Source organism: Somniosus microcephalus, chromosome 1, assembly GCF_052327205.1.
Source record: "Somniosus microcephalus isolate GS21.2 chromosome 1, FLI_Smic_1.0, whole genome shotgun sequence".
Lineage (NCBI taxonomy): Eukaryota > Metazoa > Chordata > Chondrichthyes > Squaliformes > Somniosidae > Somniosus > Somniosus microcephalus.
In genome coordinates this window covers 440300509-440372597 of record NC_140987.1, presented here as the reverse complement: position 1 = coordinate 440372597, position 72089 = coordinate 440300509, and positions in this window count along the sequence as shown.

Genomic DNA, 72089 nt, shown 5'->3' with positions numbered 1-72089 from the left:
CGGCAGCAACTCCCAAACCCGTGACCTCTTCCACCTAGAAGGACAAGGGCAGCAGACGCATGGGAACACCTGATCCTTCATTGTTGCCGGGTCAAAATCCTGGAACTCCCTCCCTAACAGCACTGTGGGAGTGCCTTCACCACACAGACTGCAGCGTTTCATAGAAGGCGGCCCACCACCACCACCTTTTTAGGGGCAATAAATGCTGGCCTTGCCAGCGACGCCCACATCCCATAAACGAATAAAAAATAAAATAACATCGCCTGCCTCAGCTTATCTGCTGCTGAAACTTTCATCCATGCTTTTGTTACCTCTAGATTTGACTATTCCAATGCTGTCCTGGCCAGTCTCCCATTTTCCACCCTACAGAAACTTGAGCTCATCCAAAATTCTGCTGCCCGTATCCTAACTTGCACCAAGTCCCATTCATCGATCACATAAGAAGAAATAGGAGCAAGAATATGCCATTCGGCCCTTCAGGTCTGCGCCGCCATTCAATAAGATCATGGCTAATCTTCTACCTCAATGTACATAGATCGCTGAAGGCAGCGGATCAGGTAGATAAGGTGGGTAAAAAGGCATATGGGATACTTGCCTTCATTAGCCGAGGCATAGAATATAAGAGCAGGGAGGTTATGATGGAGCTGTACAAAATGCTGGTAAGGCCACAGCTGGAGTACTGTGTGCAGTTCTGGTCACCTCACTATAGGAAGGATGTGATTGCTTTGGAGAGGGTGCAGAGAAGATTCACCAGGATGTTACCTGGGATGGAGCGCCTCAGCTATGAAGAAAGGCTAAACAGGCTGGGGTTGTTTTCCTTGGAGCAAAGAAGGCTGAGGGGGAACCTGATTGAGGTGTACAAAATGATGAGGGGCATAGATAGGGTAGATAAAGAGGAACTTTTCCCCTTAGTAGGGGGGTCAATAACAAGGGGGCATAGATTCAAGGTAAGGGGCAGGAGGTTTAGAGGGGATTTGAGGAGGAACTTTTTCACCCAGAGGGTGGTTGGAGTCTGGAACTCACTGCCTGAAAGGGTGGTAGAGGCAGGAACCCTCACAACATTCAAGAAGCATTTGGATGAGCACTTGAAATGCCATTGCATACAAGGCTATGGACCAAATGCTGGAAAATGGGATTAGATTAGACAGGGCTTGATGGACAGCGCAGACACGATGGGCCGAAGGGCCTCTTTCTGTGCTGTATAACTCTATGAACTCCACTATCCCCATATCCCTTATTACCTATGTGCTTGCTGACTTTCATTGGCTCCCGGTCCGGCAGCACCTCAATTTTAAAATTCTCATCTTTTGTCCTCAATCCCTCCGTGGCCTCGCCCCTCCCTATCTCTGTAACCTCCTCCAGTACTGCAGCCCTTCTAGATCTCTGCGCTCCTCCAATTCTGGCCTCTTGCGCATCCCCAATTTTAATCACTCCACTATTGGCGGCCGTGCCTTCTGTTGCCTAGGCCCTAAGCTCTGGAATTTCCTTCCTTAAACCTCTCCGCCTCTCTCCCTCTCTCTCCTCCTTTAAGATGCTCCTTAAAACCTACCTCTTTGACCAAGCTTTTGGTCATCTGTCCCAATATCTCCTTACGTGGCTCGGTGTCAAACTTTGTTGGATAACGATCCTTTGACGCTCCTCAGGACGTTTTACAATGGCCCAGAAATTCAGGTCGGGGGCTTCCCGCGGGTGCAAGACCCCAATCTTCACTTACCTTGCGCGCCGGTCGTTGAGCTGTAGGGCCCCGTGGAATTCCGATCCGGGGCCTGGTCCAGCTGCCGGCGCGCAGTGCTTGTGTATCCCAGGGGCGCAGTTAGTTCGATGCGTCCCCTGGGATCACGTGGGCCATGGGCAGCCAATCGGAGCAGGGAATGCTTCATTCATAAGTCTGACAGGAAGAGCTGTCAAGACTTATAAATACTACGGCCCCAAAATAGCACTAAACCTTCAAATAAATTTTTTAAAAACATCACATTTTTTAAATAAACTATAAATTACATGAAATAAATATTTTAAACAATAATTAAAATTTTTGAAAAAAATAATTTTATATTCTAACGGGGCTAAAAATAAACTTACCTTGCTTTAAAGTATTTAAAAATAATAAACCTGTGGAAAAAATGTTTTAATTTTCATTAATTCACCACTTACCTTGTAAAAAGCAGGCCTTACGCCTGCTTTTTACATGTCTAACTTCTGCAGGCTTACGTTCCTGGAGAAACCTGTAAAAAAAACGTAAGTTCAATGCGCACGCGCAGCCTCCCCCGCGCATGCGTTCGAACTCTGAACCTCTTCGTTCAGAGGAACGGAAGTGCTGGTTTCCCGCGCATGCGCAGTGCATGCAGGAAACTGGCACTTCCATTGGGCCTACGGGTGAGTGCCCCGTGCGTACTCACCCGTGGAGACCCGAACTTCTGGGCCTATGTTAAAGGTGCTATAATAAATGCAAATTGTTGTTGTTGTTGAGATGTTGAAGCAAGGCCCTTGTTCCAGTTTATAGAGTGTGCATCATATCAGGTATCTCAGGACAAGGAGTTTGTCATATGTGACTCCCGAGATGAGCTTCCGACCACATATCCTCTCCATCGCCGTAACATCAACCGACTCCGTCCCTGCCTCAGCTCATCCGCTGCTGAAACCCTGATCCATGCCTTTGTTACCTCTAGACTTGACTATTCCAACGCACTCCTGGCCGGCCTCCCACCTTCCATAAACTTGAGTTTTCAAACCTGTTACGTTAAGTCCCAATAGCTAGTCTAACTTGTATGTCCAGCGATGTTTGTATATGAACCTCACAATGGGCGGGTGCATCTGGGCATCTGAAATATTTGTGATCCATTTGATCAGGAAGATCAAAGAGGTATTTCTTTCAAAAGCTGAGGTTTAAATTTTGAATTCTCCTCTTTTCTTTTGATGTAAAGGGCATTTGCAGCTGCAGAATAATGAGCTTCTTGCATGTGATTTGAGTGGCTGAAATGAATAATGGCTGATTCTGAATCTTCAAACATTAACCTTGGAGTAGAAAAAGCAAAATTTCAATACTTATGAATTTTGGATAATTGTAAGATCTGTGAAATTTGATTTGCATTAATCAGAATATTTCTTTTAATGCTTGTGCAGAAGGACCATGTAAGTTGTTGAGTACTTTTCTTTTTTTTGGCTTTGTTTCTATCTGCTGCCTCTCCCCGATAGTCTTCCTTCTTTCGCGGATGCTGTTGTTCTTATTGGAGTAGGTTTCACGGCTGCTGGTCAGTCTCCCGTTACCCGGCCCAAGAGGATGTTTACATGTGGGAGCCTAGGCAATGACGCATGGGGGGTGTTGAGTCTGTATGTCCCAATTAGGTTTAGGGTCAATCACTGGACACAGACAACAAGAATAACTTTTAACAGGTCTTTACTATTCGAAGGTCAGGGCTGAACTGCCCAGCAAATCCTTGCACAACACTTATATACCGGTGTGGTCACCACCGGTATTACAGTATTACAGTATACAGCAGCCAAGAGAAAGTAGTACATCTCTTAAGGTAGTTCTCTTAAGGTGGAACAGGTTACATACACCACAATCCTCCCTTTTTAGCTTAACAGTTATATCCCCATTTAACATAACATAATAACATATATATATACAACTTCATGCAAAACAGTTCAAAGATTCAGTCTCTGAGGAGGCATCCTGATTCGAGTTGGATAACGCCTTTCAGGGGTCTCTGATTCTCGTTGCTGGGGTGACTCATCTAGTTGGTCTCTTATGGATTGGACATCATCATCAGGTACATTCACTTCTGAGGTAGATGCTTCAGGTTCACTAACTTCTTTCACGGTTGTCTCTGCCGTAACCATGGGTTCGACCCTTGTTCTCGATTTTACCAGTTGGTCAGCATGACGTCGTATTACATTTTCACCAATATCTACCGTGTACATCAGGGGTCCTTGTCTGGCCCGAATTGTTCCAGATTGCCATTTCTCGTTTTTATAGTCCCGGGCTAACACTGGTTGTCCTATTTCGAAACTCCGAGTGGTCTTATTATTTATATGCTGGAACTGTTTGTTTTCAACTTCCCTCCGCACATTTGGTTTTAACAAGTCCAACCTGGACCGCAACCTCCTGTTGTAGAACATCATGGCAGGACTTTGGTTTGTCACTGCATGAGTGGCGTTTCGATATGCCAGTAGGAATTTGTCCACCTTGTGTTGTAGTGGAATCTGATCTTCGCTCATGGCCTTTATTGCTTTTTTAAACGTTTGTACAAATCTCTCGGCCAACCCGTTTGTAGCCGGATGATATGGGGCAGAGGTATAATCGGTGCTGGGTCCCTTGCTGTTTGTGGTCTATATTAATGACTTGGATATGAATGTAAAAGGTATGATCAGTAAGTTCGCGGATGATACAAAAATTGGTAGGGTGGTAAATAGCGAGGAGGGTAGTCTCAGTCTGCAGGACGATATCGATGGGTTGGTCAGATGGGCGGAACAGTGGCAAATGGAATTTAACCCAGAAAAGTGCGAGGTGATGCACTTTGGGGGGACTAACAAGGCAAGGGAATACACAATGAATGGTAAGACCCTAGGCAAGACAAAGGGTCAGAGGGATCTGGGTGTGCAAGTACACAGATCCCTGAAGGCGGCGGAACAGGTGGATAAGGTGGTAAAAAAGGCATATGGGATACTTGCCTTCATTAGCCGAGGCATAGAATATAAGAGCAAGGAGGTTATGATGGAGCTGTATAAAACACTGGTTAGGCCACAGCTGGAATACTGTGTGCAGTTCTGGTCGCCACACTACAGGAAGGATGTGATAGCTTTGGAGAGGGTGCAGAGGAGATTCACCAGGATGCTACCAGGGCTGGAATGCTTCAGCTATGAAGAGAGACTGGGCAGATTGGGTTTGTTTTCCTTGGAGCAGAGGAGGCTGAGGGGGGACATGATTGAGGTGTACAAAATTATGAGGGGCATAGATAGGATGGATACTAAGGAGCTTTTTCCCTTAGTAGAAGGGTCAATAACTAGGGGGCACAGATTCAAGGTAAAGGGCAGGAGGTTTAGAGGGGATTTGAGAAAGAACTTTTTCACCCAGGGGGTGGTTGGAGTCTGGAACTCACTGCCCGGAAGGGTTGTGGAGGCTGGAACCCTCACAACATTCAAGACGCATTTGGATGAGCACTTGAAATGCCATAGCATACAAGGCTACGGACCAAATGCTGGAATATGGGATTAGATTAGACAGGGCGTGATGGCCGGCGCGGACACGATGAGCCGAAGGGCCTCTATCCGTGCTGTATAACTCTATGACTCTATGACTCTATTCACCCCATTCTTCTTCATGAATCCCTGGAATTCTTCTGACACGAACTGCGGTCCGTTGTCTGAACATATTTGTTCTGGCAATCCATTTCTCGCAAATATCGTTCTTAACACCGCGATCATCTTTTCCGAGGTAATGGTAGTCATCTTAATCACTTCTAGCCATTTAGAATGTGCGTCCACCGCAATTAAAAACATGGAGTCCATGAAAGGACCAGCAAAGTCAATATGTACACGTTGCCATGGGGTTGAAGGCCATTCCCATGGATGCAGCGGTGCAATCGGAGGTGCATTTTGCACTTTTTGGCACCCTGAGCAGCTTTTCGTCAGCTCCCCTATCTGTTGGTCGATACCCGGCCACCACACATAAGCCCTAGCAAGGCTTTTCATCTTGACTCCCCCCAGATGACCTTCATGCAGTTCCTTTAGAACTCTCTCTCTTAACTTAGGAGGAATAATCACCCTTGTTCCATACATCAGTGTTCCTTGACAGACGGACAACTGTTCTCGTCTTGCTGAGAATGCCGGTAACAGTGGATCACCATGTGCTGGCCATCCCTTCACTGTCACTTCGTAGACCCGGGACAGTGTCGGGTCGTTCCTGGTTTCTCTTTCAATACTTGCATTGGTGACTGGTAAACATTCGATGATGGTCGAGTGAAATAACTCAACAGGGTCAACCATTGGTGCCTCCTCCTCTGTAGGTAGTGGCAGGCGCGACAGCCCATCAGCATTACCATGCTGCTTTGTACCTTTGAATTCTATCTGATATTGATGTGCCCCTAGGAAAAGGGACCATCTCTGGAGTCTCTGTGCTGTCATCACCAAAACACCCTTCTTAGGGTTAAAAATGGATACCAATGGCTGGTGGTCTGTCAGAAGCGTAAACTTTTGGCCCTGCAGGTAATGACTAAACTTCTTTACTCCCCACACAAGGCTGAGAGCCTCCCTATCTATTTGAGCATAATTGCGCTCAGCGGAGGTCAATGATCTGGATGCGAACGCAACTGGCCTCTCCTGGCCATTTGGCAACTTGTGTGAGAGTACTGCCCCAATACCATATGGAGAAGCATCACAAGCCAAACGAATAGGCAGCGTTGGGTTGAAGTGAGCCAACACTTCCTCTGAGGTGATCAATGCCTTGCTTTCGCGAAAGGCCCTCTTACAGTCCTCGCTCCACTTCCATGGTACTCCCTTCTGCAAAAGAGCGTTCAGCGGGTGCAGCACCGTGGATAAATTTGGTAGAAACTTATGGTAATAGTTAATCAACCCTAGAAATGACCTCAATTGGGATACATTATCCGGAGCGGGAGCCTTCACAACAGCTTCGATCTTGTCAGGAGACTTATGAAGCCCCTCCTGGTCAATGACATGACCACAGTACGAGATCCGCTTCTGAAAGAATTCACATTTCTGGCGATTAACTCGAAGACCATATTTTTTCAATCTGGTGAGCACCAGTTCCAAGTTTGCAAGGTGTTCCTCGTCATCATCTCCTGTAATCAGAATATTGTCCAGGTAACATTGTGTACCTGGAATTCCCTGTAATACCTGCTCCATGGCCCTCTGCCAAATTGCTGGAGCCGATGCCACTCCAAAAACCAGTCTATTATACCGGTACAAGCCTCTATGCGTGTTGATCGTGAGATACTGGCGTGACTCTTCCTCAACTTCCATCTGTAAGTATGCCTGCGCCAGGTCTATCTTGGTGAAGTGTTTCCCGCCAGACAATGAAGCGAAGATATCCTCAATCCGTGGAAGCGGATACTGCACCGTGTGAAGCACCGGATTAACAGTGATCTTGAAATCACCACAGATGCGAACCTTCCCCGGTTCCCCCGGCTTGTTGCTCAATGAACGCTTCATGACTGGGACAATGGGTGTGGCCCACTCACTCCAGTCTACCTTAGACAGTACTCCTGAACGTTCTAGCCCTTCCAGCTCAGCTTCCACAGCAGGTCGTATTGCATAAGGTACCGGTCTGGCTTTGAAAAATTTCGGGTTTGCATGTTCTTCAATCTTGATGTTTGCCGTGATTCCTCTCAGTGTTCCCAGTCCTTGTTGGAACACCTCTTTAGCATCGTCCAATATTCTGGACAATCGTTTAGGTTTGACATCTTTTGTACCGGAATCTACCGTTAGTGCTTTTAAGGAATGCCAGTCCATATTTATTTTCCTAATCCACTCCCGCCCCAGTAGTGGTGGACCTCCCTCAGGTAGCACATATAAGTCCATTCCTCGGCTTTCTTTGCCCTTGTGGACCACCTTTACCTCTATCTTCCCGATGGGGTATACTCTTTGCCCAGTGTATGTTTTCAATACAATCTCCGTATCCCGTAGGGGAATATGTGGGAATAACCTTTTGTAATCTTTCTTATTCATGACCGTCAATGCCGATCCAGTGTCCAATTCCATCTTCACTTGGACTCCTGCTATCTGAAGTGTGACCCAAATTGTTTGGAGGTCTGCTTCCTTACCAACATTGTGTACTTTTAGACTACCCAGTTCATTACTGCTGGAGTCTGAATCTGACTTCTGTTCGTTCAAACTGTTCTCTGTCACCTTGTGTACCTTTTTGTACTTTTCCTGCAGTGACTTTTTGTTGCTGGTCTTCTTTCCTGACCGGCATACTTTAGCTATGTGACCAAGCCTGCCACATTTTCTGCATTCCTGATTTTTGAACCAGCACTGGTTCTGATCGTGTGTTGTCTTTCCACAACGATAACATTTTACTGTACTCAAGACCATTTGATTGGTACAGAGTTCCGGTGACCGTAGCTGCATTTCCGCAGTGCCTCTTGCTGCGGCTTCTTGCGATGCTGCAATAGTGAGTGCTTTATCAAGTGTAAGATCATTCTCTTCAAGCATTCGCTTTTGCGTTCCTTCTTTTAACAATCCACACACAAATTTATCTCTCAGCGCATCTGCTAGCCCTGTCCCAAACTGACAGTACTTCGATAGCTTACGTAGTTCAATTAAAAATTCAGCGTTGCTTTCGTCTTTCAACTGCGTTCTTCTGTAAAATTTAAATCATTCCGCTATCATCAGCGGCGTGGGGTTTAAATGATTTTTCAGGAAAGTAACAATATTCGCGAAGGTCTGATCCGTCGGCTTAATTGGTGATAGAAGGTGCTTCAATAGCCCGTATGTCTTCGCCCCCATTGAGCTTAATAAGGTTAATGCTTTCTCATCATCTGCTACCTTATTTGCTTTACAATAAACTTCCATGCGTTCTACATACGTGGTCCAATCTTCAACATCACTATCAAAGGTATTAATGCTCCCATGTTTAGGCATCCGTGCAAGTTTAAATTTTTTTTTTTTTTTAAATGGCGGCTTCCCGCGCTTGTCTTCTTCCCCCGCCTACTAAAATGGCGGCTTCCCACGCTTGGCGGTCTTTCCCGTGCTCGTCTTCTTCCCCCGCTGACTACAATGGCGGATTCCCGCGTTTGCCTTCTTCCCCCGCTGGCTGCAATGGCGATTGCCTTGCTGCTGCCGTTCTCGCCTCCCCAGCGGTTCTCACTCCCCGACGCTGCTTTGCCTTGCAGCCCCGCTTGCAGCCCGGTCCTTTACACCGGCTGCGTTTGAATTCTCCACGGCTCTCGTGCCTTAAGCTTCTCAACTCCCCGACGCTGTTTTGCCTCGCAGCCCCGCTCGCAGCCCAGTCCTGTACACCGGCTGCGTTTGAGTTCTCCGCGGCTCTCGAGCCTTAAGCTGCCCCAGTCGCTGCGCCTCTCGGCCTCGATTGCAGCCTGGCCCTTTCTACCGGCCGTGGTCGAGCTCTCCGCCCTTATTCCTCCATTTTCCCTCCCCTACTCCACAGTCAACGCGGCCGACTTTCTGCTCGTGTCGCTGATCGGCTTACCCACCACCGTGGTAGAAGGGATGAACACTGCCTATCGCTGATGGAGGGCTTCGTTGTCAGAATTCTTTTTCTTTTTAACCCGGGTTCTCGATGCCTCCCGTGCGATGGTGCTCAGCAGGATGATGAGGGCGGATGCCTCTTCTCCACGCCCGTTTTGAGGACGAAGCTGCCTTGGATGTAAATTTGCCGCAGGGTAAGATCGGACTCGTCGCCACTGTTGAGTCTGTATGTCCCAGTTAGGTTTAGGATCAATCACTGGACACAGACAACAAGAATAACTTTTAACAGGTCTTTACTATTCGAAGGTCAGGGCTGAACTGCCCAGCAAATCCTTGCACAACACTTATATACCGGTGTGGTCACCACCGGTATTATAGTATTACAGTATACAGCAGCCAAGAGAAAGTAGTACATCTCTTAAGGTAGTTCTCTTAAGGTGGAACAGGTTACATACACCACAGGGGGGGTGGGGTGCAATATCCCCACCAGGAGTAGGAGCGTGTGGAAACTCCCCAGAACATGGTGAGCACTAGCCTTCACGACAGAGGAGCCAATGCGCTCCCTCGAATGGATGCTCAACTCTTTCCGAGAAGGCTTTGGGCACCAGATTGGAGAGGAATAACTCTTCCGGTTTGAACGGGCTTGGCGACCTATTGCAGCTAAGCATTGCACAGGGCCTGACTCAATCATTGGGGATCATTAGATCTGCTTTCCTGCAGATCAGTGCCCATGCAGATGCCAACGTCCAGTATTAGCGGAATGGCCGGGAGGCACACCGATGTTGGTACTGTCTCTCAGAATAGCAGCACAAGTGCCATTCTTCAATCCCCCCCTGCGATGCCTGCACAGGTGGCAGAAAGGAGGCAGGGCCAGGTTACCCAGTGCTACAAATGATGCAGTCTGTTGCAGGTCCATCTCAGGATTTAGCTGCCAGGAAAAGGGGCTACCCCAGTCCCCAAGAGGCATCAGACAGCAATTGCATACATTCCTGCCACTTGGGTAGAACCTGGTCCAGGGATAAGAGTTCCTTATTCACTGGAACCGAAAGGAACCATAATGGTAAGAAGCAGTAGGCACAGTCACACTGTAATGGTTTGACAATAAAATTATGGAGGCACTAAATTTGTTGTGCACTTTGGCTTTGACTTTGGAAAGGTGTGGAAAGTTTTCATTAGAATAGGAGTTTGGAAGTTCTTCAGCTCAGAGAAGGGGCTGCAGCTGCTGACACCCTTGTGGAGGGAAAAGGGGGTTGGGAGGTGGAATAGAGACAGGAATTTTAATGCATTGGTAAGATAAATAGTCAAGAAAAGGACTCTGGTATGAGAGTGGCAGAATGTCTCTTGCAGGCGGTGATAGGCTGTCCTCTTGTTGCTTTCTCCTCTTGCTGATCCCTTTTCTGTTCAAGGGTGGACCTTACTGCTCAGGGGCCTCCATGATGATGCCTCTTAGCAAGGCACAGCTGAGCATCACGCAACACGCAGCCATGATACTCGATACCTAAGTGCAGGGTGCCCCAGATCGAGACAAACACCTGATGCATCTGCCCCTCTACCCGACAGGGAGTCCAAATCACCCTCTCCAAACAAGTCTCCGAGCAGCTAGTTAGAGAGTGGTATTTGCAGATGCTTGGGAGCAGGTTATCTGCTTGTTATATTGGTTGGCAAATAGTACATAACAAAGTTAGAGGGAAAAAAATGTAACTTTTGTGAGTTTTCCAAATGAAACAACCTGAGATAGTAACTTAGCAGACCTTAACATTGGCGAATTGCACATTCAATTTCTGGAAGATCTTATTTTTTGTTATTGTCCTGGATGCTGTGAAGTAACACAGGCATCTCATTGCAGCTGCCACAATTGCCTTAGAAATAAGATCAAGCTGAAAAGCTCACTTTCACAACGGCAGCCCATGGGGAGTAGAGCAGGATAATTATGTGTTTAATGCTTTATAAAAGATTAAGTGGATTTTTTTTCAATGTAAATTTTAATTTTGCCAGATTGTTAGATACCATTGGAAGATGCCTCCTCCAGAAAAATCAGACATGTGTCAGCCGGGCTCAATTGTGCTTCGAAGTTAGAAAGTTGTGGATGGAAGCTTTGCTTCTGTACTTGAGCACAGTATGTTGACTGGCACACTTCAGAACAATGCTGAGGAATTGTTACCCTGTTGGAAGTGCTGCCTTTCAGATGAGCCCTACAACCCTCCGAGATCTCTGCACTCCTCCAACTCTGGCCTCTTGTGCATCCCCGTTTTTAGTCGCTCCGCCATTGGCGGCCGTGCCTTCAGCTGCCTAGGACCTAAGCTCTAGAATTCCCTCCCTAAACCTCTCGGCTTCTCGACCTCTCTCTCCTCCTTTAGGGCATAGTGGTTAGCACTGTTGCCTCACAGCGCCAGGGACCCGGGTTCGAATCCAGCCTCGGGTGACTGTCTGTGTGGAGTTTGCACACTCTCCCTGTGTCTGCGTGGGTTTCCTCCGGGTGCTCCGGTTTCCTCCCACAGTCGAAAGATGTGCGGGTTAGGTTGATTTGGCTATGATAAATTGACCCTTAGTGTTAGGGGATTAAATACGTGGGGTTACGGGGATAGGGTGGGATATGTGTTGGTGCAGGCTCGATGGGCCGAAATGGCCTCTATCTGCACTGTGGGGATTCTGTGATTCTGTGACACTCCTTAAAAACTACCTCTTTGACTAAGCTTTTGGTAATCTGCCCTAATATCTCCTTCTGTGGCTCGGTGTCAAATTTTGTTTGATAACACTCCTATGAAGCGCCTTGGGACGTTTTACTGCACTAAAGGCGCTATATAAATACAAGTTATTGCTGTTGTTGAGATGTTGAAGCAAGGTCCTAACTGCCTGTTCCAGTTGGCATAACAAATCCCATTGCACTCTTTGAGGAGCAGCAGAGATTGCTCCTGCAAGCTGAATCTTTGATGCGCTCCAGAGCAGAGGTCGGCCTCGGGCCCGATCCTGGTGTAAGTGCTGGGATCTCACCCCCAAGCAATGTCCAGGCCCTGGGGTGCTTCGGCCAATATATCGCCCTCATCCCCCCCCCGCCAAAAAAAACAGATTATCTGGATAACCTGGTCCTTCCTATCGCTTGCTATTTGTTGGACCTTGCTGTGTGCGGGTTGTGATTGTTTACATAACAGTGACCGTGACTTAAAAGTAATTTTTTGGATGTAAAGTGCTTTGGGATATCCCACGGACATGATAAAGGGCAATATAACTGCAAGTTCTTTCTGAGAATTGAAGCTCCTTTTGCTGTTGGTGTAATTGTAATGTCCGTTCTCAAAACTGATGGCGGTCGAGAGAAGGATTTTTCGTCGTGGAATACCACAGGAAATTAGAGTTAGTGATTACGACTAAGGGAATAATTTTAACTTACGACTGTGGCGTAAAACGGGCGATATTGGATCCTGATTTTCTTTTCTATTGACTTTGATGTACAATGGCCGGCCAATCTGATACCGCCCATTTTATGCCACCGCAGAAAGTTAAATTTACCCCCTTACTGTGAAGTGGGTTCCATTCAATTAAATGGAAAAAAATCAGACAGGCTCTGCTACTGGAGTATGATTCCCCCTCCACCTCGCCAGCACCCGCCCACCCCCCCCCCCCCCCATCGCAACTTGATTCCCTTCCCCTTGCTCTGCCCAATCCATGCTCAATGCCAAATCCATGAAAATCTACCTTGATAAATCTTTTCTTGCTTTAAATTAATGCAAAAATAATGCAAATTTATTTACAGATCCGAATCAACAAAAGATGTATAAATATGCAGGATATGTAGAACAATATGTTATGGAACAAACCAGAGAACAGGCTATTTTAGATCTAGTTTTGTGTAATGAGACAGTGTTAATTAGTAATCTCATAGTAAAGAATCCTCTAGGGAAGAGTGATCATAATATGATAGAATTTCACATTAAGTTTGAGAGTGATATTCTTAAGTCCGAAACTAAAGTCTTAAACTTAAATAAAGCCAATTACGTAGTTATGAAGGGCCAGTTGGCTAAGGTAGATTGGGAAATTAGATTAAAAGGTATGGCGGTAGATAAGCAGTGGAAAACATTTAAAGAAATATTCCAATATTCTCAACGAATATACATTCTATTGAGAAATAAAAAATCCACGGGAAAAGTGATACAACCGTGGCTAGCTAAAGAAGTTAAGGATAGCATTAGATTAAAAGGAAAGGGTTATAATGTTGCAAAGAATAGTCGTAAGCCTGATGATTGGGAGAGATTTAGAAACCAGCAAAGGATGACCAAAAAATGGATAAAAAGGCAGAAAATGGAATATGAGAGTAAATTAGCAAGAAATATAAGAACAGATTGTAAGAGATCTATAAGTATGTAAAAAGGAAGAGAGTAGCAACAGCAAGCATTGATCTCTTAGAGGCTGAGACAGGAGAACTTATATTGGGGAACAAGGAAATGGCAGTGACCTTAAATAAATATTTTGTATCTTTCTTCACAGTAGAAGACACAAAATGTACACCAAAAATTGTGGGGAACTAAGGCTAATGAGAGTGAGGAACTTAAAGTAATTAACATCAGTAGAGGAAAAGTACTTGGGAAACTAATGGGATTAAAAGCCAACAAATCCCCTGGACCTGATGGACAACATCCTAGGGTTTTAAAAGAGGTGGCTGCAGAGATAGTGGGCTGGATTTTCATTGAGGAGGTGGGTAGGAGGCGGGCCTACAACTTTCGAGGTTGTAGTCCCGCCTCCATCGAGTTCTAGCCAACCCACGCGGTTTTGACTTGATTGACCTTGTTGAGCCCACCCAGCCCAATTAAGGGCCACCAGGTGACGTCACAGATTGATATTTCATCTGTCAAAACATTTTGACAGATGAAATACCAGCGTTTCCCAGCTGTTTGAAGCTGTCAAACACTGACAATCTGTACTCTAAGTTAATTCCTTCCTCTCAGGATGATTTAGAGATCTCCCCAGAACAGAAAGCTGAATGCTGCAATTTTTGACAGATCGCGGCCATTCTGCTTTCCGTGCCGGTGAGATGAGGGACTCCCGAGACCTGAAGGAAGGAAGGCTGTAAAGGTAAGTACATGTAAGTAAAACTTCTTTAAACACTTTACACACACCAAACACACTTACCTTTGCACTCATGCACCCATCACTCACCTGAACACCGGACATCTCGAACCCTCCAAGCCCTTCATCCCAACAGCCCACCTCGCTAACTTGGCGTGGTTTGGAGCCATCGGGGATCCCACATTTCACCAATGAAAATAGGGATTAGGCTAAAAACTACCTGTTAACTACCTGTTAACAGGCAGTTAATTGGCACTAATCCCATTCCTGCCTCGGGGAGTCAGGACCCAGCACAGGTCGGGTATCCACCTCATTTGAAACTGGCATGGGGGCGGGTTGGGGGCGGGATGGGTTCGTGCCCCCCGAGCCTGGACCTGGACCTGGGAGAGAGCAGCATCGGCAGAGCTTAAAAGCGGCGGCAGCAGCGAGGCCCGACCACAGAGCCTGGACCTGAACCTGGGAGAGAGCAGCATCGGCAGAGCTTAAAAGCGGCGGCAGCAGCAAGGCCCGACCACAGAGCCTGGACCTGAACCTGGGAGAGAGCAGCATCGGCAGAGCTTAAAAGCGGCGGCAGCAGCGAGGCCCGACCACAGAGCCTGGACCTGAATCTGGGAGAGAGCAGCATCGGCAGAGCTTAAAAGCGGCGGCAGCAGCGAGGCCCGACCACAGAGCCTGGACCTGAACCTGGGAGAGAGCAGCATCGGCAGAGCTTAAAAGCGGCGGCAGCAGCGAGGCCCGACCAATTCAGCAGCAGGGGAGAGAGGTAAAAAGTAATCAAAGTGTGACGTCAGCAGGAAGCAGGTAAGTGATTGGTTGGTGAGTATTTCTCTCTTTTTTAAACTTTAACTCTGGTTTGTAGTTTCTAAGGTCTCTCTGGTGTAGCGGGGACTGTTGGTAAAACTATTTAACTGTAGTGTAATTAGTGGGATTGATTGATTTAATTTAAACTCAATTAATTAAAGGGTAAATCATGGCAGGACAGCCCGGCCCCGTGATCTGCTCCTCCTGCGATATGTGGGAACTCAGGGACACTTCCTGTGTCCCTGACAACTACGTGTGCAGGAAGTGCATCCAGCTGCAGCTACTGGCAGACCGCATTGCGGTGCTGGAGCTGCGATTGGATGCATACTGGAGCGTTCACGATGCTCGGGGCATCGTGAATAGCACGTTTAGGGAGTTGGACAGGAAGAAAGGGAACGGGTGACCAACAGGCAGAATACTAGGTGCAGGCAGGTAGTGCAGGGGTCCCCTGTGGCCATCCCCCTCTCCAACAGATACACCACTTTGAGTACTGTTGGGGGGGTTGGCTTATCAGAGGAAGGCAGCAGCAGCCAAATTCCTGGCACCAGGGGTGGCTCTGCTGCACAGAATGGGAGGAAAAAGTGTGGTAGAGCTATAGTAATAGGGGATTCAATTGTAAGGGGAATAGATAGGCGTTTCTGCGGCCGCAAACGAGACTCCAGGATGGTGTGTTGCCTCCCTGGTGCAAGGGTCAAGGATGTCTCTGAGCAGCTGCAGAACATCTTGGAAGGGGAGGGTGAACAGCCAGTTGTCGTGGTGCATATAGGCACCAACGATGTAGGTAAAAAGTTGGATGAGGTCCTAAAAGTGGAATATAGGGAGTTAGGAGGTAAATTAACAAACAGGACCTCAAAGGTAGTAATCTCAGGATTGCTACCAGTGCCACGTGCTAGTCAGAGTAGAAATAGAAGGATACTTCAGATGAATACGTGGCTAGAGGAATGGTGCCAGGGGGAGGGATTCAAGTTCCTGGGACATTGGAACCGATTCTGGGGGAGGTGGGACCAGTTCAAACCGAACGGTCTGCACCTGGGCAGGGCTGGAACCGATGTCCTAGGGGGTTTGTTTGCTAGTGCTGTGGGGGAGGGTTTAAACTAAAATGGAAAAGGGTTGGGAACCTGAGCAGGGAGACAGAGGAAAGGGAAACAAGGATAAAAGCAAAAGATAGGAAGGAGAAAAACAAAAGTGTCAGTCAGAGAAATCAACGGTTTAAATCAAACATGGCCACAGTAAATAATAATTCTAATAGGTCTAAGAGCGTTAAAAAAACAAGCCTGAAGGCTTTGTGTCTTAATGTGAGGAGCATTTGTAATAAGGTGGATGAATTGGCTGCGCAAATAGAGGTCAACAAATATGATTTGGTAGGGATTACGGAAACGTGGCTCAAGGATGGCCAAGACTGGGAACTCAACATCCAGGGGTATTCGATATTCAGGAAAGATAGGCAAAAAGGAAAGGGAGGTGGGGTAGCATTACTGGTTAAAGAAGGGATTAACACAATTGTAATGAAGGATATTAGCTCTGATGATGTGGAATCTGTATGGGTAGAATTGAGAAATACTAAGGGGAAAAAAACATTAGTGGGAGTGGTATATAGACCTCCAAACAGTAAGGTGGAGGTTGGGGATGGCATTAAAAGGGAAATTAAAGAAGCATGCAATGAGGGCACAGCAGTCATCATGGGTGACTTTAATCTACATATAGATTGGGCTAAACAAATTGGTAACAATACTGTGGAGGAAGAATTCCTGGAGTGTTTACGGGATGGTTTCCTGGACCAATATGTCGAGGAGCCAACCAGAGATCAGGCAATCTTAGACTGGGTATTATGTAACGAGAAAGGATTAATTAGCAATCTTGTTGTACGAGGCCCCTTGGGTCGGAGCGATCATAATATGATCGAATTCTTCATTAAGATGGAGAATGAAGTAGTTGACTCAGAAACAAGGGTCCTCAATTTAAATAAAGGAAACTACGATGGTCTGAGGAGCGAGTTGGGCAGGATTGATTGGGGAATGGCACTCAAAGGGGTGACGGTGGATAGGCAATGGCAAACAATCAAAGACCGAAAGGATGAACTACAGAAGTTGTTCATCCCAGTTTGGCATAAAAATAAAACAAAAAAGGTGACTCAACCGTGGGTAACAAGGGAAATTAGGGATAGCATAAGATCCAAGGAGAGGACATACAAATTGGCCAGAAAAAGCAATAATCCTGAGGATTGGGAACAGTTCAGAATTCAAAAAAAGAGGACAAAGGGATTAATTAAGAAGGGGAAAATAGAATATGAGACTAAGCTTGCAGGCAGCATAAAAACTGACTGTAAAAGCTTTTATAGATATGTGAAGAGAAAAAGATTGGTGAAGTCAAGCGTAGGTCCCTTGCAGTCAGAATCGGGGGAATTTATAATGGGGAACAAAGAAATGGCTGACCAACTAAATACATATTTTGGTTCTGTCTTCACAAAGGAGGACACAAATAACCTCCCAGAACTACCGGGGAACATAGGGTCTGATGAAAGGGTGGATCTGAAAGAAATCAGTATTTGTAGGGAAATGGTGTTAGGAAAATTGATGGGACTGAAAGCCGATAAATCCCCAGGGCCTGCTAATCTACATCCCAGGGTACTTAAGGAAGTGGCCCTAGAAATAGTAGATGCATTGCTGGTCATCTTCCAGAACTTGATAGACTCTGGAACAGTACCCATGGATTGGAGGGTAGCTAATGTTACCCCACTATTCAAAAAAGGTGGCAGAGAAAAAGCGGTAAGCCTGACATCGGTAGTGGGGAAAATGCTAGAGTCCATTATAAAAGATGTAATAGCAGAGCACTTGGAAAGCAGTGACAGGATCAGACAAAGTCAACATGGATTTACAAAAGGTAAATCATGCTTGACTAATCTACTGGAATTTTTTGAGGATGTAACTGGTAAAGTAGATAAGGGAGAACCAGTGGATGTGGTGTATTTGGACTTTCAGAAGGCTTTCGATAAGTTCCCGCATGAGAGATTAGCGTGCAAAATTAAGGCACATGGGATTGGGGGCAAGGCATTGACTTGGATAGAGAACTGGTTGGCGGACAGAAAGCAAAGAGTTGGAATAAACAGGTCGTTTTCCGAGTGGCAGGCAGTGACTAGTGGGGTACCGCAAGGATCGGTCCTAGGACCCCAGCTGTTCACAATATATATTAATGATCTGGACGAGGGAATTGGATGTAATATCTCCAAATTTGCAGATGACACAAAGCTGGGTGGGAGGGTGTGCTGCGAGGAGGATGTCATGAAACTCCAGTACGACTTGGACAGGTTAGGTGATTGGGCAGAAACATGGCAAATGCACTATAATGTGGATAAATGTGAGGTTATCCACTTTGGTGGCAAAAACAGGAAGGCACATTATTATTTGAATGGCAATAGATTGGGAGAAGGGGAAGTGCAAAGAGACCTGGGTGTTCTTGTGCACCAGTCGCTGAAGGTAAGCATGCAGGTGCAGTAGGCGGTTAAGAAGGCAAATGGTATGTTGGCCTTCGTAGCAAGAGGGTGCGAGTACAGGAACAAGGATGCCTTGCTACAGTTGTACAGGGCCTTGGTGAGACCGCACCTTGAGTATTGTGTGCAGTTTTGGTCGCCTTATCTGAGGTAGGACGTTCTTGCCATGGAAGGAGTGCAGCGAAGATTCACCAGGCTGATACCTGGGATGGCAGGAATGATGTATGAGGAGAGATTGTGTCGATTGGGCTTATACTCACTGGAGTTTAGAAGATTGAGAGGGGATCTCATCGAAACCTATAAAATTTTGTCAGGCCTGGACAGACTAGATGCTGGAAGGATGTTCCCGATGGTCGGGGAGTCCAGAACCAGGGGTCATAGTCTAAGGATAAGGGGTAGGACATTTAGGACTGAAATGAGGAGGAATTTCTTCACCCAGAGAGTGGTGAACCTGTGGAATTCTCTGCCAGTTCATTAAATATATTCAAGAAAGAGTTGGATATATTTCTTAAGGCTAAGGGGGTCAAGGGATATGGGGAGAAGGCAGGGACAGGGTACTGAATTTGAATGATCAGCCATGATCTCATTGAATGGCGGAGCAGGCTCGAGGGGCCGGATGGCCTACTCCTGCTCCTATCTTCTATGTTTCTATGTTTAAACCCCCACACGCCTCCAATCCCACCTCCACGGCCCTATGAAAATCCTGCCCAGTGGATGCATTGGTTGTGAGCTTCCAAAATTCCCTAGATTCTGTAAAGGCCCCAGTGGCATTGAAGGTAGCTAATGTAACCCCGGGAGAGAGAAAACCGGGAACTACAGGCCAGTTAGCCTGACATCAGTCATCGGGAAAATGCTGGAATCCTTTATTAAGGAAGTGGTAACAGGGCACGAAAATCCTAATGGGCCGTATTTTGTGACCCCCACGGGTGTGTCTGAGGTGTGAATGCGCCCCTGGGGGCCGCACAAGTTCCGGGTTTAGGCAGGCGAAGCACATGCGCTGAAACCCGGCACTTGCGATCTGTCGAGAATCATCTTGACAGATCCTCCGCGTGTGCAGGAGAGGCAGCACTGCCGGCACAGGCTTGCGAGAATTTGTCAACTAGTAGATTGCAGCTATGTACGAAACAGCTGCGACAGATAAAAGCCGACGGACAGCCTGCATTCTATCTGAAGAAGCAGCAGGAAGAAGACCAGGAAAGCAGGGCGGGGCAGGGAAACGGGACATTTTTAGCTTTGAAAGTGAACAAAGTTCTTGGTACAAAGCCTGATGTAAGTTTTTAACAACTTTAATTTGTTAAATATTCAATTGGTTTTGGATCTTGTTTTGAGGAGTGTAGGTAATTTAAAGAGGAACTCTCGCTGTGGGCAAGGTAAGCATTCTAATCAATTAGATTTCATTTTTTTTTAAATTTGAAAATGACTATTTATAAATGATCTATTTCACATTTACTAATATTTAAAATAATTATGCCAGAATATATGAATTATTTAAATGCTAACTTTTTTATGCTCTTTAAAAATTATGGCCCAGTACTTCCGGTCCCAACGCGTGAGTACGGACGGGGTACTCACGCATGGGCCCGTTGCAAGTGCCGGATTTCAGCATGCACAGCGCACGCGTTGAACTTTCTTCTTTTTGACAGGTTTGCCCGTGTGTAAGGGCCTCAACTTTATAGAAATGTAAAAAGGAGACGTAAGGACTTGATTCTTTAAGGTAAGTGGTCTATTATTTAAAATTATAACATTTGTTCCACAGCTTTATTGTTTTTAAGGACTTTACAATAAGGTAAGTGTATTTTTAGACCCGATTTTTTTTTAAATTATTTTTTTTTTAAATTTGAATAATTGTTTAAAATAGTTTTTTAAAGTTATTTATAGTTCATTTAATTAGTGGGATGTTTTTAAAATTTTATTTCAAGTTTAAGTAGTGTTTTGGGCGCCCGTAGTTTTCATGAGTTTGACAGTTCTTACTATCAAACTCATGAATGAAGTTTCCCCTCCCCTGATTGGCTGCCCAGTGCTTACCTGATCCCAGCCGGCACATCGCACTAACTACGCCGCTGGATCAGGCAAGCACAGCACGCCGACAGCTGAACCGGGCCAGTGACAGGAATTCCAAGCAGGCCCAGGCTTCAGCTGTCGGCGCACCGGGTAAGTGCACATCAGGGGCTTGCACGCGCGGCAAGCCCCCGATCCTAATTTCTGGGCCGTTATCTATGACTTTGTGAAATTGTTAAAGTTCTTAGAAATTCATCTCGGGCAGTGATACTCATCAGGCGGGCATGACGGGTGTCCAATCCGTTACTGCCCGTTTCCCACCACAGCCCAACGTGAATTTCTACCCACTCACTTTATTAAAATGACTTTCACAACTCTTTCCATTTTTTTCCCTACATGTACTGCATCTGTTTAAAGAGGAAGCCTGTGAGGGAGAAACATGCCTCTTGACGATGTTGCCCAGATCCTCGGTGTGATTCTGGCAGATAGAATCGAAAACCGCCAGGGAACAACAAAGAAGACTGAGGAACCATCACCGTCGCCTGATCAGGAGGATCTACCACCCACCCTAGAGAGTGTACAGGGGGAGGCTGTCTTTTGAGATGATGTCGGAGGAGTTGTGTGTGAGGAGGTTGCGCTTCAGTAAAGAGGCAATCAGCCGACTATGTGACATGTTAAAGGACGGCCTTCAAACACGCTCGAAGACCCGCACTGCCTTGTCAGTGTCCATGAAGGTAACCACAGCGCTGAACTTCTTTGCATGCGGGTCATTTCAGTTAGGTACCGATGACATTTCAAACATCACCCAGAGCGCTGCGAGGGCCTGCATTCACCAGGTCACAGATGCCATTTTCCGCAGTGCCAATGGGAGAGGGCCCTTGCATTTTATAGGATTGCTGGCTTCCCCAAAGTCATAGGCCTAGAAATTCAGTGGGCTGCGCCACCTGTTAGCGCCTTAAGAGGGCACTAAGTGGGTCGGAAGCCACTGGCCATGCCTCCCGCTAAATTCAGCGGGACGCTAATGGCGGCGCTAGCCGTTAGCGCTGCGCCGCTACCAATGACATCATTTGTGTGTGCAGCGCCCCGCTGACGCCCCGATCGTGATATTTAGATGCGCCCCCTGCTTTAATGCCGGACGCTATGTGCGACCGGTTCGGGGGGCCTACCTGCGGCGGTAGAGGTGCTAATTAAAGGAGAGGTGCGGGGCGGGCATTTTTGTTGCTGGCCGCCTGCCAGCACCTCTCTGCGCTGTCGTCCCCGGCCTCCTGAGCACCCCCCCCAGCGGAGTGCCGACTGCGTTCCAAGGGCCCGGCACTTCTCCTCGGTGCCGGGCTCTTTTGCCGGCACTCGCGATCCTCGGGGGCCCAATTGTGCCCCAGATTGCGCTGCACAAGGCCCCTCACCTTTAAGAAGGTGAGGAAGGCCTGCAGTACCGCAGCACGACATGCCGCAGTGTGTGGCGCTGCGGCACATTGTGCAGCGATATTCAATTGCAGCACGCCAAGAGGGATGTGGGGCGCCTCCAGTAGCGCCGCGCTTCCCTCTGGGGTGCGCCAACTGCATTTCCGGCGGGCGGCCGCGACTGCTTCCGGGGCGCTACTTTTAGTGCCCTGGTGAGGCTGGCGTCCCAAACGGGGCTATAGTGAATTTCTAGGCCATAGAGTCATAGGGGGAAAAGTTCAGTTGGTTTGCGCCTCTCGTTAGCACCTTAAGAGGGCGCTAATGGGGCGCAAAGCAACTAGCGCCTGTGCGCGGCGATGTTTGCGCCGCTCACAAAATTAACTAGACATTTTGCGGTGGTGCTAAACACTACCACCATGATCTCCTGCACCGGCAGATTGTGACATCATTCGAGTGCGCAACGCCCCGGTAGCGCCCCAGACCAGATATTGAGTGGCGCCCCCTGTCTTACTGCCTGCTGCTAGCAATGACAGGTTGAGGGGAGCATTTTGCAGTCAGGAAGGGACTGGTGGAGCGCTATTTAAAGGCAACCGCTTCCTGCCATTTTTTGTCGGCAAAATTTTTGCACCACGCATTCTGCGAGAGAGAGAGAGAGACTTCTGGAGAGATTCAACGCTGTGTGAAGGAGTTTTGGGTACTGAGCTGAGCTCTTTCCCTGGGCCACTCCATTCTTCTTTCCAGCAGATTTGATGTACAGGTCTCTCCAGGCCGAGATTCAAGGCTGCAATGAGCAGGATGTGGATGGAGAGCAAGGTCGACCCTCCCCTTTAAGAACTGGCCGGCGCCAGTGTGTCTGTGTTCCATTGCTGACTGACATCACATGAGCTTCGCCAGCGCTCTGAGGTAGCGCCTCGCTCCTCAGCCTTTGCGCCTTAAGACAGGTGTGTAGAGCCTGATTTAGTGCTCCAATCACCTCCAGGGGCGATAAAAGCCAAGTTTGCAGTCGGAGGCGATAATTAGCACCAGGCGCTAATCTTTGTGCTCGGCCAATAATTGCGCCCCAAATGGGGCGATACTGAATTTCTCCCCCATAGAATTATACAGCACAGAAAGAGGCCCTTCGGCCCATCGTGTCCGCGCCGGCCATCAAGCCCTGTCTATTCTAATCCCATTTTCCAGCACTTGGTCCATAACCTTGTATGCTATGGCATTTCAAGTGCTCATCTAAATGCTTCTTGAATGTTGTGAGGGTTCCTGCCTCTACCACCCTTTCAGGCAGTGAGTTCCAGATTCCAACCACCCTCTGGGTGAAAAAGTTTTTCCTCAAATCCCCTCTGAACCTCCTGCCCCTTGCCTTGAAACTATGCCCCCTGGTTATTGACCCCTCTACTAAGGGGAAAAGTTCCTTTCTGTCTACCCTATCTATGCCCCTCATAATTTTGTACACCTCAATCAGGTCCCCCCTCAGCCTTCTCTGCTCTAAGGAAAACAACCTCAGCCTGTCCAGTCTCTCTTCATAGCTGAAGCGCTCCAGCCCAGGTAACATCCTGGTGAATTGGGGCTGTCGATGGAACCTATGTTGCATTGAGGGCACCAATTGATGCACCTGTGGCATACATCAACAGGAAGGGGTTTCATTCATTAAATGTTATGATCGTCTGTGATGCCCAACTCAGGATCCTAAACGTGAATGCAGATCACCGAGGAAATGCTCAGGACTCCTTCGTCCTCCGGCACTCGTACTTATATGGCGCCCACAGCACATTGCCTCCAGGATCTGCGTGGATCTTGGGCGACAAGGGCTACCCGCTAAGACCATGGCTGATGACACCATACCGCAGGACCAATAATAAGGCTCAGGAGAGATACAACCAGGCACACGTGTCCACACGGCAAGTGGTGGAGAGGACAATCGGACTTCTGAAATCACGCTTCCGGTACCTGGACAGGTCAGGGTGGAGACTTTGCAGTATTCTCCTCTGGAAGGGTCACGGATTGTGGCGGCCCGTTGCGCTTTGCACAACTTTGCCCTGCGGGAAGGACTGACCCTTAACCCTGCAGACGAGCTCCCTGCTGAAATGGAGGACATGGAGGAGGTCAATGTGCCTGTGGCCAGGCCTGATGGGGAGGAGTCAAGTGCTGCCGAAAGACAAGCTGCTAGGGAACTGCTAGGAGCCAACACGTTCACGAGGTGATGATAGTGTCGCCTCGTACCTCCCCCTCCCCCAGCAAGGCTCAGAAAAGAACACACACAATTTAAAGTGAAACAGTGAACTTTTATTGCAGAGCTTTTGATGTACTTTTTGATGTTCTTAGTCTTTAAATACAAATTGTTGGCTAGCTATTTTCTATTTTTAAACATTTGCAAAGATAAATTGGTTGATAAAAAAATGTAAACAGTTTAAAGTGACGTTTTGGGTTTCTTAGTGCAATAAAGATATTCAAGATGTAAACTATCTATTTTCTACTTGTTAGTTGTAATGCTAAATTGGTTGTTAATAAAAAATGTTTAAAAATTGTTAAAGCAACTAGAGGCTATACATATGAAACGAAATGGTTAGATACACTATCAGTCACAAATATAAATTTCAAGAAATAACACACCAACATTCAAATAATAGCAAACATTAAAGAATTGACAAATATGCCCCCTCGCATCTGTGCCTGAGAGTCGAAGAAGGTGGATTGTGCAAAAGGTGACACCCTACTGTTTCCTGCGCATTGCCCTTCCCCGTGACCGCAGCACTCTCATGCCAAGTGAAAGATCCCTGTGTGCCATCTCTTGCCCTCCCGCAGTTGGTTCGTGACAGGGTTGCTGCTGCTGCTGAAAGGCAACATTTTCTTCCGACATACTTGGCGGAGCTGCTGACTCGTGGGCCTGTACTGTTTCTGCTCTGGGAACAGGCAAGGGGGGGTTCTGCGGGAGTCAAATCAACGGCAGCCAAACCTGCTGTCTTTAACTGCAATAGTTCAACGGGAGACTCGTTAACCTGATTAAGCGCCAGATGAACTTGGCCCATCACATCAGGAAAGCTGTGTGACGCCATGGCGAGCTCATTAACAATTGTCTGTGCAGTTGTGCCAAACTGATTGATGGTCTGTGTCCAATTTATTGCATATATTGCTCCCAAGAACATCAATCCCCTGCCTGATAGAGGCAAGAGAGTCAAGTTTCTTCACATGAAGAGTAACCATATCTTGCCTCAACCCTACAACCTGTTGCACCTGAGTTTCTATGGCATTTTGTTGTGTTACACATCTTGCTGCTTCTCCCACCTACTCTGCAGTATCAGGCTGGTGTCTGGCTGTGGAACCACAGTCATCTGTGCCTGGCTCAGAACCAGAGGGGCCAAGAGATGGAGAGGTGGTGTGCAGCCATCAGGGGTCCATACCCTTCCCTTCCACTAGCTGACACGCCACACCTCAAATCTGCGGAGTACAGATAAGATGTTTACAAGCACAATCGATGACCCTGACTGGCTCCAAAGCCATTAAATTGTATGACTAGCTCAGATGTCTGAATAATGAAGCCACTTCACAACAGCTATGCAACTAAACATGTTTTAAAATAGTAAAGTTAAATTTTAACAAATTTCACAGCTGATGTTTTCTAATAACTATAATAACCTTGGCAGATCACATCAAATCATTCCATTTTTTGCGGTATTGTTCCGCTGTCCGTGGAATGGTGGAGTTCGCGCTAACAGCGATGGCAACTTCTTTCCAAACTGTCATTTGTCCTTTGCGTGGCGCCCTGGACTTCTCTGTCCCAATGATCCACAGGCGCTTCGCCTCAACCTCACTGAGGAGTGTGCTGATGTCATCGTCAGTTAAATTCTGAACACTGGAAAAACTCAGCAGGCCAGGCAACATCCGTGGAGAGAGAAACAGAGTTAACGTTTCAGGTCGAAGACACTTCGACGAAGGGTCTTCAACCTGAAACATTAGCTCTGTTTCTCTCTCCACGGATGCTGCCTGGCCTGCTGAGTTTTTCCAGCGTTTTTTGTTGTTATTTCGGATTTCCATTATCCGCAGTATTTTGCTATCGTAAATTCTGAACACTCTTCATCACAACCGTGCTTGCTCCTTCCATTTCACTTTGCTGCTTAATTAAAATTCATGAAAATTATTTCAAGGCTTTTAAAACTCTTTAAATTGCTTTGAATCTCTTTTAAAAGTCTTTAAAACTATTTAAAATTCTCTAAATCCATGTAAAAGTCTTTAAAATTTTCTAAATGTTTACAAAAGTTTTTTAAAGTTATAAAGAAAAGTTCTTACCAAAAAGATTAACAGCTCCTTTCAATGGTGAAGGCTCTGGAAAGGTAACAAAAATCGGAGGGTGCGGCCTATGCAAATATAAATGTTGACAGGTCTTTTGGGCGGTTCTCCCCTAGGAACGAAACCCAAGGCTCTGTGCACGCTGCGCTCCTGGCGGCGTGACATCATTCGCTGCCCAGGAGTCCTCGGGGTGAAAGCGCAACTCTCCATGGGCGCAGAGGCTGCAGGTAGCCGTCGATCATTTTTGCTGGTCGGAGGCTTCCGTCCGCGGGAAGCCTCCGATCACAATTTCAGGCCCAATATGATTAGGCAGAGTCAGCATGGTGTTTGACAAATTTATTAGAGTTTTTTTGAGGATGTAACTAGCAGGGTAGATAAAGGGGAACCAGCGGATGTAGTTTATTTGGATTTCCAAAAGTCATTCGATAAGGTGCCACATAAAAGGTTGTTACACAAGATAAGGGCTCATGGGGTGGGAGGCAATGTATTAGCATGGATAGAGGATTGGTTAATGGACAGAAAGCAGAGCGTTGGGATAAACGGATCATTTTCAGATTGGCAGGCTGTAACTAGTGGGTGCTGTAAGGATCAGTGTTTGGGCCTCAGCTATTTACAATCTATATTAATGATTTAGATGAAGGGACCGAGTGCAATGTATCCAAGTTAGCTGATGATACAAAACTAGGTGGGACAGTAAGCTGTGAGGAGGACACAAAGAGTCTGCAAAGAGATAGAGACAGGTTAAGTGAGTGGGCAATAAGGTGGCAGATGGAGTATAATATGGGGAAATGTGAGGTTATTCACTTTGGTAAGAAGAATAGAAAAGCAGAATATTTTTAAATGGTGAGAAACTATTTAATGTTGGTGTTCAGAGAGATTTAGGTGTCCTCGTACAAGAAACACAGAAAGTTAGCATGCAGGTACAGCAAGCGATTAGGAAGGCAAATGGCATGTTGGCCTTTATTGTAAGGGGGTTGGGGTATAAGAGTAAGGAAGTCTTGCTACAATTGTACAGGGATTTGGTGAGACCACACCTGGAGTACTGTGCACAGTTCTGGTCTCCTTATCTAAGGAAGGATATACTTGCCTTAGAGGTGGTTAAACGAAGGTTCACTAGACTAATCCCTGGGATGAGAGGGTTATCCTATGAGGAGAGAGTGAGTAGATTAAGCCTATACTCTTTGGAATTTAGAAGAATGAGAGGAGATCTTATTGAAACTTATAAGATTCTGAGGGGAATTGACAGGATAGCTGCTGAGAGGTTGTTTCCCCTGGCTGGAGAGTCCAGTACTCAGGAGCAGAGTCTCACGATAAGGGGTTGGCCTTTTAAGACTGAGACGAGGAGGAACTTCTTCACTCAGAGGGTTGTGAATCTTTGGAATTCTCTACGCCAAAGGGCTGTGGATGCTCAGTCGTTGAGTATATTCAAGGTTGAGACTCTAGGGGAATCAAGGGATATGGGGATAGGACAGGGAAGTAGAGTTGAGGTCGTAGATCAGCCATGATCTCATTGAATGGCAGAGCAGGCTCAAGGGGCCGTATGGACTACTTCTGCTCCTAATTCTTATGTTCTTATCTGCAAGTGCTAGCCATTTTAATCTTCTTCTTCTTAGGCAGTCCCTCGGAACCGAGGATGACTTGCTTCCACATTAAAAATGAGTTCTCAGGTGACTGATGAGTCCAATGCAGGACCTACAGTCTCTGTCACAGGCGGGGCAGACGGTGGTTGAAGGGGCGGGCGGGTGGGTGGGGTGCTTGGGTTGACGTGTGCTCCTTCTGCTGTTTGCGCTTGGCTTCCGCTTGCTCCCAGCGAAGAGAGTCGAAGTGTTCGGTGCCTTCCCGGATGCTTCTCCTCCACTTTGTGCGGTCTTGGGCCAGGGATTCCCAGGTGTCAGTGGGGATGTTGCACTTTTTCCGTTTTAATACAATGGAGACTCACTATGCTGTCTGATCGAAAAGGTCAGTACTTTTAAAGCAAAAAGCTTTCCGTCAGAATCCAAATACTTTCAAGTCCCCCAGCTAAACATATGTGTGAATTTGAATACAGGTACACTATCCCTTATCCGAAAGCCTTGGGTCCAGCTGAGTTTCGGTTTTTGGAATTTTTCGGATTTCAGAAGGTATTGGGAAATTTGTCGGGGGTCGGGGTCGGCGGGGGGTCGGGGTCGGCGGGGGGTCGGCGGGGGGTCGGGGGTGGGGGGTCGGGGTCGGCGGGGGGTCGGCGGGGGGTCGGGGGTGGGGGTCGGCGGGGGGTCAGGGTCGGCAGACGGTCAGGGGTGGGGGTCGGCGGGGGGGTCGGCGGGGGATCGGGGCGGGGGGGTCGGGGGTGGGGGTCGGCGGGGGGTCGGGGGTGGGGGTTGGCGGGGGGTCGGGGGTCGGGGGGGAGAAAAGAATATCGGACGGGCCGCGGTTCGGGTCGGGGGGGGTCGGGTCGGGTCGGGTGGGGGGTGGAGAAAAGAATATCGGACGGGTCGAGGGTCGGGTCGGGTCGGGTGGGGGGTGGAGAAAAGAATATCGGACGGGTCGGGGGTCGGGTCGGGTGGGGGGTGGAGAAAAGAATATCGGACGGGCCGCTGCAGCTATCGGACGGGCCGCTGTATTGTTGGGTTCACTCTCCCGGTATCTCCTTCACACTGCCCGGCTCGGCCTGCAATCTCCTACCCAGGAGGGAACTCTGTGACCCTCTGCCCTGCTCAGCGTAAGTCGTGCACCACTCTGGTCATGTCATGCGCACGACTTACGCTGAATGAAAAAACTTTCGGTTTTTAGAGGTTTTCGGTTTTCGGAAGTTCGGATAAAGGATAGTCTACCTGTATTGTTATCAATTGAATTATTTCAGTAGTGGAAAAAAGTGAAGTATAATTGCAATGTTCATTTGAATTTCAAAGCAGAAGATTTCTGTACTTTACTCAAAATGAAAAGAGAATATTTGAATCTATAAGTTGACTGACATAAATGTCTATGGTGCTTAAAAAAATACTGATTGGATTTAAAGACTGCTGTGCATCATGTGCTTTACTCATTAGTTAGTAGTACATAGCCTTCACTCTCAGCGTTAGAACAGACACCTTCCAATTATTTAAAGGCAGCAATTTCTTTGAGGGACTCAGATAGCATCATAGAAACATAGAAACATAGAACATAGGAGCAGGAGTAGGCCATTCGGCCCTTCGAGCCTGCTCCGCCATTCAATGTGATCATGGCTGATCATCCAAATTCAGTACCCTGTCCCTGCCTTCTCCCCATATCCCTTGATCCCTTCAGCCTCAAGAAACATATCCAACTCTTTCTTGAATATATTTAATGAACTGGCCTCCACCGCCCTCTGTGGCAGAGAATTCCACAGGTACACCACTCTCTGGGTGAAGAAATTCCTCCTCATTTCAGTCCTAAATAGTCCTTAGACTATGACCCCTGGTTCTGGACCCCCCGGCCATCAGAAACATCCTTCCTGCATCCAGTCTGTCCAGACCTGACAGAATTTTATAAGTTTCGATGAGTTCCCCTCTCAATCTTCTAAACACCAGTGAGTATAAGCCCAATTGACACAATCTCTCCTCATACGTCATTCCTGCCATCCCAGGTATCAGCCTGGTGAATCTTCGCTGCACTCCCTCCATGGCAAGAACGTCCTTCCTCAGGTATGGTGACCAAAACTGCACACAATACTCAAGGTGCGGTCTCACCAAGGCCCTGTACAACTGTAGCAAGACATCCTTGTTCCTGTACTCGAACCCTCTTGCTACGAAGGCCAACATACCATTTGCCTTCTTAACCGCCTGCTGCACCTGCATGCTTACCTTCAGCGACTGGTGCACAAGGACACCCAGGTCTCTTTGCACTTCCCCTTCTCCCAATCTATTGCCATTCAAATAATAATCTGCCTTCCTGTTTTTGCCACCAAAGTGGATAACCTCACATTTATCCACATTATAGTGCATTTGCCATGTTTCTGCCCAATCACCCAACCTGTCCAAATCGTACTGGAGTTTCCCGACATCCTCCTCGCAGCTTAACCTCCCGCCCAGCTTTGTGTCGTCTGCAAATTTGGAGATATTACATCCAATTCCCTCGTCCAGATCATTAATATATATTGTGAACAGCTGGGGTCCTAGGACCGATCCTTGCGGTACCCCACTAGTCACTGACTGCCACTCGGAAAACGACCCGTTTATTCCAACTCTTTGCTTTCTGTCCGCCAACCAGTTCTCTATCCAAGTCAATACCTTGCCCCCAATCCCATGTGCCTTAATTTTGCACGCTAATCTCTTGTGTGGGACCTTATCGAAAGCCTTCTGAAAGTCCAAATACACCACATCCACTGGTTCTCCCTTATCTATTTTACCAGTTACATCCTCAAAAAATTCCAGTAGATTCGTCAAGCATGATTTCACAGAAATCACAGAAACCCCACAGTGCAGATAGAGGCCATTTCGGCCCATCGAGCCTGCACTGACACATATCCCACCCGATCCCCGTAACCCCTACACCAACACATGTCCCACCCTATCCCTGTAACCCCACGTATTTAATCCCCCTAACACTAAGGGTCAATTTATCATAGCCAATCAACCTAACTTGCACATCTTTGGACTGTGGGAGGAAACCGGAGCACCCGGAGAAAACCCACGCAAACACAGGGAGAATGTGCAAACTCCACACAGACAGTCGCCCGAGGCCGGATTCGAACCCGGGTCTCTGGCGCTGTGAGGCAACAGTGCTAACCACTATGCCACCGTGCTTTTGTAAATCCATGTTGACTTTGTCCGATCCTGTCACTGCTTTCCAAGTGCTCTGCTATTACATCTTTTATAATAGACTCTAGCATTTTCCCCACTACTGATGTCAGGCTTACCGGTCTATAATTCCCCGCTTTTTCTCTACCACCTTTTTTGAATAGTGGGGTAACATTAGCTACCCTCCAATCCATGGGTACCGTTCCAGAGTCTATCGAGTTCTGGAAGATGATCAGTAATGCATCTACTATCTCTAGGGCCACTTCCTTAAGTACCCTGGGATGTAGACCATCAGGCCCTGGGGATTTATCGGCCTTCAGTCCCATCAATTTTCCTAACACCATTTTCCTACAAATACTGATTTCTTTCAGTTCCTCGCTTTCATCAGACCCTATGTTCCCCGGCATCTCTGGGAGGTTATTTGTGTCCTCCTTTGTGAAGACAGAACCAAAGTATGCATTTAGTTGGTCAGCCATTTCCTTGTTTCCCATTATAAATTCCCCTGATTCTGACTGTAAGGGACCTACACTTGACTTCACTAATCTTTTTCTCGTCACATATCTATAAAAGCTTTTACAGTCAGTTTTTATGTTCCCTGCAAGCTTACTCTCATATTCTATTTTCCCTTTCTTAATTAATCCCTTTGTCCTCCTTTGTTGACTCCTAAACTGCTCCCAATCCTCAGGATTATTGCTTTTTCTAACCAATTTATATGTCCTCTCCTTGGATCTTATGCTATCCCTAATTTCCCTTGTTAGCCACGGTTGAGTCACCTTTTTTGTTTTATTTTTACGCCAAACTGGGATGAACAAATTCTGTAGCTCATCCATTCGGTCTTTGAATGTTTGCCATTGCCTATCCACCGTCAACCCTTTGAGCGCCATTCCCCACTCAATCCTACCCAACTCGCTCCTCAGACCATCGTAGTTTCCTTTATTTCTCATGAAATATGAGAGAGATTAATAAGCATCGCCTGAACTACAGATAGAGTAATTGCCTTCCAATTGCGTCACAATGCCAAGTCTTTTTAAACATAATTTATATTGCGACGGTAGTGTGGGTAATATTAGTTCATGCTGAACTTTTCTTTAAACAGCTGATAGAGACTGCCAATGCACTTTGTGCAATTGATGTATCATGTCCACACTCAAAGATTAGTCATTGTGAAGCAACACCAATAGTTAAAATAACAACAGAAAATGCTGGAAAAACTCAGCAAGTCAGGCAACATCCGTGGAGAGAAATTTGAGTTGACGTTTCGGGTTTGACCCTTCTTCAAAACTGGAGAGAAAAATTTTGCTATCGTACCAATAGTTAAAAGTCTTACACATAGCATGGTGCTGATATTACACTTCAAAGTGTCACACATGCAAAGTGTCCCTCACACTTACTTGATTGTCTCAAATGACCACACCTATGTTGTAGGATAGCAAAATACTGCGGATGCTGGAAATCCGAAATAACAACAGAAAATGCTAATCTAGAGCTGTCTTTTGTCTCCACTCGTCCTATCACCATCTCGTCTGGTTTTGAATACCTCTTAATGTCTCTTCACTTCTCTTTTGTTCTCTCATCCCCATTTCCCAGCCCCCAAACTGGCCTTTTAATCTGTTTCATTTCCTGTGTTTTTTCAGTCCTGACGAAGGGTTTCGACCTGAAACTTCAACTCTATTTCTCTCTCCACGGATGTTGCCTGGCCTGCTGAGTTTTTCCAGCATTTTCTGTTGTTATTTATGTTTTGTAAGATGTGCTCTTAGTGTCAGTTGTGGCTCAGTGGGTTGTACCCTCGCCTCTGAGGCAGAAGGTGTGGGTTCTAAGTCCCACCCCATGAGAAGTGAGCACAGAAATCTAGGCTGACACTCCAGTGCTGTACTGAGGGAGTGCTGCACTGTCAGAGGTGCCATCTTTTGGATGAGATGTTAAACCAAGGCCCTATCTGCTCTCTCAGCAGGACATAAAAGGTCCCGTGGCACTATTTCGAAGAAGAGTAGGGGAGTTATCGCCAGTGCCCTGGCCAATATTTATCCCTCAATCAACATCACTAAAAAAAACTAAATTATCTGGTCATTATCACATTGCTGTTTGTGGGAGCTTGCTGTGTGCAAATTGGCTACCGTTTTTTCGACATTACAACAGTGACAACACTTCAAAAGTACTTCATTTTTTGTAAAGCGTTTTGGGACGTGCAGTGGTCATGAAAGGCGCTATAGAAATGCAAGTCTGTCTTTCTTTTTTGGGATGTGGGCATCGCTGGCAAAGCCAACATTTATTGGCCACCCCTAGTCGCCCTGAAAAGGTGATGGTGAGGCATCTCCTTGAACTGCTGCAGTCGGTGCGGTGATGGTGCTCCCTCAATGAGGTCAGGTCGGAAATTTCAGGATTCTCACCCACAGTGGGGTCAGGTAGGGAATTGCAGGATTCTCACACAGCAATGAAAGAATGGCGATATATGTCCCAATCAGGATGGTGTGTGACTTGAACGGGAACTTGCCAGTGATGGTGGACCCACAACATTGCTGCTCTTGTCCTTCTCTCGAGTATAGACAGGTAAGAAAGGCTACAGAGCCAGAGGAAATCGTTTGTTTCTGCCTACCCTATTAAATCCTTTAATCCTCTTAAACACCTCAATTAGATCAGCCCTTAATCCTCAATATTCAAGGGATTACAAGCCAAGTCTATGCAGCCGGTCCTCATAATTTAACCCTTTTATCCCGGTATCATTCTGGTGATTCTGCGCTGCACCCCCTCCAAGACCAAGGTATCCTTCTTGAGGTGCGGTACCCAGAGCTGAACGCAGTGCTCCAGATGGGCTCTAACCAGAGCTCTGTACAGATACAACATAACTTCCACCCCTTTGTATTCCAGTCCTCTTGAGATAAGGGCCAACTTTCCATTAGCCTTTTCAATTCATTTTTTGTACCTGTCCACCAGCTTTTAGTGATTTCTGTTCTTGAACCCCTAAATCTCTCAGCTCATCTGCTGTTCCTACCTTCGCGCCATTTAGAAAATACTCTGATCTATCTTCCTTAGGTGCAAGGTGGATGACCTCACGCTTTCCCACGTTGAACAAGTGGAAACATCTTCTCTACATCTACCCTATCAAACCCTTTCAGAATCTTGAAAACCTACGTCTGGCCATTCCTCCTTCTCTTAGGCCTTTGCGAATCCAAATGCTTATTGCAAACAGACAATTTTTATACATTTCTCTCACTCCCTCCACGTGACAATCCATACGCTTCTGCATTACATAATTATATAAAGGTTAAAATACAACTCCATATAAAGGAGAATTTAATTGACTCACTAGCTTTAGTTTTAACAAGTTATTTTCTATAGACCGGTGTAACTCCCCTACTTTGTTATCTTCTCAATAGTTTCACTCTTGTTACATAGAATTGCTATTCCACCAAGTGAAACTTTTAATTATAAATCTGTCTTTGATTCAGCACCATTTCGTAGCAGTCAACCTAAATATTTTCATTTACTTAGAGACTAATAGTAAGATTGGGCAGAGTCAACATGGATTTATGAAAGGGACATCCTGTTTGACAAACCTATTGGAGTTCTTTGAGAATGTAACTAGTGGAGTAGACAAAGGGGAACCGGTAGATGTGGCGTATCTGGATTTTCAGAAGGCCTTCAATAAGGTCCCACACAAGAGGTTGGTGAACAAAATGAGGGCACATGGAATTGGGGGTAATATAGTAGCATGGATTGAGAATTGGTTAACAGACAGAAAACTAAGAGTATGGATAAATGGGTCTTTTTCAGGATGACAGGCTGTGACTAGTGCGGTACCGCAAGGATCGGTGCTTGGGCCCCAGCTATTCACAATCTTTATCCATGATTTGGATGAGGGGACTAGATGTAATATTTCCAAAGTTGCTGATGATACAAAGCTAGGTGGCAGTGTCAGTTGCGAAGAGGATGTGAAGAGGCTTCAAGGGGATCTCAACAGGCTCAGTGAGTGGGCGAGAACATGGCAGATGGAATATAATGTGGATAAATCTGAAGTTATACACTTTGGTAGAAAAAACAGAAAGGCAGAGTATTTCCTAAATGGTGAAAGATTGGGGAATGCAGATGCTCAAAGGGACCTGGATGTCCTTGTACATGAGTCACTGAAAGTGAATGTGCAGGTGCAGCAAGCCATTAGGAAGGCAAATGGTATGCTGGCCTTCATTACAAGAGGATTTGAGTACAGGAGTAAAGAATTCTTACTCTAATTATATAGGGCCTTGGTGAGACCACACCTGGAGTACTGTGTACAATTTTGGTCTCCTTACCTAAGGAAGGATATACTTGCCATAGAGGGAGTGCAACGAAGGTTCACGAGATTGATTCCTGGGATGGCGGGACTGTCGTATGAGAAGAGATTGAGTAAATTAGGCCTGTATTCTCTTGAATTCAGAAGAATGAGAGGGAATCTCATTGAAGCATACAAAATTATTACAGGGCTTGATAGGGTGGATGCTGGGAGAATGTTTCCCTTGGCTGGGGAGTCTAGAACCAGAGGCCACAGTCTCAGGATAAAGGGTAGGCCATTCAGGACTGAGATGAGAAGAAATTTCTTCACACAGAGGATGGTGAATCTTTGGAATTCTTTACCCCAAAGGGCTTTGTAGGCTCAGTCACAGAAATCACAGAAATCACAGAAACCCCACAATGCAGATAGAAGCCATTTCGGCCCATCGAGCCTGCACTGACACATATCCCACCCGATCCCCGTAACCCCTACACCAACACATATCCCACCCTATCCCCGTAACCCCACGTATTTAATCCCCCTAACACTAAGGGTCAATTTATCATAGCCAATCAACCTAACCCGCACATCTTTGGACTGTGGGAGGAAACCGGAGCACCCGGAGGAAACCCACGCAAACACGGGGAGAATGTGCAAACTCCACACAGACAGTCACCCGAGGCCGGATTCGAACCCGGGTCCCTGGCGCTGTGAGGCAACAGTGCTAACCACTATGCCACCGTGCTTTGGGTATATTCAAAACAGAAGTCGATAGATTTCTGACTAGTAAGGGCATCAAGGGATATGGTGATAGGGCTGGTGAATGGAGTTGAGGCAGAAGATCAGCCATGATCTCATTGAATGGCAGAGCCGGCTCGAAGGACCGAATGGCCTACTCCTGCTCCTATTTCTTATGCTCTTACAGAACTAAATGTTTTTCCTGCACTTGTAATCAACTGATTGGAGTTCCCTGAAATATCGGAATCAGTATACACTGGCATATCTTTTAATTAGTTTTACTGAAGTGGCTAAATTGGCCATTGCTTTAAGGCTCGCCCTGGTTCAGTGGTCCAGTGGCACTTTAAATTGACTCAAACATCCCTGCTTAACAGGCAAAGGCTAAAAGTTATCAAGAATCATAGAATGGTTGCAGCACGGAAGGAGGCCATTCAGCCCATCGAGCCCGTGCCGACTCTCAGCTAGTCCCACTCCCCCGCGCTTTCCCCGTAGTCCTGCAAATTTTTTCCCTTCAGGCACTTATCCAACTCCATTTTGAAAGCTACGATTGAGTCTGCCTCCACCAGTCTTTCAGGCAGTGAAATCCAGATCCGAACCACTCGCTGCGTAAAAAAGTTTATCCTCATGTCGCCTTTGGTTCTTCTGCCAATCACCTTAAATCTGTGTCCTCTGGTTCTCGACCCGTCCGCCAATGGGAACAGTTTCTCTCTATCTACTCTGTCTAGACCCCTCATGATTTTGAACACCTCTATCAAATCTCTCAACCTTTTCTGCTCTAAGGAGAACAACCCTAGCTTCTCCAGTCTATCCACGTAACTGAAGTCCCTGATCCCTGGAATCATTCTCGTAAATCTTTTCTGCACCCTTTCTAAGGCCTTCACATCCTTCCTAAAGTGCGGTTCTCAGAATTGGACACAATACTCCAGTTGAGGCCAAACCAATGTTTTATAAAAGTTCATCATAACTTCCTTGCTTTTGTACTCTATGCCGCTATTCATGAAGCCCAGGATCCCATAAGCTTTTTTAACCGCTTTCTCAACCTGTGCTGCCACCTTCAATGATTTGTGTACATATACCACCAGGTCTCTCTGTTCATGCACCCCCTTTATGATTGGACCCTTTAGTTTATATGGCCTTTCCTCATTCTTTCTACCAAAATGTATCATTCGCACTTTTCTGTGTTAAATTTCATCTGCCACGTGTCCGCCCATTTCACCAGCCTGTCTATGTCTTCTTGAAGTCTATCACTCTCCTCCTCACTGTTCACTATACTTCCGAGTTTTGTGTCATCTACAAATTTTGAAATTGTGCCCTGTACTCCCAAGTCCAAGTCATTAATACATATCAAGAAAAGCAGGGGTCCTGGTACCGACCCCTGGGGAACACCACGGTATACCTTCCCCCAGTTCACCACTACTCTCTGTTCCCTGTCACTTAGCCAATTTCGTATCCATGCTGCCACTGTCTCTTTTATTCCATGGACTTCAACTGAGAAGTGTAGAGGAACAGAGGGACCTTGGAGTGCTTGTAAAATAGATAAAGATAGATAAGGGAGAACCAGTGGATGTGGTGTATTTGGACTTTCAGAAGGCTTTCGATAAGGTCCCACATAAGAGATTAGCGTGCAAAATTAAGGCACATGGGATTGGGGGCAAGGTATTGACTTGGATAGAGAACTGGTTGGCGGACAGAAAGCAAAGAGTTGGAATAAACGGGTCGTTTTCCGAGTGGCAGGCAGTGACTAGTGGGGTACCGCAAGGATCGGTCCTAGGACCCCAGCTGTTCACAATATATATTAATGATCTGGACGAGGAAATTGGATGTAATATCTCCAAATTTGCAGACGACACAAAGCTGGGTGGGAGGGTAAGCTGTGAGGAGGATGTCGTGAAACTCCAGTACGATTTGGACAGATTGGGTGATTGGGCAGAAACATGGCAAATGCACTATAATGTGGATAAATGTGAGGTTATCCACTTTGGTGGCAAAAACAGGAAGGCAGATTATTATTTGAATGGCAATAGATTGGGAGAAGGGGAAGTGCAAAGAGACCTGGGTGTTCTTGTGCACCAGTCGCTGAAGGTAAGCATGCAGGTGCAGCAGGCGGTTAAGAAGGCAAATGGTATGTTGGCCTTCGTAGCAAGAGGGTTTGAGTACAGGAACAAGGATGTCTTGCTACAGTTGTACAGGGCCTTGGTGAGACCGCACCTTGAGTATTGTGTGCAGTTTTGGTCGCCTTACCTGAGGAAGGACGTTCTTGCCATGGAGGGAGTGCAGCGAAGATTCACCAGGCTGATACCTGGGATGGCAGGAATGACGTATGAGGAGAGATTGTGTCGATTGGGCTTATACTCACTGGAGTTTAGAAGATTGAGAGGGGATCTCATCGAAACATATAAAATTCTGTCAGGCCTGGACAGACTAGATGCAGGAAGGATGTTTATGATGGCCGGGGAGTCCAGAACCAGGGGTCATAGTCTAAGGATAAGGGGTAAGCCATTTAGGACTGAAATGAGGAGGAATTTCTTCACCCAGAGAGTGGTGAACCTGTGGAATTCTCTGCCACAGAGGGCGGTGGAGGCCAGTTCATTAAATATATTCAAAAAAGAGTTGGATATATTTCTTAAGGCTAAAGGGATCAAGGGATATGGGGAGAAGGCAGGGGCAGGGTACTGAATTTGGATGATCAGCCATGATCTCATTGAATGGCGGAGCAGGCTCGAGGGGCCGAATGGCCTACTCCTGCTCCTATCTTCTATGTTTCTATGGTCGTCCACAGATCCCTGGGTAATACTGAATACCCTAATAGGGCTATTGGTGAATGTGCACAATAGCATCTCTGACCTCTCTACAGCACTGCATGGATTTTCACAACTGCAGGACACCATCAGACAAGTGGCTAAAAGTGGCAAATGGAATTCAATCTGGAGAAGTGTGAGGTAATGCATTTCAGGAGGGCTAACAAGGCAAGGGAATACACAATAAATGGTAGGACACTGAGAAGTGTAGAGGAACAGAGAGACCTTGGAGTGCATGTCCGCAGATCCCTGAAGCTAGCAGGACAGGTAGATAAGGTGCTTAAGAAGGCATACAGGATACTTTCCTTTATTAGCCGAGGCATAGAATATAAGATCAAAGAGGTTATGCTTGAACTGTATAATACACTAATTAGACCTCAGCTAGAGTACTGTGTACAGTTCTGGCCACCACATTAAAGGAAAGATGTGATTACACTAGAGAGGGTACAGAGGAGATTTACAAGGATACGATAGCAAAATACTGCGGATGCTGGAAATCTGAAATAACAACAGAAAACGCTGGAAAAATTCAGCAGGCCAGGCAGCATCCATGGAGAGAGAAACAGAGTTAAAGTTTCAGGTCGAAGACCTTTCGTCAGAATTACAAGGATGTTGCCAGGACTGGAGAATTTTAGCTATGAGGAAAGATTGGATAGGCTGGGGCTGTTTTCGTTGGAACAGGGTGATTTAATTGAATTGTATAAAATTATGAGGGGCCTAGATAGAGTGGATAGGGAGGACCTATTTCCCTTAGCAGAGAGGTCAAAAACCAGGAGGCATAGATTTAAAGTAATTGGTAGAAGGATTAGAGGGGAGTTGAGGAGAACTTTTTTCACCCAGAGGGTGGTGGGGGTCTGGAACTCACTGCCTGAAAGGGTGGTAGAGGCAGAAACCCTCATTGCATTTAAAAAGTACTTGGATATGCAGTTGAGGGCTGTAACCTACAGGGCTACGGACCAAGAGCTGGGAAGTGGGATTAGGCTGGATAGCTCTTTGTCGGCCGGCACGGACACAATGGGTCGAATGGCCTCCTCCTGTGCCGTAAATTTCTATGATTCTATCTATGATTCTATGATACTTCACAGCAATCCAAAGAGCGACCATGAGGGTACATCTTCAATCCTTTCAGCAGGTTGCCTGTTTTTGGATGGATGTGGGTTCACCTTGCGGACAGAGGCACCAGACAAAGGCTCTCTCACGAAGCTACGATTCAGGCAATTAAGACCGTGGGTTTTAATTTACAGAAAACTGCCTCAGCTGGACTTGATAGAGAGTTATGGCAGCAGGATTCATACTCCTCGGTGGTACTTTACGTTCTGTCCTGGCAGATGTCTCCTCAGATGGATTGGAGTATCTAGCGGTATTAAAGCTTAATCCTGTGGTAACCTTCAATCTGCAGAAAGTTCTGTCCCAATTCAGCAAGTTATCTGCTTGGAGCAGATGGCATGGCTTAGAGAAGCGATCTGCCAACTTTACCCTGCAGTGGATTGGAAGATCTAGCGACTTTAGAGCAAAATGTCTTGAAAATGCCCAGAGAGACGTGTCAAGGTCTGTAAATGTAAGTTCGGCACGTACTCTGAATAACTTAGGGCAAATATGTCTAATGATTCAACCATCCTTGCACTGAATGACAGTTCATGTTACACGGGAAAAGCTTTATAAGTGTTTTGCAGATGATTTTTTTTTTTTGCTGATCTGCTATCAGGATTATGCGGCAGGTTTCTATTTGATTCCCCTATTAAAACTTAATTAGAGGAAAATTCCGTGGCATTGCCCAAATAAAGCGAATGTCCCCTCGGAGTGCATTAGTGATTCTAGGGAGCAGGTATGGGAATCTGCAGATTCTAGAGCTTATGAAGCGCCATCTAGTGGTTGATATAAGCAGCTGCAAGTGTGACTGTGTGTCACAAAATGGTGATGCCTAATTAAGGAATGCATGACATAAATAGCGAATGTAATATATCATAGATATTGCTGTTAACACTTATCCAAAGGTCAAGTTACTTTGGTGGGGGATCTTGTCAAATTTTTTTTTTGAAATATAAAAAAATTGCCTGCTTTTATAAATGTATAATAATATCTTTATGAATTATCCTGTGGTTCAGGGCTTCTGTAATGACTGAACACTATTTTCTGTGGGGGGTGGAATTATCCCTGTATTTACTGTCCTGACCTTCTTTCATACCCTTTTACCTGAGAAACACCAGTGGCTGTGGGTGATTGAGTGTTAGCCTCTCGTTCAAATCCAGTCGTATTGTAAGGACAACAGTGACTACACTTCAAACGTATTTCATTGGCTGTAAAGTGCTTTGGGACATCCTGAGGTGCTGAAAGGCGCTATAGAAATGCAAGTCCTTCTTTCTTTTCCTTTCTTTTCATTGACTCCCTTATTCCCTGTCCTCGCCCCAGCTTCCAGTCCATTGCACCTCTTCTCATGGCTGTGACTATCTCTTCATTATCTTCTCTTCAAAATCCTTTCAAAGTATCTAAGAGTTGGGGTGATTCTGTGATCCAGCTGGGAAGGCCGGATTGTAGAAAAAAAAACTTTGCTCCCTGGTATACATTTACCTTTTGAACACTTCCAGCTTGTACACTGTTCTTGATGGTTTTCTGTTCGTGATCAAGTAATTCTCAATATGGGCATTTGTTTTCCTGTTTATGCACCATTTGGAGTCACTGTAGAATATAATATATTTGTGCTCAAAAGTGAGGGGTGTTCTGCTGCAGAATGTAATCCTTTTTAGCTGCCAGTTCAGTATTAAGTGCGGTTGAGGTTGTGTATAAGGACTTTCAAAGGGGGTTTGACAAAGTACCACGATCGGACCTGTGAAGGGGCAGTGACTGGCAGCAGTTAAAAGCGGCGGCAGATTCAAATCAGCGGCAGTTGCGAGGTGAGGCCTGATCAGAGCATCGGACCTGTGAAGGGGCAGCGACCGGCGGCAGTTAAAAGCAGCGGCAGATTCAAATCGGCGGCAGTTGCGAGGTGAGGCCCGATCAGAGCATCGGACCTGTGAAGGGGCAGTGACCGGCGGCAGTTAAAAGCGGTGGCAGATTCAAATCGGCGGCAGTTGCGAGGTGAGGCCCGATCAGAGCATCGGACCTGTGAAGGGGCAGTGACCGGCGGCAGTTAAAAGCGGCGGCAGATTCAAATCGGCGGCAGTTGCGAGGTGAGGCCCGATCAGAGCATCGGACCTGTGAAGGGGCAGTGACCGGCGGCAGTTAAAAGCAGCGGCAGATTCAAATCGGCGGCAGTTGCGAGGTGAGGCCCGATCAGAGCATCGGACCTGTGAAGGGGCAGTGACCGGCGGCAGTTAAAAGCAGCGGCAGATTCAAATCGGCGGCAGTTGCGAGGTGAGGCCCGATCAGAGCATCGGACCTGTGAAGGGGCAGTGACCGGCGGCAGTTAAAAGCGGCGGCAGATTCAAATCGGCGGCAGTTGCGAGGTGAGGCCCGATCAGAGCATCGGACCTGTGAAGGGGCAGTGACCGGCGGCAGTTAAAAGCGGCGGCAGATTCAAATCGGCGGCAGTTGCGAGGTGAGGCCCGATCAGAGCATCGGACCTGTGAAGGGGCAGTGACCGGCGGCAGTTAAAAGCAGCGGCAGATTCAAATCGGCGGCAGTTGCGAGGTGAGGCCCGATCAGAGCATCGGACCTGTGAAGGGGCAGTGACCGGCGGCAGTTAAAAGCGGTGGCAGATTCAAATCGGCGGCAGTTGCGAGGTGAGGCCCGATCAGAGCATCGGACCTGTGAAGGGGCAGTGACCGGCGGCAGTTAAAAGCAGCGGCAGATTCAAATCGGCGGCAGTTGCGAGGTGAGGCCCGATCAGAGCATCGGACCTGTGAAGGGGCAGTGACCGGCGGCAGTTAAAAGCGGCGGCAGATTCAAATCGGCGGCAGTGCGAGGTGAGGCCCGACCAAATCAACAGCAGAGGAGAGAGGTAAAAAGTAATCCAAGTGTGACGTCACCAGGGAGCAGGTAAGTGATTGGTTGGTGAGTATTTCTCTTTTTTAAACTTTAACTCTGTAGTTTATAGTTACTAGGGTCTTTTCTGGTGTAGCAGGGACTGTTGGTAGACTATACAAGCGCCTTAGAGATATCTTTAATTGGTGATTGTAAATTAATTTAAATTAAGTAAAGGGAAGGTCATGCCAGGTGAGCCCAGCCCCGTGATATGCTCCTCTTGCTCTATGTGGGAATTCAGGGACCCCGGTGCCCCTGATGACCACGTGTGCCAGAGATGCATCCATCTGCAGCTACTAGCAGACCGCATTGAGGCGCTGGAGCTGCGGGTGGATGGGTTGTTGAGCATTCACGATGCTGAGAGGGTCGTGGATAACACGTTTAGTGAGTTGGTCACACCGCAGGGAAGGGCTGCACAGGAAGATAGGAAATGGGTGACCACCAGGCGGAGCAATAGAAGCAGGCAGGTAGTGCAGGAGACCCCTGTGACCATTCCCCTCTCAAACAGGTATACCGATTTGGATACTGTTGAGGGGGATGACTCACCAGGGGAAGGCAGCAGCAGCCAACTTCCTGGCACTGGGGGTGCTCCTGCTGCCCAGGAAGGGAGGAAAAAGAGTGGGAGAGCAATAGTGGTAGGTGTTAAGTCTGTGTGTTCCAGTTATATTTAAGGTCAATTACTGACACAGACTACAAGAATAACTTTTCAATAGGTCTTTACTATTCGGAGGTTAGGGCTGTACTACCCAGTAAATTACTACACAGCACTTATATACCGGTGTGGTCACCACCGGTATTACCGTATACAGCAGCCAGAGAAAGTAGTACATCTCTTAAGGTGGAACAGGTTTAAGTTCTCTTAAGGTGGAACAAGTTACATACACCACAATCCTCCCTTTTTAGCTTAACAGTTATATCCCCATTTAACATAACATAATAACATATATACATATATAACTTCATTTAGAAACAGTTCAAAGGTTCAGTCTCTCAGGAGGCCTCCTGATTCGAGTTGGATAACGCCTTTCAGGGGTCTCTGATTCTTGTTGCTGAGGTGACTCCTCTAGTTGGTCTCTTATGTCTTGGACATCATCATCAGGTACATTCACTGCCGAGGTAGATGCTTCAGGTTCACTAATTTCTTCCACGGTTGTCTCTGTCGTAACCATGGGTTCGACCCTTGTTCTCGATTCTACCAGTTGGTCAGCATGACGCCGTATTACATTTTTACCAACATCTACCGTGTACATCAGGGGTCCTTGTCTGGCCCGAATTGTTCCGGATTGCCATTTCTCGTTTCCATAGTCCCTGGCCAACACTGGTTGTCCTATTTTGAAACTCCGAGTGGTCTTGTTATTTATATGCTGGAACTGTTTGTTTTCAACTTCCCTCCGCACATTTGGTTTTAACAAGTCCAACCTGGACCGCAACCTCCTGTTATAAAACATCATGGCAGGACTTTGGTTTGTCACTGCATGAGCGGCGTTTCGATATGCCAGTAGAAACTTGTCCACCTTATGTTGTAGTGGAATATGATCTTCGCTCATGGCCTTTATTGCCTTTTTGAATGTTTGTACAAATCTCTCGGCCAACCCATTTGCAGCCGGATGATATGGGGCAGAGGTATAATGTTTCACCCCATTCTTCTTTAAGAATTTTTGGAATTCTTCTGCCACGAACTGTGGTCCGTTGTCGGAACATATTTGTTCTGGCAATCCGTTCCTTACGAATATCGTTCTTAACACCGCAATTGTCTTTTCTGAAGTAGTGGTAGTCATCTTGATCACTTCTGGCCATTTAGAATGTGCGTCCACCGCAATTAGAAACATGGAGTCCATGAATGGACCAGCAAAGTCAATATGTACGCGTTGCCATGGGGCTGAAGGCCATTCCCATGGATGCAGCGGTGCAATCGGAGGTGCATTTTGCACTTTTTGGCACCCTGAGCAGCTTTTCGTCAGCTCCTCTATCTGTTGGTCGATACCCGGCCACCACACATAAGCCCTAGCAAGGCTTTTCATCTTGACTCCCCCCAGATGACCTTCATGCAGTTCCTTTAGAACTCTTTCCCTTAACTTAGGAGGAATAATCACTCTTGTTCCATACATCAATGTTCCTTGACAGACGGACAGCTGGTCTCGTCTTGCCGAGAATGCCGGTAACAGAGAATCACCATGTGCTGGCCATCCCTTCACTGTCACCTCGTAGACTCGGGACAGTGTCGGGTCGTTCCTGGTTTCTCTTTCAATACTTGCATTGGTGACTGGTAAACACTCGATGATGGTCGAGTGAAATAACTCAACAGGGTCAACCTTCGTTGTCTCCTCTTCTTCAGGTAGTGGCAAGCGCGACAGCCCATCAGCATTACCATGCTGCTTTGTACCTTTGAATTCTATCTGATATTGATGTGCCCCTAGGAAAAGGGACCATCTCTGGAGTCTCTGTGCTGTCATCACCAACACACCCTTCTTAGGGTTAAAAATGGATACCAACGGCTGATGGTCTGTCAGAAGCGTAAACTTTTGGCCCTGCAGGTAATGATTAAACTTCTTTACTCCCCACACAAGGCTGAGAGCCTCCCTATCTATCTGAGCATAGTTGCGCTCAGCGGAGGTCAATGATCTGGATGCGAACGCGACTGGCCTCTCCGTGCCATTTGGCAACTTGTGTGAGAGTACTGCCCCAATACCATATGGAGAAGCATCACAAGCCAAACGAATAGGCAGTGTTGGGTTGAAGTGAGCCAACACTTCCTCTGAGGTTATCAATTCCTTGCTTTTGCGAGAGGCCTTCTTACAGTCCTCGCTCCACTCCCATGGTACTCCCTTCTGCAAAAGAGCGTTCAGCGGGTGCAGTACCGTGGATAAATTTGGCAGAAACTTATGGTAATAGTTAATCAATCCTAGGAACGACCTCAACTGAGATACATTAACCGGAGCGGGAGCCTTCACAACCGCTTCGATCTTGTCAGGAGACTTATGAAGTCCCTCCTGGTCAATGACATGGCCACAGTATGAGATCCGCTTCTGAAAGAACTCACATTTCTGCCGATTAACTCGAAGTCCATATTCTTTCAATCTGATGAGCACCAGTTCCAAATTTGCGAGGTGTTCCTCGTCACCATCTCCTGTAATCAGAATATCATCCAGGTAACATTGTGTGCCTGGAATTCCCTGTAATACCTGTTCCATGGCCCTCTGCCAAATTGCTGGAGCCGATGCCACTCCAAAAACCAGTCTATTATACCGGTACAAGCCTCTATGCGTGTTGATCGTGAGGTACTGGCGTGACTCTTCCTCAACTTCCATCTGTAAGTACGCCTGTGCCAGGTCTATCTTGGTGAAGTGTTTCCCGCCCGACAATGAAGCGAAGATATCCTCAATCCGCGGAAGCGGATACTGCACCGTGTGAAGCACCGGATTAACAGTGATCTTGAAATCTCCACAGATGCGAACCTTCCCTGGTTCTCCCGGCTTGTTGCTCGAAGGACGTTTCATCACGGGAACAATGGGCATAGCCCAATCACTCCAGTCTACCTTAGACAGTACTCCTGAACGTTCTAGCGCTTCCAGCTCCGCTTCCACAGCAGGTCGTATCGCATAGGGTACCGGTCTGGCTTTGAAAAATTTTGGTTGTGCATGTTCTTCAATCTTGATGTTTGCCGTAATTCCTCTCAGTGTTCCCAGTCCCTGCTGGAACACCTCTTTAGCATCGTCCAATATTCTGGACAATCGTTTAGGTTTGACATCTGTTTCCCTGGCATCTACTGTTAGTGCTTTTAAGGAATGCCAGTCCATATTCATTTTTCTAATCCACTCCCGTCCCAGTAGTGGTGGACCTCCTTCAGGTAGCACATATAAGTCCATTCCTCGGCTTTCTTTGCCCTTGTGGACCACCTTTACCTCTATCTTTCCGATGGGGTATACTCTTTGCCCCGTGTATGTTTTCAATACAATCTCCGTATCCCGTAGGGGAATATGTTGGAATAACCTTTTGTAATCTTTCTTATTCATGACCGTCAATGCCGATCCAGTGTCCAGGTCCATCTTCACTTGGACTCCTGCTATCTGAAGTGTGACCCAAATTGTCTGGCGGTCTGCTTCCTTACCAACGTTGTGTACTCTTAAGCTATCCAGTTCATTACTGCTGGCGTCTGAATCTGACTTCTGTTCATTCGAACTGTTCTCTGTCACCTTGTGTACCTTTCTGTACTTTCCCTGCGGTGACTTTTTGTTGCTGGTCTTCTCTCCTGACCGGCATACTTTAGCTATGTGACCAAGCCTGCCACATTTCCTGCATTCCTTATTTTTGAACCAGCACTGGTTCTGATCGTGCGTTGTCTTTCCACAACGATAACATTTTACTGTACCCAAGACCATTTGATTTGTGCTGAGTTCCGGTGACCGTAGCTGCATTACCGCCGTGCCTCTCGCTGCAGCTTCGTGCGATGCTGCCATAGCGACAGCTTTATCAAGCGTCAGCTCATTCTCCTCAAGCAGTCGCTTTTGTGTCTCTTCTTTTAACAATCCACACAGAAATTTATCTCTTAGCGCATCTGTTAGTCCTGTTCCAAACTGACAGTACTTTGCTAGCTTACGCAATTCAATTAAAAATTCAGCATTGCTTTCATCTTTCAGCTGCTTTCGGCTGTAAAATTTAAATCGTTCCGCTAGCATCAGCGGTGTGGGGCTTAAATGATTTTTCAGGACGGTAACAATATCCGCGAAAGTCTTATCCGCCGATTTCTCTGGTGATAGAAGGTGTTTCAATTGCCCGTATGTCTTCGCACCCATTAAGTTTAATAAGGTTAGTGCTTTCTCCCCATCTGGTATCTTATTTGCTCTACAATAAACTTCTATGCGTTCTACATACGTGGTCCAATCTTCGATGTCGCTATCAAAAGTATTAATGTTCCCATGTTTAGGCATCTTTGCAATTTTTTTTTTCCAAAATGGCGGCTTCCCGCGCTTGGCGGTCTTTCCTGCGCTCGTCTTCTTCATCCGCTGGCTGCAATGGCGATTGCTGTGCTGCTGCCGGTCTCGCCTCCCCAGTGGTTAACAACTCCCCCGACGCTGCTTCAACTCCACCGCAGTTCCCGTGGGCATTCACGCTTCCCTGCCGTTGCGCCTCGCAGCCCTTCTTGCAGCCCGGTTATGTGCACCCACTGCGTTCGAATTCACCGCGGCTCTCACGCCTTCAGCTGCCCCAGTCGCTGCACCTTTCGGCCCGAATGCGGCCCGGCCCTTTTCACCGGCCGCGGTCGATTTCACCGCCCTCTTTCCTCCGTCTTCCCTCCCCTTCGCTGCGGCCGACTTTCGCTGATTGGCTTACCCACCACCGTGGTAGAAGGAAGATAGCTGTCTGCCGCTGATGGGGGCTTCGAGTTCAGAATTTCTCTTCTTCACTCCGGGTCCTCGATGCCTCCCGCGCGACGTGCTGTTCAGCAGGATGATGAGGGTGGATGCCTCTTCTCGACGCCCGTTCTGAGGACGAAGCTGCCGTGGATGTAAACTGCCGCAGGGTAAGATCGGACTCGTCGCCACTGTTAAGTCTGTGTGTTCCAGTTATATTTAAGGTCAATTACTGACACAGACTACAAGAATAACTTTTCAATAGGTCTTTACTATTCGGAGGTTAGGGCTGTACTACCCAGCAAATTACCACACAGCACTGCTTTCTCTGGCTGCTGTATACGGTAATACCGGTGGTGTGGTCACCACCGGTATTACCATATACAGCAGCCAGAGAAAGTAGTACATCTCTTAAGGTGGAACAGGTTTAAGTTCTCTTAAGGTGGAACAAGTTACATACACCACAGTAGGGGATTCTATAGTAAGGGGAACAGATAGGCGTTTCTGTGGCCGTAGACGTGAATCCAGGATGGTTTGTTGCCTCCCTACTGCCAGGGTCAAGGATGTCACTGAGCGGCTGCAGGGCATTCTGGAGGGGGAGGGTGAACAGCCAGAGGTCGTGGTCCACATTGGTACCAACGACATAGGTAAAAAGAGGGATGAGGTCCTGCAGCAAGAATTTAGAGAGCTAGGTGGAAGATTAAAGAGCAGGACCTCAAAGGTTGTAATCTCTGGATTACTCCCGGTGCCACATGCTAGTAAGTATAGGAATAGGAAGATAGAACAGATGAATGCGTGGCTAAAGGGATGGTGCAGGAGGGAGGGCGTTAGTTTCCTGGATCACTGGGTCTGCTTCTGGGAAAGGTGGGACTTGTACAAGTCGGACGGTTTACACCTGAACCAGAGGGGAACCAATATCCTTGCAGGGAGGTTTGCTAGCACTGCTGGGGTGGGTTTAAACTAACTTGGCAGGGGGATGGGGTACAGAGTGGAGCTATAGTAGGGGGTGATTTACAGCCAAATACGGAGGAAAAAACAAGTCAGCTGGGAAGGCAGAGCAAACATGTGAAGGCAAAAGGGAATATGGCAGGGCTGGAAGGCATTTATTTTAATGCAAGGAGTCTTGCAAATAAGGTGGATGAACTGAAGTTGTTGTTGAACACATGGGAGTACGATATTGTTGCTATCACAGAGACATGGTTGAGGGAGGGTCAGGACTGGCAGCTCAATATTCCGGGGTATAGAATCTTCAGGCGAGACAGAGGGGGGTGTAAAAGGGGAGGGGGTGTTGCAATATTAATTAAGGAGTCAATTACTGCTGTAAGGAGGGATGATATATTAGCGGGTTCCTCTAATGAGTCCATATGGGTAGAACTTAAAAACAAAAAGGGGGCAAGCACTTTGCTGGGAGTGTACTATAGGCCCCCAAACAGTCAGGGGGAGATAGAGGAACAGATATGTAGGCAAATCTCAGAGAAGTGCGAAAATAATAAGGTAATAATAGTGGGGGATTTCAACTTCCCCAATATTAATTGGGATAGTCAGAGTGTGAAAGGCTTAGAGGGTGCAGAATTCTTAAAGTGCATCCAGGAGAGCTTTTTGAGCCAACATGTAGAAAGTCCTACAAGAGAGGGGGCGGTACTGGACCTAATTCTGGGGAATGTAGCCGGGCAAGTGGTGGAAGTGTCAGTAGGAGAGCATTTTGGCGACAGTGACCATAACTCGGTGAGATTTAAGGTGGTCATGGAAAAAGACAAAGACGGCCCAGAAATAAGGGTTCTAAATTGGGGGAAGGCCGATTTTAATACGATAAGGCAGGATCTGGCCAAAGTGGACAGGGAGCAGCTACTTATAGGAAAATCCACATCAAAACAGTGGGAGACTTTCAGAAGGGAAATAGAGAGAGTACAACGCCAACATGTTCCTGTAAAGGTCAAGGGTGGGACCAACAAGCAAAGGGAACCTTGGATGACAAGGGATATACAAAAATGCATTAGGAAAAAAAGGGGGGCTTTTGGCAGTTACAAAAAACTAAAGACAGAAGAAGCCCTAGAGGAGTATAAAAAGTGCAGGGGCATACTTAAAAAAGAAATTAGGAGGGCGAGGAGGGGCCATGAAATAACACTGGCGAGCAAAATAAAGGAAAATCCTAAGATGTTTTATAAGTATATTAAGGGCAAGAGGATAACCAGGGAAAGGGTAGGGCCCATTAGGGACCAAAGTGGCAATCTGTGTGTAGAGCCAGATGATGTAGGCGGGGTTTTAAATGAATTTTTTGCATCTGTGTTCACTATGGAGAAAGGCGATGTAGACATAGAAATCGGGCAAGGGGACTGTGACATACTTGAACATATTAGCATCGAGAGGGAGGAGGTACTAGCGGTTTTAGCAGGCCAAAAAGTGGATAAATCCCCAGGCCCGGACGAGATGTATCCCAGGCTGTTGTATGAGGCAAAGGAGGAGATTGCAGGGGCTCTGACACAAATTTTCAGAACCTCTCTGGCCACAGGGGATGTACCAGAGGACTGGAGAACAGCTAACGTAGTACCATTATACAAGAAGGGTAGCAGGGATAAACCAGGGAATTACAGGCCAGTGAGCCTAACATCTGTGGTAGGGAAATTATTGGAAAAAATTCTGAGGGACAAAATTAGTCTCCACTTGGAGAGGCAAGGATTAATCGGGGATAGTCAGCATGGCTTTGTCAAGGGTAAATCATGTCTGACAAATCTGATTGAATTTTTCGAGGGGGTGACTAGGTGTGTGGATGAGGGAAATGCTGTGGATGTGGTTTACATGGACTTCAGCAAAGCTTTTGACAAAGTCCCGCATAGGAAACTGGTCAAGAAGGTAAGAGCCCATGGGATCCAGGGTGCCTTGGCGCGTTGGATCCTAAACTGGCTGAGTGGCAGGAGGCAGAGGGTGATGGTCGAAGGTTGCTTTTGTGACTGGAAGCCTGTGTCCAGTGGGGTACCTCAGGGATCGGTGCTGGGTCCCTTGCTGTTTGTGATCTACATAAATGATTTGGATGAGAATGTAAAAGGTATGATCAGTAAGTTCGCGGATGACACGAAAATTGGTGGGGTGGTAAATTGCGAGGAGGAAAGCCTCAGGCTACAGGACGATATAAACGGGTTGGTCAGATGGGTGGAAAAGTGGCAAATGGAATTTAACCCGGAAAAGTGCGAGGTGATGCATTTTGGACGGACAAATAAGGCAAGGGAATACACAATGAGTGGTAGGGCCCTAGGAAGTACAGAGGGTCAGAGGGACCTTGGTGTACATGTACATAGATCCCTGAAGGCAGCGGAACAGGTAGATAAGGTGGTTAAAAAGGCATATGGGATACTTGCCTTCATTAGCCGAGGCATAGAATATAAGAGCAGGGAGGTTATGATGGAGCTGTACAAAACGCTGGTGAGGCCACAGCTGGAGTACTGTGTGCAGTTCTGGTCGCCTCACTATAGGAAGGATGTGATTGCTTTGGAGAGGGTGCAGAGAAGATTCACCAGGATGTTACCTGGGATGGAGCGCCTCAGCTATGAAGAAAGACTAAACAGGCTGGGGTTGTTTTCCTTGGAGCAAAGAAGGCTGAGGGGGGACCTGATTGAGGTGTACAAAATGATGAGGGGCATAGATAGGGTAGATAAAGAGGAACTTTTCCCCTTAGTAGGGGGGTCAATAACAAGGGGGCATAGATTCAGGGTAAGGGGCAGGAGATTTAGAGGGGATTTGAGGAGGAACTTTTTCACCCAGAGGGTGGTTGGAATCTGGAACTCACTGCATGAAAGGGTGGTAGAGGCAGGAACCCTCACAACATTCAAGAAGCATTTGGATGAGCACTTGAAATGCCATTGCATACAAGGCTATGGACCAAATGCTGGAAAATGGGATTAGACTGGACAGGGATGGATGGGCGGCGCAGACACGATGGGCCGAAGGGCCTCTTTCTGTGCTGTATAACTCTATGACTCTATGACACGTAACAGACTTGTTAACAAGGTTAAAGCCCATGGGATTAAAGGGACAGTGATAGCGCGAATACAAAATTGGCTCAGGGGCAGAATGCAGAGAGTAGCAGTGGACAGTTGTTTTTCAGACTGGAGGGAACTGTGCAGTGGTGTTCCCCAGGGGCTGGTATTAGGACCACTGCTCTTTGTAATATGCATTAATGACTTAGACCTGAGTATAAAGGGCATCATTTCAAAGTTTGCAGATGACACGAAACTCATAAATGTAGTAAACAATGAGGAGGATAGTAACAGACATCAGGAGGACAAAGACAGACTGGTGAAATGGGCAAACACATGGCAGATTAAATTTAACGCAGAGAAGTGTGAAATGATTCATTTTGGTAGGAAGAATGAGGAGAGGCAATATAAACTAAATAATGTAATTTTAGAGGGGGTGCATGTACACCAATCTCTGAAGGTGACAGGACAAGTTGAGGAGGCCGTTAAAAAAGCATACGGGATCCTTGGCTTTATTAAGAGAGGAATAGAGTAGAAAAGCAAGGAAGTTATGCTAAACCTTTATAAAACACTGGTTCAGCCTCAGCTGGAATATTGTGTTCAATTCCAGGCACCACACTTTGGGAAGGATGTCAAGGCCTTAGAGAAGGTGTAGAAGAGATTTACTAGAATGGTAGCAGGGATGAGGGACTTCAGTGATGTGGAGAGCCTGGAGAAGTTGGGTTATTTTCTCCTTAGAGCAGAGAAGGTTAAGAGGAGATTTGATAGAGGTGTTCAAAATCATGAAGGGTTTTGATAGAGTAAATAAGGAGAAACTATTTCCAATGGCAGAAGGGCCGATAACCAGAGGACACAGATTTAAGGAGATTGGCAAAAGAACCAGAGGCGAGATGAGGAAAACATTTTTTTACACAGCAGGTTGTTGTGATCTGGAATGGACTGCCTGAAAGGGTGGTGGAAGCAGATTATACAGCAACATTCAAAAGAAAATTAGATAAATACTTAAAGGGAACGAAAATTACAAGTAGCAGATTGGATAGCAAGCTGGCTACAAAAACAGAAAACAGAGGGTAGGGAGTAAAGGTAGTTAAAGGTAGATTGGCAAATGGTGGGAAGTGGTGTTCCACAAGGATTGGTGCTGGGATCACTGTTGTTCGCCATTTACATAAACGATTTGGACTCGGGAATCGGAAGCACAATTTCAAAATATGCGGATGACGTCAAATTCGGGGGGTGTAGTTAATCCAGAGGAGGACAGCGACAAAGTACAGGAAGACATTAATAAGCTTGCAGAATGGGCATGTAATTGGCAAATGAACTTCAATTTCGATAAGTGCGAGGTTGTAGGAATTGCCAAATTCCTATCTGAAGTACTGAGACCAGGCAACTCTGGTAATTAAACGATGTTTAATACAAACTGGTGGAAGTAACAGTTAAAACGCAAGAGAACTAAACAACAGGTGTTTGCTTAAGGCTGACTCCACGAGGACTGATTCTGGAAGCTTCCCCGCTGGCGTCATGACGTCATCACGTTTCCCGCCATTGGGAACGTCACGTGACCTGCGTGATGACGTCATTGCGTTCGGTCTACATCTTAAAGGGACCGCGTTATTTACATACAGCAAACAAATACAGGTACCGATTCACTCTGTTAAAGGCAATTATGTACATCCATATAAGAGTCCCTTGGTGGCTCTGCCACATGCGCCCCCCCATTATTGTCCTTAACAGCGAAAGTCAATCAAAGAGGAGGTCAGACGAGCCTGTTCGAACGACTCCTATATTCCCGGAGAGGAAATTGCTGGGCAACTGAGGAGCTGGCCGGTGGAACGATTCGGTCGGGCGTGGTAGCAGCAGGCGGTCGACCACGACGTGGTGGCTGTGCAATCTCGACTGGTTGCTCGAGATCCAGGTGCGCGGGCTTGAGGCAGTCAATTGAGATGTGGTCGGGTTTGCCGCCGATGTTGACCAAAAAGCTCTTGGCACCTGCCTGCAATACTCGGAAAGGGCCCGTATAAGGAGGTGTGAGTGGACTGCGATGGGCATCATGACGAACGAAAACGAACCTGGCCTGCATCAACTCCGTTGGAACGTGGGAGGCAGGCGAACCATGATGTGAAGTCGGAATTGGCTTGAAACACTGGGCTGCTTCCTGGTGGGCGTCTAGTTGGGCGGCTGCGGACCACGGCTTCATCAGTGATGGCAAGAACTCGCCTGGCACCCGGAGTAGCTGGCCGTACACAAGTTCCGCGGCAGAAGACTGCAAGTCATCCTTTGGTGCTGTCCGCAACCCAAGCATAACCCAAGGCAGCCTATCTGCTCATGCAGTGCCCTGGAGGGTGGCCCTCAACGACGCCTTCAACGACCGATGAAAGCGCTCACATAACCCATTTGCCTGCGGATGGTAGGCCGTGGTGTGATGGAGCTTGGTGCCCAAACCTAAAGCTACAGCGTTCCAAAGGTCGGACAAGGATTGCGGGCCGCGGTCTGAGGAAATATCTGTTGGGACACCGAACCGTGCAACCCATGAGGAAATAAACGCCCTGGTGGTGGACGTCAGAGGGACCACCTCTGGCCATCTTGTGGTGCGTTCGACAATAGTCAGGAGGTGTGTGAACCCGTGCGATGGTGGAAGAGGCCGAACGAGGTCGACGTTGACGTGGTCAAAACGGCACTCCAGTGCTTCGAAAGTGGCCAAGGGGGCTTTGACATGGCGTTGTACTTTGGCTTTTTGGCAAATGACGCAGGTGTTAGCCCAGTCACGGACGTCCCTGCGCATTCCTCTCCAGACGAATTTGGATGCCAGCAACTTTTGATACGCCCTCACGCCAGGATGTGAAAGTCCGTGGATGGCGTCAACAACTTTCTGCCGCCAAGAAAATGGAACGATCGGGCGGGGATCCCCCAATGAGACGTCACAGAGCAAGGAGGTGCCCGCCGCGTGGAAATGCACATCCGTTGGCTGGAGGCAAGAGGAGTCGGTACGGAATGCCTGAGTTTCTGGGTCGGCTGCTTGGTCGGCAGCCATGTGTGAATAATCTATTCCCAGCTGGACGGCTTGGACGGTCGCCCGCGAGAGGCAATCAGCCACAACGTTGTCCTTGCCGGCCACGTGCTGGATGTCGGTGGTGAACTCTGAAATAAAGGTGAGTTGCCGCTGCTGTCTAGCTGACCACGGTTCGGCAGTCTTGGCCATAGCAAACGTCAATGGTTTGTGGTCCACAAACGCGGTGAAGTGGCGCCCTTCCAACAGAAAACGAAAATGGCGGATGGCCAGAAACAGCGCCAACAACTCCCTGTCGAACGTGCTGTACTCGCGCTCATTACTGCGCAGTTGCCGACTAAAAAACACCAGCGGCTGCCACATACCGTTGACCCACTGCTCCTGCACAGCTCCTATGGCATAGTCCGACGCTTCGGTCGTCAGGGCGACGGTGGCTCCAGCAGTGGGTGCGCCAACATTGTGGCATTTGCGAGAGCGGCCTTTGTGTCCCCGAAGGCACAAACCATCTCAGGCATCCAAACCAAGGGTTCCTTTCCCGACTTTCCTCGGAGGGTCTCGTAGAGTGGCTGCATAAGTTGCGCGGCCCTGGGAATAAAACGATGATAAAAATTTACCATACCCAGGAACTCCTGGAGGGCCTTGACGGACTGCGGCCGTGGAAATGCTGCAATCGCCTCCACCGTTGACCGAAGTGGCGTCGCCCCCTCCGCAGTGATGCAATGGCCCAAGAAGTCCAGCTGCTGTAGCCCGAACTGGCATTTGGCCGGGTTAATTATTAGGCCATGTTGATGGAGGCAATGAAAGAGGATGCACAGATGATTGATGTGTTCCTCTTTGGTGGCACTGGCAATCAGGATGTCATCGAGATAAATGAATAAAAATTTAAGATCCCGCAGCACCAAATCCATTAGGCGCTGAAACGCCTGTGCCGCATTTTTGAGCCCGAAAGGCATTCGGAGGAACTCAAATAGGCCAAAGGGGGTAATGACCGCCGTCTTTTGGACATCCTGGGGGTGTACAGGCACTTGATGGTACCCACGAACAAGGTCGACCATGGAAAAGATCGAAGTTCCCGCCAAATGTGTGGAGAAATCCTGTATGTGCGGTATGGGGTACCGATCGGGGGTCGTGACTTCGTTAAGGCGCTGGTAGTCACCGCAGGGCCGCCAGCCGCCGCCGGGTTTAGGGACAATATGGAGCGGCGAAGACCAGGGACTATTCGACCAGCGAATAATCCCCAACCGCTCCATTGCGGCGGACTCCGCCTTTGCAGCCGCGAGTTGCCTTGGGCGTGAAACCGCAGGGCGGGTGGCAGCATCTGGCCTTCGCGCCGAAATGGGCGTGGTAATAACACAAGGCGGATGGTGGAGGCGTCAGGGTGGAGTCCCGTGGGGAAGGATGCCTCGAGGCGGCGCAATGTTGCTGCATGACCGCGTAAATAGTATCAGCTTTGTCCGCAAGCGCCACACAATCCGCGGTTTCCGACCGTGCGAGGGCCGCCTGTACCTGCTCGGGCAACTGGCTCAGGAACAACTCCCGAAAGAGGAAACATTGCGGTTCGGACCCGAGGAGTGTGAGCATTTGGCTCATTAACTCCGACGGCTTGGAGTCGCCTAGCCCGGGCAGCGTGAGCAACCGTCGTGCACGCTCCGCCTTCATGAGGCCAAAAACCTGAAGTAGCCGCGCCTTAAGGGTATCATACTTGCTGTCGGCCGGGGGGTTTTCCAGCAGGTTGATGATCCTCGAAGCCGTGGAGCTGTCGAGTGCGGAGACCACATAGAGATACCGGGTCTGATCCACCACGATATTCCGAAGCTCGAACTGAGCCTCCGCTTGCACAAACCAGGAGGCCGCCTGTTGTTCCCAAAACCGAGGGAGCTTCAAAGCCACTGCGTTCGCATCCATCGTGTCACTGCGTCTTGCTTCCTCCGCGAAGATCGTCCGCGAAGATTCGGGGTCACCACTGTAGGAATTGCCAAATTCCTATCTGAAGTACTGAGACCAGGCAACTCTGGTAATTAAACGATGTTTAATACAAACTGGTGGAAGTAACAGTTAAAACGCAAGAGAACTAAATAACAGGTGTTTGCTTAAGGCTGACTCCACGAGGACTGATTCTGGAAGCTTCCCCGCTTGTTTCCCGCCATTGGGAATGTCATGTGACCTGCGTGATGGCATCATCGCGTTCAGTCTACATCTTAAAGGGACCGCATTATTTACATACAGCAAACAAATACAGGTACCGATTCACTCTGTTAAAGGCAATTATGTACATCCATCTAAGAGTCCCTTGGTGGCTCTGCCACAAGGTAATACATTTTGGCAGGAAGAACAAGGAGGCCACACACTCCTTGGAAAATAGGTGTCTCAATGGGGTAGAGGAACTGAGGGACCTGGGTGTACAGATACACAGATCACTAAAAGTAGCGATGCAGGCTGATAAGGCCGTAGAAAAGCAAACAAAGCACTAGGTTGATTTCTAGAGGGATAGAGTTGAAAAGCAGAGAAGGTACATTAAACTTGTATCGAACCTTGGTTAGACACCACTTGGAGTACTGTGAACACTTCTGGTCTCCATATTATGAAAAGGATATAGAGGCACTGGAGAGGTGCGAAAAAGATTTACTAGAATGATACCAGAACTGAGAGGTTATACCTATCAGGAAAGATTGAACAGGCTGGGCCTATTTTCCCTAGAAAAGAGAGACTGAGGGGTAACCTGATAGAGGTCTTCAAGATTATGAAGGGGTTTGATAGGGTAGATGTAGAGAAGATGGGGGAAGAATTCGGTACCTTAGCGCCTCCCGTTAGTGCAAGCAGGTGGCACTAACGGCGCGCTAGAGCATTATCACCAAGGTGAGGCGAATCCAGCAGCGCATGCCAAATCCCATCCCCCGCAGCGCCGCCAATAACAGTTATTGCCAGCTGGATCATGATGTCAGTGAGTGTGCAAAGCCCGATCTGTGAAATTGATTGTCGCCACCTACCTTAGCGCCTGGAGGAAACAGCAACAGAGAGAGCTGGCGTGAAGCACTAGGAAGCCAGCTCCAGGGATGTTATTTAAAGGATCATCAGTAATGAGTCACAGCTGTATGTTAGCGGAGTTTCAGTGCTTTCTTGTCAGTTTCACAACAGTCTCATTCCGTGATTTTAAGGTTATTTAGTATCAGGAGTTTTGTGGCAACTAAAAAGTAGCCACAACACGGGAACGGCAGCGTAGTGGTAATGTTACTGGACCAGTAATCCAGAGGCCTGGCCTAATGATCCAGAGACGTGAGTTCAAATCCCACCACGGCAGCTGGGGAATTTAAATTCAGTTAATTAAATAAACCTAGTATCAGATAATGGTAACCATCACTAATGTCCTTTAGGGAAGGAAATCTGCTGTCCTTACCTGGTCTGGCCTATATGTGACTCCAGACCCACAGCAATGTGGTTGACTCTTAACTGCCCTCTGAAATGGCCTAGCAAGTCACTCAGTTGTACCAAACCGCTACGAAACAAATGCATAAGAATGAAACCGAATGGACCACACGGCATCGACCTCGGCACCAGCTACAAACACAGCAATGGCACACCCAGCCCAGTCAACCCTGCAAAGTCCTCTTCACCAGCATCTGGGGACTTGTGCCAAAATTGGGAGAGCTGTCCCACAGACTAGTCAAGCAATAGCCTGACAGAATCATACCTTTCAACCAATGTCCCAAACTCCTCCATCACCATCCTTGGGTATGTCCTGTCCCACCGGCAGGACAGATCCACCAGAGGTGGTGGCACAGTGGTATACAGTCGGGAAGGAGTGGCCCTGGGAGTCCTCAATATTGACTCCGGACCCCATGAAGTCTCATGGCTTCAGGTCAAGCGTGGGCAAGGAAACCTCCTGCTGATTACCTCCCTCAGCTGTTGAATCAGTGCTCCTCCATGTTGAACACCACTTGGAAGAAGCACTGAGAGTAGCAAGGGCACAGAATGTACTCTGGGTGGGGGACTTCAATGTCAATCACCAAGCGTAGCTCGGTAGCACCACTACTGACCGAGCTGGCCGAGTCCTGAAGGATATAGCTGCCAGCCTGGGCCTGCGACAGGTGGTGAGAGAACCAACATGAGGGAAAAACCTACTTGACCTCGTCCTCACCAATCTACCTGTCGCAGATGCATCTGTCCATGGCAGCAGTGACTACCGCTCAGTCATTGTGGAGACGAAGTCACTTCTTCACACTGAGGACACCCTCCATCGTGTTGTGTGGCACTACCATCGTGCTAAATGGGATAGATTCAGAAGAGATCTAGCAGCTCAAAACTGGGCTTCCACGAGGCGCTGTGGACCATCAGCAGCAGCAGAATTGTATTCCAACACAAACTGTAAATTCATGGCCTGGCATATCACTCACTCTACCATTACCACCATGCCAGGGGACCAACCCTGGTTCATTGAGGAGTGTAGAAGAGCATGCCAGGAGCAGCACCAGGCGTACCTAAAAATGAGGTGCCAACCTGGGGAAGCTGCAATACAGGACTACATGCATGCTAAAAAGCATAAGCAGCATGCTATAGACAGAGCTAAGCGATCACACAATCAACGGATCAGATCAAAGTCCTGCCACATCCAGTCGTGAATGGTGGTGGACCATTAAACAACTAACGAGAGGAGGAGGCTCCATGAATATCCCCATCCTCAATGATGGTGGAGCCCAGCACATGAGTGCAAAAGACAAGGCTGAAGCGTTTGCAACCATCTTCAGCCAGAAGTGCCGTGTAGATGATCCATATTGGCCTACTCCCAGGGTCGCCACAATCACAGAAGCCAGTCTTCAGCCAATTCGACTCACTCTATGTGATATCAAGAAATGGCTGAGCGCACTGGATACAGCAAAGGCTATGGGCCCTGACAACATCCCGGCTATCGTGCTGAAGACTTGTGCTCCAGAACTAGCCGTGCCTCTAGCCAAGCTGTTCCAGTACAGCTACAACACTGGCATCTAGCCGACAATGTGGAAAACTGACCAGGTATGTCCTGTCCACAAAAAGCAGGACAAGGCCAATTACCGCCCCATCAGTCTACTCTCAATCATCAGCAAAGTGATGGAAGGTGTCATCGACAGTGTTATCAAGCGGCACTTACTCACCAATAACCTGCTCACTGATGCCCAGTTTGGGTTCCGCCAAGACCACTCGGCTCCCGACCTCATTACAGCCTTGGTCCAAACATGGACAAAGGAGCTGAATTCCAGAGGTGAGGTGAGAGTGACTGCCCTTGACATCAAGGCAGCATTTGACCAAGTGTGGCATCAAGGAGCCCCAGTAAAACTGAAGCCAATGGGAATCAGGGGGAAAACGTTCCACTGGCTGGAGTGATACCTAGCACAAAGGAAGATGGTTGTGGTGATTGAAGGTCAATCATCACAGTCCCAGGACATCATTGCAGGAGTTCCTCAGGGCAGTGTCCTAGGCCCAACCATCTTCAGCTGCTTCATCAATGACCTTCCCTCCAACATAAGGTTAGAAATGGGGATGTTCGCTGATGACTGTATAATGTTCAGCGCCATTCACAACCCCTCAAATAATGAAGCAGTCCATGCCCGCATGCAACAAGACCTGGACGACGTTCAGGCTTGGGCTGATAAGTGGCAGGTAACATTCGCGTCACAGAAGTGCCAGGCAATGGCTATCTCCAACAAGCGAGAGTCTAACCACCTCCCCTTGACATTCAACGGCATTACCATTGCTGAATCCCCCACCATCAACATCCTGGGGGTCACCATTGACCAGAAACTTAACTGGACCAGCCACATAAATACTATGGAAACAAGAGCAGGTCAGAGGCTAGGTATTCTGTGGCGAGTGTCTCACCTCCTGACTCTCCAAACCCTTTCCACCATCTACAAGGCACAAGTAAGGAGTGTGATGGAATACTCTCCACTTGCCTGGATGAGTGCAGCTGCAACAACACTCAAGAAGCTCGACACCATCCAGAACAAAGCAGCCCGTTTGATTGGCACTCCATCCAACACCTTAAACATTCACTCCCTCCACCACTGGCGTACTGTGGCTGCAGTGTGTACCATCTACAAGATGCACTGCAGCAACTCGCCAAGGCCTCTTCGGCAGCATCTCCCAAACCCGCGACCTCTTCCACCTGGAAGGACAAGGGCAGCAGGTGCATGGGAACTCCACCACCTCCAAGTTCCCCTCCAAGCCACACACCATCCTGACTTAGAAGTATATCGCCGATCCTTCATCGTCGCTGGGTCAAAATCCTGGAGCTCCCTACCTAACAGCACTGTGGGAGTGCCTTCACCACACGGACTGCAGCGGTTCAAGAAGGCAGCTCACCACCACCTTCTCAAGGGCAGCTAGCGATGGACAATAAATGCTGGCCTTACCAGCGACGCCCAGATACCATAAGCGAATAAAAAAAAATGTATTCTTAAAGAAATCAAACTGCTACACTTGGTTACATTAATGCGGGCTATACTGGCAGTCGACCTCACCCTCCAGGATCTACGGCGGAGGGAGCGGAGGCAGCAAGAAAGACTGGAACATGTGGCCAGAGGGAGGAGGAGGACCATCAGGGCTCTCAACAGGAGGCCTTACCCTCCGAGGGTATTCCAAGAGCACTTCTCCTACCTCCAATTAAGCGAGGAGCAGTGCATTAGAAGGCTTCGCTTCAGCAAGGATATGATCACCGAACTCTGCTGTAGTGTATGTAACCGTTCCACCTTTAAGAGAACTATTTTGTAACCGTTCCACCTTTAAGAGAACTATTTTGTAACCGTTCCACCTTTAAGAGAACTATTTTAAGGGTTGCACTACTTTATCTTGGCTGCTGTATACTGTAATACCGGCGGTGACCACACCGGTATATAAGTGCTGTGTAATGATTTATTGGGCAGTTCCGCCCTGACCTTCAACCAGTAAAGACCTGTTAAATTTTACTCTTGTGGTCTGTGTAGTAATTCCCATTATAACACACAGACTTAACAGTGGCGACGAGTTCGATCTTACCCTGCGGCAGAGATACATCCAAGGCAGTCTAACGGGCGTCGAGAAGAGGCATCCGCCCTCATAATTCTGCTGAGAGAAGACTCGGGTCTGCAGAGCAAAGGAAGAAGGAAAAATTCTGACACGAAGCCTTCCATCAGCAACAGGCAGTGATCATCCCTTCTATCACGGTGGTGGGTAAGCCGATCAGCGACGAGTAGCAAGTCGGCCACGTTGACTGTGAGTAGGGGAGAAAATAACAAAAGAACGGAGGATATAAGGGCGGAGAACTCGGCCGGGGAAAGGAGCCGGACAGAAGTCGGGGCCAGAGGCGCTGAGACCGGGGCAGTGTAGGGCACGGAAGCCGCGGTGAATGCAAACGCAGCCGGTGTGAGAGGCCGGGCTACAAGCGGGAACGCAGCTGGCGTGAGAGACCGGGCTACAAGCGGGAACGCAGCCGGTGTGAGAGACCGGGCTACAAGCGGGCTGGGAGACGCAACAGCGTCGAGAAACAGCTCAACCGCGACCGGTGAAAAAGGCCGGGCAGCTACCGAGGCCGCGAGGCGCAGCGACCGGGATCGTAAGGTGCGGGAGAAAATTAAAAAAAATAAAAAACACCGCGGAGAACTCAGCCGCAGCTGGGGGGGGAAAGGACCGGACTGCAAGAGGGGCTGGGAGGCACGATTGAAAACCGCTGAGGGAGAGACAGAGCCCGAGCGAGCGAGCGAGAAGAGACCGAGCGAGCGAGGGAGACCGAGCGAGGGAGAACGAGACCGAGCAAGCGAGGGGGAACGAGACCGAGCGAGCGAGGGAGACCGTGCGAGCGAGGGAGACCGAGCGAGCGAGGGAGAACGAGACCGAGCGAGGGAGACCGAGCGAGGGAGACCGAGACCGAGCGAGCGGGAGTGACAAGAGACAGCCAGCGGGGGAGAAAGGCAAACGCGGGAAGCCGCCATTTTCGGAGGCGGGGAAGAAGACAAGCACGGGAAACCGCCATTTTGAAAGTAGGCGGGGAAGAAGACAAGCGCGGGAAACCGCCATTTTGTAAAAAAAATAATAATAATTCTTTTGTTTCTCAAGAAGATCGCGAGGATGCCTAAGCGTGGTAACATCAACGATTTCGATCCCGATGTGGAAGATTGGGCCACGTATGTAGAACGCATAGAGATATATTGTAAGGCTAATAAAATATCAAATGACGATAAAGCATTAACCTTACTAAACTCAATGGGTGCGAAGACATACGGGCTATTGAAGCATCTTCTATCACCAGCTAAACCGGCGGATCAGACTTTCGCTAATATTGTTGCTGTTCTGAAGGATCATTTGAACCCCACACTGCTGATGTTAGCGGAACGATTTAAATTTTATGCGAGAACGCAACTGAAAGAGGAAAGCAACGCGGAGTACTTAATTGAACTGCGTAAGCTAGCGAAATACTGTCAGTTTGGGGAAGGACTGACAGAGGCACTGAGAGGCAAATTCGTGTGCGGATTGTCGAAAGAAGGAACCCAAAAGCGGCTACTTGAAGAGAATGATCTTACACTTGATAAGGCTGTCTCTATTGCAGCATCGCACGAAGCCGCAGCGAGAGGCACTGCGGAAATGCAGCTGAAGGCAGCGGTACTCAGCGTAGATCAAATGGCTTTGGGTACAATGAAATGTTATCGTTGTGGGAAGACAACACACGATCAGAACCAACTATGGTTTAAAAACCAGGAATGTAGAAAATGTGGCAAGCTTGGTCACATAGCTAAAGTATGCCGGTCAGGAAAGAAGACCAGCAACAAAAAGTCACCGCAGGAAAAGTGCAGCAAGGTACACAAGGTGGCTGAGAAGAGTTCGGATGAACAGAATTCGGATTCAGACTCCAACAGCAAGGAACTGGGTAGTCTGAGAATTCACAATGTGAGTAAGGAAGCTGACCGACAAACTATCTGGGTCACACTTCAGATAGCAAGGGTCCAGGTGAAGATGGAAGTGGACACCGGATCGGCGTTGACGGTCATGAATAAGCAAGATTACAAAAGGTTATTCACACATATTCCCCTACGGAATACGAAGATAGTATTAAAGACATACACGGGGCAAAGAGTATACCCCATCGGAAGGATAAAAGTCAAGGTGAGACACAAGGGCAAAGAGCACCAAGGAATGGACTTATATGTACTACCTGAGGGAGGTCCACCACTTCTGGGACGGGAGTGGATCAGGAAAATAAATATGGACTGGCACCCCCTAAAAGCAATGACGGAAAGTCCAGAAAATGAGCGGGAAGTCCTGAGGTGCCCAACGTGCAACAAAGTCTACAAACAAAGGGTGAAAAACCTGTTTCAGAAGCACGTGCTGCAGTGCGGAAACCAAACTTCACAGGAGGATGGTGACGGGAACAAAGCCCAGGATAATGATTCAAACAAAAGGAGGTACCCCCGACGCAGTGCCCGGGCCCGCTCAACTACATTTTTCGGGTTGACTCCCTTTTATGGTGGCAAGTCATATGGTGAAGAGGATTTTCCATTCTACCGAGATCCTTCGGGGAAGAAAAGAGGAGAGCAGTCAGCTCAAGGGCAGGTAGACGGAGCCGATGATCCAAGCACGTCTTCTGACGAGGATATGGAATACTACTACAACTTCACCAGAACTGTCATCACGTCCGGTCGTGAGGGAAGACTCGAGCCGTGCAGTTTCTTTGACGGCGAGGAAGATTGCCGCCTACCCAGGATCAGCCCAGGTGCAAAAGACAAGTCTAAAATGGACTTGCAGTCTAATGATGGAAAAACGAAGGAAAGCATAAATGCTTCAGGAGAGAACAAAGTATCAGAACAGAATTCCACTGAACAACAACAATATAGTTTGACAGAGAATTCTGAGTCTGTCCAGTCTACAGACATGCACATTTCTGAGGAACACCGGGCTCGAACTCAACTCAATTTCAAATTACAACAGCAATTAGAACAAATGATTCACCGTTTTGAGCAAGAGATGAATGCAAAGAAAAAGTTCTTTGACACAGAGTGGGAGAATCTGGAAAGACAACAGAAGCAGCTGGTTGAGAAAATGGAACAGGAACACACAACCCGTCTGCGCGATGAGGCCAAACGAATCAAAGCTGAGCAAGAAAGGGAATATGTCAAATTCATCGATCAGTTGAAAGCTAAGAAGAAAGAGCACCCTTTTGTGAGCAGTGTCAGCAGTAATAAGCCACTCAAGGAAGGGGTGGCAGAGGCAAAAACTGAAGATGCTGCAGAGATCAAGTTTGTTGCTGAAAGCGCTACTTCCAGAGCTTTGCTTCGAATTAAAGAATTGCCAGTTAAAATTGTGAAACCCTTAAGAGAGAAGATTGGCATAGAGAAACATTGTGTCATTTTCGAATGCAAGGTTTCCAGGCCAAATGCTGCTGTCAAGTGGTATTACAAAGACAAAGAGATTCATCCCAGTAATAAATATGAGATTGTGAGTGAAGATGTGTACAGGAAGCTCGTTATTAATAATGTCGCTTTTGAAGATGAAGGCAACTACATGTGCGATGCCATCGATGACCAAAGCACAGCAAAGTTATATGTAGAAGAGCAATCAATTGCCGTCATTAAACCCATATGTGATGTGGAAGTGACAGAGCCAAGTGACGCCATTCTTGAGTGTGAACTTTCAGTTGCGGACGTGAAGCCTCCAAAATGGATACTAAATGGTGAAATTCTTCATGCTTCTGAAGATGTGGACATTGAGCATCGTGGCACTATTCATCGTCTCACTCTGAAACAAACAACTTGTAAGATGACCGGCTTGCTGCAGTTTATCACAAGGAAATCAAAATCTGAGGCGAGGCTGACTATTAAAGAGCCTCCGTCAAAGGTAGTCAAAGAACTACAGAACATTACAGTGGAAGAGAAGCAGTCTGCTACTTTGAGCTGTCACGCACGTGGTCCCTCCGAACTGAGCCAAATCAGGCTGGAAGTAGAAAAACTTCCCAAGGTACTCGAGCCTTTAGAAGTCAGCAATGCTGGTTCTGCAGTTACGAAAGTTCAAGCTGTTAAGTCCAGTGAAGGACTATTAGATGAATCACCCCAGCAACAAGAAACTACTACACCACCGAGGCGTTATCCGGACCGAGGCAGGAGGTGCAGGAGGCGCCGCCTCAGAGACTGAATCTGTGAACTGTTCTTACATGAAGTCATGTATATATGTTATGATATTATGTTTAATGCGGAATATATACGTTTAAGCTAAAAAGGGAGGATTGTAGTGTATGTAACCGTTCCACCATTAAGAGAACTATTTTGTAACCGTTCCACCTTTAAGAGAACTATTTTAAGGGTTGCACTACTTTATCTTGGCTGCTGTATACTGTAATACCGGCGGTGGCCACACCGGTATATAAGTGCTGTGTAATGATTTATTGGGCAGTTCCGCCCTGACCTTCAACCAGTAAAGACCTGTTAAATTTTACTCTTGTGGTCTGTGTAGTAATTCTCAATATAACACACAGACTTAACATCTGCCATCTCCTGCAACCAGACCCCCAGCCTCAGATCAGGGTGACCGCGGGTCTCTCAGTGGCAGTCAAGGTCACCCTCGCCCTCAATTTCTTCGCCAGCAGATCCTTCCAGTCTGCAACAGGAGACATAGCGAACATCTTGCAGTTCGCCGTCCATCGCTGCATCCAGGAGATCACAGAGGCTCTCTACAGTGGGAGAATGTTAGATCCGTGGTTCAGTGGATAAATAATTACACGGATGCTGTACATAAACAAACAACAGGGCCTAGAAATTCACTGGCCTTAGCGCCGCTTTTGAGGCGCTAGAGGGCCTAGCGGCGAAGTTATGGCCAGTTTTGAAATTGACAGGGGCCCTAAATCGGCGTTAGGCCGGTAGCGCTGCGCCGGCACCGATGACGTCATCGGTGTGCGCAGCGTCCCGGTTGCCATGGTAACCCGCCCGAACTCGGAAATTGAGTTGCGGCCGCCTCGCCCGTGGCAGCCGCAAGCAACGTTCTGGCAGAGGTGCCTTACAGAACGTTGCGCCGGCGCATTAAAGGCCCCGCGGCGGCCGGCCGCTTTCCCGCCGCCCGCCTGGCTGCAGCTCCCTCCCCGGACTTCCCCCCCCCCCCCCGCCCCGGAACAGAAGCAAGCCCGGCACTTGTCCGAGGTGCCGGGCTCATTTTTAAAAAGATTATCGCGGGCCGCGGCCGGGTGCAGGCAGCTCCTCCTTAAGGGAAGGAGGAGGCCTGCACTTCCCGAACCTGCCGCACCGCAGCGGGCGCCGCAGCGCCGGAATAGCGCCGAAATTCAGCGCATAGCGCCAGTTTTCAGGCGCTAACAGCTTTCAGCAGCGCCGGCAGCCGTTTGGGCGCAGAAGTAGTGAATTTTTGGCCCGCCCAGCGCGACTTAGCTCCGGCACTAACTTCCGGCGCTAAAGCCGTCGCTGCGCCAAAACCCAATTTCTAGGCCCAGGTCTTTACTGGAGAAGGGTCATCTCTAGACTGGGGTACAGAGGCATGCGCACAGCTTATATACCGGTGCGGTCACTGCCGGTACTACAGTATACAGGAGCTGTAAAAAGTAGTTCTGACTTAAAGCACATACACTACAATTCCTCCCTTTTTAGATTAATAATACCCCCTTAATATTCAAATAACAATTACATTTTTACATGTACATTCAATAACAAAAATCCATTTATAGATTCAGTCTTTGGGGCGGCTTCCTGACCCCTTCGGGACAGCGCCTTTCCGGAGGTTCTTGTTCTTGGTGCAGAGGTGATTCTGACCCCTTTTCATTGGGTAGTTCATCGGGTTCCACTGCTACTGGGTCTGGAGTAGATGCTACCGGTATGTCGGGTTCATCCCCGGGCACTCGAGACATGGGGTTGACGCCTTCCTGTGACGCTAAGATCTGATCGACGTGGCGTCTCACAATGTTCTCCCCGACATCCACTGTGTACATTAATGGCCCCTGCCTTGTACATATCGTTCCGGGTTGCCACTTCTCTGTTCGATAGTCACGGGCCAAGACTACACGATAACATCAACAAGTTCCATCCCACCATCAAACTCACCATGGACTACTCCTCAGAATTGGACACACGAATCTCCATCAAAGACGGACACCTCAGCACTTCACTCTACCGCAAGCCCACGGACAACCTCAGGATGCTCCACTGCTCCAGCTTCCACCCTAACCACGTTAAAAAGCCATCCCCTATGGACAAGCCCTGCGAATACACAGGATCTGCTCAGACGAGGAGGAACGCGATGGACACCTACAGATGCTGAAAGACGCCCTCATAAGGATGGGATATGACGCTTGACTCGTCGAGCAACAGTTCCGACAGGCCACAGCAAAAAATCGCATAGAGCTCCTCAGAAGACAAACACGGGACACAACCAACAGAGTACCCTTCATCGTCCAGTACTTCCCCGGAGCGGAGAAACTACGCCATGTTCTTCGCAGCCTTCAACATGTCATCGATGATGATGAACACCTCGCTAAGGCCATCCCCACGCCTCCACTACTCACCTTCAAACAGCCGCCTAACCTCAAACAGACCATCGTTCGCAGTAAATTACCCAGCTTTCAGGAGAACAGCGACCACGACACCACACAACCCTGCCACGGCAACCTCTGCAAGACATGCCAGATCATCAACACAGATACCATCATCACACGTGAGGACACCACCCACCAGGTACATGGTACATACTCATGTGACTCGGCCAACGTTGTCTACCTCATACGTTGCAGGAAAGGATGCCCCGGAGCATGGTACACCGGCGAGACCATGAAGACACTGCGACAACGGATGAACGGACACCACGCAACAATCGTCAGGCAGGAGTGTTCCCTCCCAGTCGTGGAACACTTCAGCAGTCAAGGACATTCAGCCTCCGATCTTCGGGCAAGCATTCTCCAAGGCGGCCTTCGAGACACATGACAACGCAAAATCGTAGAGCAGAAACTGATAGTCAAGTTCCGCACTCATGAGGACGCCCTCAACCGGGATCTTGGGTTCATGTCACGCTACATGTAACCCCACCTGACGTAGGATCATCCAGACTCGAGTCGTCATTGGCTTGTTCTCTCTACACAGATGCGGCCGGACCTGCTGTGATTTCCAGCAAAGAAAATGTTTTTTGTCTGTTTTTTGTTTTCCATACAGACTCCAGCATCTGCAACATTTGACCCCTTGTGACCCCACCTCATTGTTCTTTGATGTAATGTTTTCCTGACTGACCTATTTGGACACCATTCACACCTTAGTTTGCTGTGATTATCTCTCTGCCGAGGTGTGATAAATGGCAGTTACAAAGATTACCTGTAATCATCTGGCATTATTCTCTGACTATATAATCTGTGTCTATTGGCATCTCTCCATGTCACCTGACGAAGGAGCAGCGCTCCGAAAGCTTGTGATTTCAAATAAAACTGTTGGACTATAACCTGGTGTTGTGTGACTTCTTACTTCTTTTAAGACCCTAGGATGCAGGCCATCAGCCTTTAGTCCCATTAGTTTGCCTAGTACTTTTTCTCTAGTGATAGTGCTTGTTTTAACTTCCTCCCTCCCTTTTGCCCCTTGATTTTCCACTATTATTAGGATGCTTTTAGTGTCTTCTACCCTGAAGACAGATACAAAATATTTGTTCAAAGTGTCTGCTATTTCCTTGTTTCCCATTATTTATTCCCCAGTCTCATCCTCTAAGGGACCAATGTTTACTTTAGCTACTCTCTTCCTTTTTATATACTTGTAGAAGCTCTTACTGTCTGTTTTTATATTTCTTGCTAGTTTACTCTCATAATCTATTTTCTCCCTCTTTTTAATTTTTTTAGTCATCCCTTGCAAGTTTCTCGCATATATAAAACCATAAGAAAGAATGGGATAAGAAAATACCATTTGTCCCATTATGTACGATTTACCCTATCATAGACTCTACACCATCTATTTAATGTCTTAAGGAAAACTACCCATAGGCAATCAATCAATGTTCATCTTTCCTCTCTTCTCCACTATTCAACTGATTTGTGAATTTATCCTAATGCGTATTTGTTTCCATGCTTTGTGGTTGATTGGATATAATACGTTTCTCAATGTCTTATGCACTAAGCAGAGTCGAACTCTGGGAAATAATACACAGAATATCATTGTTAATCATAGAATTGATCCAGGTCGAACTACAGCTCTACTTACACTCCAGTTTCCATTTCAATTAACTTTAAGAAATTTATAGTTAAGGAATGACGACATGCTAGTTGAGAAATAATGTATAAGTAATCAGAGAGTTGTGATAATGCAGGGACAATATGTGTAGATTTGTTTTTCTGATAGCAGTACGGTTTCCATTAGACCTCCTCCAACTGCCGGCGCGCAGTGCTTGCGTATCCCAGGGGCGCAGTTAGTTCGATGCGTCCCCTGGGATCATGTGGGCCATGGAGAGCCAATGGTAGCAGGGAATGCTTCATTCATAAGCCCCAAAACATCACTAAATCTTCAAATAGATTAAATAAAAACCATCACATTTTTAAAATAAACTATAAGTTACATGAAATAACTATTTTAAACAATTTAAATTTTTGATAAAATTAATTACATTTTCTAACAGGACTAAAAATAAACTTACCTTTCTTTAAAGTATTAAAAAATAATAAACATGTGGAAAAAATGTTTTAATTTTAATTAATTCACCACTTACCTTGTAAAAAGCAGGCCTTGTGACTGTTTTTTACATGTCTAACTTCTGGAGACTTACCCTCCCGGGAAAACCTGCAAAAAAAATGTAAGTTCGATGCGCACGCGCTGCCTCTCCGGCGCACGCATTCGACTTCTGAACCCCTTCTTTCAGGGGAACGGAAGTGCTGGTTTCCCGAGCATGCACAGTGCATGCACGAAACCGGCACTTCCATTGGGCCTACAGGTGAGTACCCTGTGCGTACTCACCCGTGGAGACCCGAATTTCTGGGCCAATCAGAGAGATGTGATAATGCAGGGACAATATGTGAAGATTTGTTTTTCTGATAGCAGTACTTCCATTAGGACATTAAATTAGTTGCTCTACAATTGCTTTGATGGATGATTTATTTCTTTTTTTTTGCTTGTCTATATTTTCCAATTCAGGGTAAGATAGAGAAAGACAACTGATTACTTCAGCCTCGTAGATGCACCGCTTTACTTAGCACAAACTGGATGAGATGTGGAACAAGGTAATAAATAAGTTCTCAGGTTCCTGTTCCCTGTCCACTTAGTTCATTTTCTCCACAGGGTCTCGCTGAAGATACCACCAATAGTCAAAATCTTGGCTGTAGGTTTCATTTTTGTGCTTACTGTTGATCCATTTGGGTAACTCTGTGCAATATATTATGCCAACTCTATGTAAAAATCCATTTGTCAAATTGTATTTTTATGGGTATCTTATTTCTTGCAGTGACATTTTTTTACTTCTGCATTTAATTAAATATTTTACAATGTTAGACAGCAGATAATTGTATTTTTAAATATACTCTGGGATCAATGATGCAAACCTGGCACAAAATCTTCCCAATCACTGCTCCTCGGGCAGTGTGCACCTGCAGATTGAATCATAGAATGCTACTGCACAGAAGGAGGCCATTCAGCCCATCGTGTCTATGCCAGCTCTTTGGGAAAACTATCCAATTAGTCCCGCTCCCCTGCCCTTTCCCAATAGCCCTGCAAATTGTTCCCCTTCAAGTATTTATCCAATTCCCTTGGGAAATTTATTATTGAATCTGCTTCCACCGCCCTTGCAGGCAATGCATTCCAGATCACAACTCGCTGCATAAAAAAAATTCTGCTCATCTCACCTCTGGTTCTTTTGCTATGATTCTATGATGATAGGTGAACTGACTTCAAACTGGATAATGACCAAAGCAAGGTGCAAAGAAAGAACAGCACTATTCTGGGGTGCTGCTTCAGAAGTGCCTTTGGCAGAAGATACTGCCGAGAGAGTAGCAGTGTTGAAGCAGAGGAGGGTGGAGAGAGTTAATGCTATCTCACCTGGGTGTCAGCCCCTGCCTCTAGAGATGCAATTATGCATTGCAGGTTGGAAGATTGTAAAAAAAATAAGCATGTGCTGTAATCTTTTGCTGTAAAGGTTTACTGTAACTTGACC